This window comes from Rhamphochromis sp. 'chilingali' (genome assembly GCF_963969265.1).
Source record: "Rhamphochromis sp. 'chilingali' genome assembly, chromosome: 13".
Taxonomy (NCBI): Eukaryota; Metazoa; Chordata; class Actinopteri; order Cichliformes; family Cichlidae; genus Rhamphochromis; species Rhamphochromis sp. 'chilingali'.
The window spans coordinates 4,496,055-4,567,447 of record NC_137940.1 but is presented as its reverse complement, the minus strand read 5'-3'; the positions used below and the strand labels follow the sequence as shown (position 1 = coordinate 4,567,447).

Here is a 71,393-nt window from a genome sequence, read left to right as displayed (position 1 = left end):
CAACACATACACGCTGACAGCCACGCGCCAACATGAAAGCTTCTCACTGGGCGTGAATACACAACACCGCATGGCGACGACCCCAAAAACACTTGAAACAACAAACCTAATCAGACACTTAAAATCACCTTCATCTCGCTGAACACTGACATTAACTGAGGCTAACAAAGGCTAAAGCTATCCAGAGCTCAGAGCCAGGACTAAGACGGCAGCCTCGGTACGAGCAAAGGCTCAAAGCAGAGACAAGTGAAAAAGAAAAAGAGCTTGATGTCTGCTGAAGTTAGGAACACTGGAAACATTATTCAAGTACCTGAAATTGATTTTGTTATATAAACCTGTTGAACCTGCTTCTGTTTGGTAGGTAAAAGTGGGTGTGCAGCAACTCATTTTCAGTTACGTGTACCTCTTTCCACTAAAGAAGATCCTGCAACTTACTGCAATTAGGGAGAAAAGCTTAGCCTTCACTGTAAATCTGCCTCCCTTTTTTTGTTGTGTTAAAAACAAAGCAAGTCCTTATCCTTTACAGCAGAGCGCTTTCACCCCTCCTTGGCACGCCAAACCGAGTCCCTGTTTATCGCAGCTCAAATAAAGGTAACTAGAAAAGAGCTTTTTATCAACACGATATAAATAAAGTCCTAAATAAAGAGTTATCTGAAAAATCTGGCTCCAGTCCGCCTTCTGCAGCTTTTGTTTGTATTGTGATTTTATTGTTAGAACACTAGATATTATGCTAAACTCATCACTGTGACATAAAGATAGACGAAAAAGAAAAAAGATTAATAAGACCAAATAAGAGTTTGCACACATTCAACTGGCAACACTTACTGCTCGATCAGTACTGACCTTGGCCACTTGAAACTATTTTCTAGACCAGCCCTCATTTTTTTGGCTACGGCTATGTTTTTAAAACGGGTGCCGCTTTTTGTCCATTTCAACATTTGTGACAAGCATCTAGGGAACTGCCGAGAAACTGATGCTAACAAAGCTACTCATTAGTTTAAGTAGGTCAGTGTCTGCCTGCCTCAACACCTCGCTGTTTCTTCAGACACACACACTCATCCACTGAATGAGTATTGTCACTGTGTCCTCTGTTTCCTGTACACAGCTGCCCCGAAGCCTTGCATCTTCTAAAACACAGCATCAGGCCCAGTGAAACTCTGTTTACAGCAGCTGTGACACACCAAAACACACACGGCTGCAAGCAAAACAAAAACACTTTTAGTACAGAGAAACGCTGACTTTCAAGAAAAGAAAAAGAGTCTAAATCCAACTTTTGACAGATTTTTTTTTTTGTCAACACACACACACACACACACACACACACACACACACACACACACACACACACACACACACACACACACACACACACACACAGAGAGCCAATCAGCGAGGCACGCTGCTAACAGTTGGAGGATTTCCTGCCTTGTCCATGCACACTTCCTGCACTAATAATCAGAGGAAGTATCTTGCCTGCAGCTGGATCAAGCTGAGCTGTGAGAGAAGTAATGCAGCTACCACAGGTTAATGCCACCGAGCTAACCAAAGCCTCAGCGCTGTGCTTTCACAGCAGAAAACCCCACAGAAAGCTCTGTGTTTGTCCTCTGTAGTAAACATCTGCTCCTCAAACACGGCCAATCGGACCATCCTGATAAAAGGGAAAGACTTAAAATGACGACAATCCCTTTCAGGTATTATGCAGCTGTGTCTGAAACACATTTATGATTAGAAACAAAAACAATAATATCATTAAAATGCTTTTGTGAGCAACACTTATTAAAATTAATTTAGGTCTTAAAACAGGTAAATAGAGGCACTTTCCCCAAGAAGGACAGTTCAAAATATGTGTTTAGTTTATAGTTTAGCAACAGTGTTTAAAAAAATTAAAGCTTTTATCCACCCCAAACAGGATTAATATGCAGTTATTCTTTCTTGTACTTAAACTGGTGAACAAAAACAAAGGTCAGGATAAAGAAAAGGGCAGCAAGTTACAAATTTCCTTCTTAAAACAAAGGATGTTTTGTAAGAGCCAGACTTATGCTGCGATCGTTTTGCTTGGAGCAGCAGCAGCACCACTTTGATATAATTATCTAACTTGTTAAACAAGTGTGAAAAAAGAAAGTGTGATAACATGATGTTTTAATATGCAGCTCCCCAGGCAGCTCCATGTTTACTTCTCCACTGTTAACCATTAAACAGAGGAGACGACCAGCTTACAGGGCTAGGCGTTATTAGCAAAGGTGATTATGTTATTGCTGCTAATATACAAGAGTCGTTTTAAAGCACAAGCAGTCTTCAAATGAACACACAAGCCACCATAAGAGAGCAGAAACGGGAAGGAAATCTAGGATTCTCACCTGGACGTTGTCCTCTGTGACCTCGATCTCTGCTGTGTAAATATAGTCGACCAGTTTTCTCAGAGTCTGACCGTCCACCTCTCTGATCTCCACCTGGTGAGCTTTACTCTCACTCATATCACCTGCGCACACACAGACACACACAGCTAAGCATACACACAACTGTGTGCAGCATCATACACAATGCACCAACAATAGTGTGCATGTACCTGTGAACATGGCACAGAAGTAAGGGCTACAGGACGCCAAGACCACCCTGTGAGCTGGCACTTCAACGCTCCCGGCTACCAGCTGGACGTCACACAGCATCTTTTTACTGGAGGAAGGACAAACAGACGGCGTTATGTACGAGAACCTTCAACTGACGATGTCCATAACTAGACATCTGATTTTATCGCTTGCAATTTTCAGATTCGTCATTATTTTTGTGCAGAAACACTCAATTTCCTAATGTTACACACCTACAAACACGACGTTTATTAGAAAGTAAATCTAAACAGACATGTGGCAGTAACACTATGAGATTAAATGGTAAATGGCCTGTATTTATATAGCGCTTTTCTAGTCCCTAAGGACCCCAAAGCGCTTTACATATCCAGTCATCCACCCATTCACGCACGCATTCACACACTGGTGATGGCAGCTACATTGTAACCACAGCCACCCTGGGGCGCACTGACAGAGGCGAGGCTGCCGGACACTGGCGCCACCGGACCCTCTGACCACCACCAGTAGGCAACGGGTGAAGTGTCTTGCCCAAGGACACAACGACCGAGACTGTCCAAGCCGGGGCTCGAACCGGCAACCTTCCGATTACAAGGCGAACTCCCAACTCTTGAGCCACGATCATTGAAACAAAGAGAATTTAACTCACTTTTCGATAAAGACTAAAAGAATTACTGACATTAGAACATAAATATGTCACAGACATACGATAAACACAAAATAGAGCAACAGATAAGCATTAATGCTTCTGGTCATTCCAGTTGCTTTGTCAATTGAGAGTTCTGGAAGGATTATTTGAGTTGCGTCAAAAATATAAGACAGAATTATTAAAATGTTTTTTGTACAAATGTGAAGTTAAATCTGCACTCAAGAGCCGAGCCAGGGAAGAGGGGCACCTTTGAAGTACAAAAACTCTGGTATTCATCACCAGTTGATGAAATATCACAGTAAAATACATGAACCTGGGCCAGTTGTGTTGAGGTTCACATTTCACAATTAACAAGCCCACAGTCGTTTTTGTCATGCATGTGCAGAATAAAACATCCCCACCCAACAGAAGAGGTTTGCCAGTAGCTGTTCGACAGTGATTTGCAGTTGAAGTCGCTTCTTTAAAAATGCAGCAGTTCAGTTCAGGCAGAAGTCATGTACTGCTGCACTGACATTTTCAGACAAGCCAGGTGAACAAGCGAAGACTTGCATGTCCTTTCTGGCTTACAAAACTCGATACGGCCTCTTCGTTCTCAAGTTAAAACGAAACGGTAGAAACCACAATTTGAGCTACGCACCTCCTCAGGTCGTTCATCAACTGAAACGCTTTCCTCATGTGCGTCTGGTTGAAGGTGTGCATCCCTCCATTCACCGTGTCCTCTTCTGAATCGGTGGCACATGGTGGACGCGGTGAGGCCGGTGTGGCAACCAGACTGGTAAGACATAAGAGGCGGTGTCTGGATCAGCGGATAGCGATGATGACAAAAGGCAACCACAAACCATAACAAAGCCTCCACCATCTTTTACAGATGACTGTAGACACTCACTGTTGTACATCTCCCCTCACCTCCTCTGTACATATGGATGATCTGAACCAAAAATAATTTTATACGGCTTCTTCACTCCATAAAACTTGTTGCTACAGTCCAGTTCTTATGTAATTTGGCATAGCTCAGCCTTGTCTCCTCATTTCCCTTCCTTAGGAACAGATTTTGAACAGCCACATATCCAATGAGACCATTTCTGATAAGGCTTCAGCAAACAGTGGACAGATCAACTGAAGGTTCATATGCATCTCTCAGATCCTGTGTCACGTCTTTGTGTAGATACAACACTGGCTCATCCTTGAGTTAGGTGCCTTTTTATCCTTGAATGGTTAACTGGTTAGTGTTAAGTAGAAAGTTTGGATTTCTCAAGACAATCAAAACAACAACAACAACAACAGAGTCTGGCTTCTTGGAAGCAAACTACAAAAAAATGAGTATGTGTATACTCAAAGCTGATCCATTAGACTGATGGATGTCATCTTCGCGTTAATCCAAAGGTACCAAATAACCATTCAAGCATGTCTATTTAACTGAGGATACCTGCTCTATTCAAGATGATTGGAGGAAAGGTGTTCTTTGACCCTATCCTTTATTAAGGATTAAAGCTGGATACATTTTATGGTCAGTGCATCCTTTAAAAGGGTAAAAACAGCCACAATATATAGGGTTTCATTTCTTTTAACGAGCTAAGCAATTAGTGCCTATTTGCTATGGAAGATTAACAAACATCTGCCACACAGATGGCATGTGCATATTACTGGTAACTTCTTTTACACAGGGACTGCACAGAAAAAGAAGCCCTCACACATGCTTACAAGGAAATGGGGGGAGAAAGAGCATGCAGACCCGAAGCTTCAGCCCAAACCTTAGGATATTAATTTACAAGCAAATGTGACCTGCAGCGAGCTGAAAGCACATCTGATAGTGTCGGACAGAAAAACCGCTGTTTATTTAAACAGTGCTTGGCCGTCTCCACCGTGCATGTACTGTACGATGTGCTATCTTAACTCTCAAAACAAGCCGTCTCTTCACCCACAGATAATCAAGCATTTCGAAGAATTTATGATGCTGCACTGAAAAGTCCCAGTAGCTGCCCGGTAATTCGTTTTTGTTTAACAGCTTACGGTAAGCTTGTCTTCATGCGTCCAAAAAAACCAAATCAACAGGAAGCTGTTCAATTCATTTTAAGTTTGTTGTGGGTTAAGTTAGCTAGCTCCTAGCATTGCTAACCAACATATAACCTTATGACAGCCATGGATATCAACTGAAATCGTATTCTAAGCTACTTTAAAAATAATTACAAACCAACCCACTTTCAGTCAACTATCTACAGTCTGGTTTGGTTGGCTGCCATCAGCTGAGCAGCCAGTGATGCTAGCTGACTAACGGGCGCTAACTAGTCAACACAGCTAGCCCCGAGTTCGCGTGCTGTGAGCGAGCTCTCGAGCTGTCCGTGTTGGGTTTCTGGCCACTACATCGCGTAGGTTCAAATGTCATCCAGCAGATGCAGAAGCAGCCTGAATCCCATCTTTAGAAAACATAATCCCCACCGATGAGCCAACTCACCCCAACGACACACCGTCCATCCTCCCGGAGTCAGAGAACACAGCGGGCATGAGCGCCGAGCGGCCGGCTGCACGCAGATCGTCTATTAGAAAGATGAGTAACTCCGCAAGACTGGCATACACAGATAGTTTTATATGGTGACTCACTCCCTTTATTTTTATGCACATTTTTAAAAATAGTTATACAAACTGTATTAAAACACAGTAAGCCAACCTTTGAAAGATAATAAGTAATGACAAGAATTATCAACAAGACCACAATTTCATAAGAGTTATAGGGTTCATCGTTCTTTCTTTGTATCATTCGTCTTTTGTTGTCATTTCCAGTGAAAACAGGATCAGGGATCAACATTTCCCTGAAATTACTAAATGCTCCTCCCACGATAAACTTGAATTTCTCTTATCTTAAAAACACAACTGATTTGAATTTAAATTAGCTGGATGATTATAATTCAGATATTCCGATTAACTAAAAAGAAAATGCGTTTCGATGCCTTTTGTTTCCATTTGCACTATAAAGGCAGCACAGTCAATAAATGCTTTTGCATTTGCAGGACTTCATGAGTACAATTGATTTTCCATCATCTGGCTAATCAAATCACTGTTTCAACTCTAACAAGAAATGTGAAATCCATCACCTGGTATAAAGCAGGGGCGTTACCAGCTACTTAAGATAACAGGAAATGCAGCAACGTTGTAGACATAAAATAAAGCCATTTTTTTGTTATTTTAGTTGTATTGCAAGAGCTGTTAGTCTTTAAATCTCTGCAATGGAAGGACTGCCAAAGTAAAAGAATTTAGATGACTTAAAAATCACATCTTAAATAGGCCCACATTATGAATATTTAGGTTTTATTAAATAGCAAGATTGTACAATCCAAAATTGCTTACTGGAGGGTTGTTTACCAACTGGTGGCCTGCATTTAGTCTATTAGTGTATCATAAAATGCTTACTAAGGAGTCAAATACAAATAGTCACATCTGGTCACATCTGCACTGAAAGAGTCCCATTTTAAAATCTATGGGAGCATTCAGTGATTGCAAATACCACGAAGCAAAATTCCTACCCATTATTGTGAGCTTTCAAACGTAAGTCAGCCACCCTTTGAATTCACATTTGAGCAAAAGGGGTATGCAGAACTATTTCTATAAGTTAATTGTTCCTATTTTAACAGCACAAACATGCATTTAGTTTACTTCAGCAATAACAAAAAATAACTTGAGGAACTTTCTTCTATCAGTTGAGGTTAAAATAAAAATGCTTATAGGCTTTGTATTAGCACTTTTATGCACTATTTGCAAGGGATTCAGCAAATTATAAAAGTGGCTCAAAAAATAACTCTTTGGACTACAGTTAAAAAAATTACATATCAAGTTCTGCACGTAGTGTAAATAATGGTCGTCTCTATAATAAATCTTTCTAGCTCCACCCACTGTTTGACTTAGTATTTTACATTCACAGTCATCTGTCCAGTGATCGGAGCTTTATTCTGGCTTCCTGTGAGTCAGAGATTTTTCTGCTGTTGTAAAACACTGAACGGGTTGGTGTCAACAGCACTCCTCTCACAAACTCTAAAGGGAATAATTATGAGTTATACACCGGAACCTTCTCAGTTAGCCTCATTTAATATTGCTAATCTCACTCGCTATGAATTGAAGTTGACTTAAAATCCTATTTGTAACCTGTGAAAAACAAAAAAACCTGCAACCCTGTGCCTGAAGAACTGAACTCTGTGTGACCTTTGGGGAAGCTGTACCTAGATCCCTGTAGGGTGGCTTTGAAGGGAGGTTGTCATACAGTTTACAGGGAGTAAACACTGGGAAGCATGCTGAATATAGGCACGCTCAAATACACTGGAAAAGCAAAGCTTGGCCTGATATGTTTGGCATGTGAGAGGTGCTTCACATTAATATGCATTTAGAGTCTACGCTTGTGCACAATACATGTGGTTAAATAACAAAGAGAGAAGGTGTCAGCGGCACTTTGTCTTTCTCTGCTGCTCGTGCTTAAGTCTCGACACCCCAGGGGATCATTTTTACTCCTTAGTTTTTTATTTTACATTTTCTATTAGGATCTGTTAATCTGGTTTAAATCAAGCATTATATCTAGTAAGATTATGCTCAAAATACTTTGCAAAACAAGCATTACAAATTAACGCTCAAACCTTTTGTGAAGTGTAACTTTTCATTAAATATATTAAACAGGATACAAGGCAAAGCTGCACAGAAACGTTAAAATCATAGGTTTTCCAGGCCTGTTTTCTGCATTTATTTCTGATTTCCTTCCTGGAAATGCACATTCTCATCTCCAGGCCTCTTAGGTCAGGTTTGTGATGAGTATGTGCATTTCCATGTACTAAACTGATAACAGAAGACCAGCATTCAGTTTTAAGTTCGCTCGAGGTCTCTTCCAACTCTCATTCCATTTAATCTAAAGCCAAAATGATTCAGTCAAACAATGAATGTATGCTACTAAACGTGCTTTATAAAAATCAGGCATGAAAGGAGTGATAAAATGCAGTGTACAGCTGTAACAACATCAGGTTATAACACTCAATGTTAAAAAGAAAAATACTTTCATATAAAAACACCCAGTATTTGGATATTTTCCAAACCAGAAACAGGTTCAGAGTGAGAGCTCTCACTTTATTCTTCCTTTGCCTGTGCACCTACTTTCCTCCATAAAATCTTGTAGGTCATGTAGGTGTTGCTGATGACATCCAGCCCTTACACAAGCGGATTTGGTACACACTTTAGCACCATGGCCGGTTACGTTCATCTATATCTGCCAATACCTAACACCTCTCCCCTTTGTTTGATGGACACTAAATACTGGTTGCTCCCAGGTGAAAATATTTATCAGCTGGCTGAATCTGTGAGGGTTTTAGGAGCCTGATATTGTGAAAACCTGTCATCGATGCGTTTCTGTAGATCAATATGGAGGAAAAATAAAAAGACAACTGGTAAGTCTTAAAAAAACAAAAAAACAAAGCAGTTAATCAAAATGAGGATGCTCGTTTATTTTTTATGTTGTATAGGAATAACAAATACTGCTTTGGTGATTCACCACCTCCAAAATGGCCGATGTAGCAGAAATCCATGATTTCCAGGCAATACTACCTCCTAGTGGTCGTTTCCTGAACCCAATTTAAAGAGGAGAGTTTAAGGATTTAAAAAGGAAATAAAAATAATTGTTCCCAAACGTTCCCAAAGTGGGGGGTTTAAAAGCACTTTCTGTTGATCTGAATTAAGACTGCGAGATTAGATAGATTTTTAAAACATTAAAAACTTTAATAAAAGCAGAACATAGGGGGTGAGCTGAACACATGAATTTCAAAGGATTTTAATCTAGGCAAAACAAAAAAAGAAAACAAAAAGAAAACTGGGACGGGAAAGTGGGGCAAGAGTACAGTGAAAATAGTCCCTGACATTTCTCAAAACAATAAACAAAAGAGAGCAAAGAAAAAAGTTTTAGGGTCAAGAAGCTGAAGAAATCCAGTCCCATGCTGCCGGACACTGCCACAAACTTTACCTAAAACCCTGAGTTCATGGTGTGAAAACAGGCAAAACTGACAGATCTGCAAATCAAACAATCGATTTTTTCTCATTTGAAGCAGTGACTGACAAAAATTATACTTAAAGAATTCAACATAACAAAATACAGTTCAATAATTCACAATTCTTAGTATTAAAGTCCATAACGTGTGGAATAAGAGGACAAGAAGGGAAGTCCTGGTGGGGGGTGGATGGGATCCAGAAAGCAGGCTGTGTGGGTGATGGGCGTTGCTTCTTTTTAATTGAACTCGAAGACCACCTCTCACCCCCTACCTGGACATGTGTAGCTCGTGTGTGTAAATCAAGTCCATTTCAATTAGAAATGAATCTCTCATCGTTTGAGGGCGCCATTAGTAGCCACTGCTAAATCCACCACCCCTGTTATAAGGAGCCCCGCTCCGGTAAGAAGTATAGTTGCCCCCCTTCATCGCTCCGTAACTGGAGTGCTGCTGTCCATAGCCGTCCCCAAAGTCCCCATTGCTGTACCCGCCACCCATCTGGCTGTCGTATTCGTCGTATCCCCCGTAGCCTCCGTAGCCATCCCCCCCGTTATAGCCCCCGCCGTAGCCGTAGCCACCCCCGTAACTACCGCCGTAGCCGCCTCCGTAGCTGCCGCCGCCGCCTCCTCTTCCGCCGCCGTAACTCTGCATCCCTCTCCCTCGACCCCTTCCTCCCCGGCCGCTGGTGGACATTTCCTGCTTGGTTAGAGCCTTTTTCACCTCCACCTTGTTCCCGTTGATGGTGTGGTATTTGGTCAGGACCGCTTTGGTGGCGGAGTCGGTATCCTCGAAGAAGACAAAGCCGAAGCCTCTCTTCCTGCCGGTCTGCTTGTCGGAGATGATCTCGGCCTTCTCCACCGCGCCAAATTGCGAGAAGTACTCGGTCAGGTTCTCCTCAACGATGTGGTCTTTCACGCCGCCGACGAAGATTTTCTTGACATTGGCGAGTATGTCCGGGTTGTTGGCATCCTCTCGCGCTATGGCCCTTTTCACCTCCACGTTGTTGCCTTCGACGACATGTGGCTTAGCGGCCATTGCTGCGTCGGCCTCCTCCGGCGTGGAGTAGGTGATGAAACCGAAACAGCGGGAACGTCCAAGCTGCTGGTTCATGACCACCACGCAGTCGCTAAGGGTACCATACTGCTCGAAGTACTTGCGGAGGCCTTCATCGGTGGTCTCCACGTTCAATCCCCCAACAAAAAGCTTACAAAGTTTGGATGTCATGGTTCCTCCGGAGGATGGTGCGCAGCTCAGACCGTCCCTCTTCTTCAATGAACCGACGTAAGGGCGGGCCGTTTCACTCACGTCTTCGTAAGACGTTCCTCTCGCTGATTGGTCACCTTAAACCAAATCACCCCCTCACAATCGGCGCGCGATTGGCGTCACTGTCCTGTTCCCTTCAGGTCCCATCGGAAATCTTAATTTCCTGAAAAAGGACCGCGTAAATTTCGACCTTTGTTTTTCTTCGAATACAGTAATAAAGCTACACCCCCGATAAATTAATTTTACTTAAAACACATAAAACGTCAATCCGTGTTTTATTTTGTGTTGCACTTTAGACCCACTGGGACAAAATATATTTTTTCCAAGTGTGTACGTGAACCACGTTCAACCCTAAAATAAACGAAACTCATAAGCCTGAATTTCATGTTTTATTTTTTTAAGTGTATATTAGCTCTGCACGACTGGCTGTTTCCAGCAATTACAGCTGTGAAATGCAGTCATTTCGCTGTTAAACTATTATGATCAGAGAAAATCTGAAGTCGCTACAGCCTTAATAAATTAGGTTAGCTGGAGGCAGGCGCTTCACAATAAATGCAACTTCTCTCAGCGCCCCTCCCCCCTTGTTCCTGGAACACGATTTGAGCCCGACAGAAGCGAATAACTCCCATCACATAGTCTGACACACGAAAAGCATTTTTCCTATCAAATTCAGCTTCTTAGTTTGATCCACCTAATTTCTGATTGAAAAAAAAGACATTTTGATAGGACACCTTGTGGAGATTGTTCTGCAAGCCATTTAAACTTCAGTCTTAGTGGTCGTGCAGATCTGAAATGTAAATTATGTTAATTTAATTCTATGTGAATTTTCAGTAGTGGTAACTGAGATTGGATATAATTTATTCATTTAACACATACTTATTTATCTTGTTTGGCAAACATGTTGCAAAACACCAACTGTAACCAAGTGAAAATATAGTTAAAAGGTACCACCAAGGTTTTATTATTATTGCCACTATTGAACTATTATTTCAGCTAGTTATTTAGCCAAAACATGCAGCAATGTGCAGGCAAAACCAAAGTGGAAGGAGGCCAAATAGGAGTGATGGTGATGGGCAGACCTCCACAAGGCACCTTCAAAACTGGCACAGTATGTGCTATGCATATGGAAAAACCATGAAATCCAAGCTGTATTATGGAACACATGGGATGGACAGTAAAGAAGGGCACTCTGCATGTTTTATAAAACACCCCTAAAACAAAAACACATACCAGCTTTACATCTCTGGGCTCCCACCTCTGCAAACCCTCCACCCAACAGATTGAAAACAAGCAATCAGACTGCCCTCAGTGTAAAAAAGCAACATAACAGACATCTTGATATACAAAAATATATTGATTTATTGTGAATTCATAAAAAGAAAGGCCAACATAAGTTTCCTTTTCCTACAGGGTGATCAGAATTCGCCAAGCACCATCATCCTATAAAAAAAAAGGTAAGAGAACAAAAGCATAATTTACACTCATGACCACATCAAGCAGTTCCTTTTTAAATCAGCACAAAACCTCAGATTGGTTTTCATTTTTTATTATTTAAACCCTAACAAATACTTAAGATTACTGTGGGAGTTTTAGTCAACTCTTGTACTGATTTTCTAGTGCTCATTAAAGCCAAGACATCAAGTATTGTCTTGCATTTCATCATTGAAGCGCTCTTTAGAACATCTTTCAATTAATCTGAGAAAACTGCTTCAAGAACCACAAAGACCAAGATTCACTTTTAGACAGTGGTCAGCAGACTTGAAGACTTAAAGCAGTGCTGGAAAAACCAAATAGCTGAATATAACAGTCCACTCTGTGTAGATGACTAGTTTGGTCTACAGTGTTTGTTTATGCAAATTCTGAGTGCATTATGGCTTTTACCTGATACAAAGTAGCATCATCTCCCCTCTGTTCAATTATATATGACTAACGTTCATTGTCAAATGTGGAGGCCGTTTTAACAGCTAGCCCACTTTGCAGCTGTTGAACACTTTAATAATTTAGGTAAGAAGCATTGAGCTGCAGTGGGGTCTGCCACCATCTCCCATGTTTTTATTCCCCACCCCTTCCATTTACTGACCCGTCATGTTTTAATTTTACAACCATCCATTACCACATTAAAACCCGACAAGTGGGTTATTTTAATTACTTATTTGCAAGTTAATAAAATGAAATGTGAAGTCAATTCTGTAGACAAATGTACAGTCAACTGTGTTGTTTACAAAGATCAACTAGATTTTTACTGGTCTTGCAAAACAAGTAAAACCAGAACTACAAGAGCCATTTGAACAGTTTCCCTTTGGCCAAAACCCCACAAAGCATGTGACTGACTTGAAATGCATCTTAAAAAGCTTTACAATTATCAGCTTCAAGTGTTAAATACTTTTGAAACAGCGCAAAAACGCCCATGCTCCCTATGAACATTGGTGGTTTCCAACCAAGATGTTGAATCAAGTAGAAAATTCTCAGACTTGACCTCAATTTTATTTGGGTACTGTTACTCAATGCCAAGTTCTCCTTTCATACGAGGATTTATTCTGGTATTAAACACAAGTTAATAAGTTACCTAGATGAAAGTCAAAACTGTAAAAGCTCAAATACACCAAAAAGAACACACTAACGAGGACTAAGAAAACGCTTTATTTTAGAAGGTGTTCCAGACCAAAAAGGCTAGAAAACCCCGATTTGGATTCAGTACTTATTTTTTTAAAACAAATGCATCAAAGGTGTACACTGGTTAGTCAGTAGCACTGGGGTACTGTATAATCAAAATTCCCTGGAAACCCAGTAACAGTTCACATTAAAAAGCACATTAACACTGCCTTTGACCACACCGGGGGAATCCTCTGAAAACTGACTTCACCTGTGGGGGAAGAAGGCACAACCACTCTTTGGTCCCCACTGTCAGCGTGGAGACACACACCCCCATCGTTTCGGGGGTTACCGTCCTCGTGCCCAGGTTACAGAAGCAACCTGGAGGAGATGAGAAAGAAAACAACAGGGTGAGATTCTGCACAGAGCAAAGCTTCTCTGGAGGAGACTCCAATTTACTTGTTCCATCGTTTCATTTAATTATGGAACAATACTTGGACCCCCTTCCAACCCCCCATCAAAAAATAATTAACCCACCCACCCCTCCCTTTTATTTATTTTAAGATTAGCTATATAAGACGCTGATAAATTAAATAATGGCACACGTGTGCACCATCTCAAAGATATGCCATACAATGACCAACACAGAGTGAAGACAGGTTGATTTACATACCTAGTTTGCTGGATGTGGATATCCTAAAGAGATATTTCAGACTCCTATCACAATCGACCCCAGGTAATCAACAGGGTCCTGATGTAGCCTACAAACAAACTGCTACGGCTATTTTGGCTGGGATAGCCTACTGGAATAAGAGTAAGAACACCTAAATGTAGGAATAATCAAAGATAAATATCAGAGCCCTCATGTCCACATAAATATATGTATTCAGAAGAAAAATAAAGAGTTATTAGCAATATCTAAAAACCACAATTTTAAAACAACGTCACACCCTACAAAGCCTACATGCATTGGCTGTGGGTAGACAACCATTAACCATTTCACCCACCTGAGTGTAAGGGAATAAACTGTGGGAATGATGCCATGTAACTAAAGAGCAACAAGGTGATGCCACTTATATACCTGTGGATGAACTTGAGGAAGCCTGGTTAAATAAGTAAAATAACTAAGCTAAGTGGTATAACGTTTTATTTAAAATGAACATACATGAGCATAGCAAATTGTTTTTTTTTTAACAGTAGGTTTTGTTCTCCAGACATGAAAGTATACAATATACATTAGATATTGCTACAGGTAAAGGAAACATGAACAATATTTAGACTGAGACTGGCTGAGAGGTTTGGTACAATAAGGGAGAAGGAAACAGTGGTCCTGCATCCCGTCCCGCCTTTGCTGAATGACCCAATAAGTAAATAATACATGTCCGTTATCAATAATGACATAGCTATGAAAAACCATAAACATGCTTTCTCATCCTCATACATTGAAAAGTCACACTAAGTTTTCTGCAGAAAAAAACAAAATCGAAAACGAACTGCTTTAAAATGCAAATATTAAAAATAAACCAGAACTTGTCAGAAAAACAATCCTACATCGAAAAAATCCAAAAACAACGAGTGAACGCAAATAAAAAATAAATTCAACTCTAGACAACTAGACGCCGGAGGCGTGAGTACATAATAAAAAGCGATGTTATTCTTCGTCTTAATGTGTCCTAGTTGAACGGCAACAACCGCTTCTCGTTATAATCAGGTGTTCTGGGAAGTGACCTTCCTACCTGTTTGGGTTTGGAGGTCTTCGTAATGATTTGGGGGAGGGGGTCTTTGTGTCCGTATCTCTGCCATGGTTGGATTTCACGGCAGACGCCCCGTTACTGGCTTTGACTCTTGGCGTCCAATTCCGGGCTGAGGGGAGAGGGCAATTTGTGGGACAATAGTAGGGGTTGCTTTCCATCGTGCAGTCTCATTTAATAGCCGCCGCCGCCGTAGCCCCCCCTTGCGTAGCCGCCACCGCCGCCGCCGCCTCTGGTGTAGGGAGCTGCGCTCCTCTGGCCGCCGAAAGGTGGCCCTTTCATGGGGCCATAGCCAGAAGGATGCTGACCATAGCCGCTGCCAAACTCATTGTAGCCGTTGCCACCGCCATAGCCACTTCCCTGATCTCCATAGCCACCCCCATATGGCCCGCTGCCGTACCCTCCGTAGCCGCCACAGTTGTAGCCTCCGCCATTACCGTAGTTGTAGTTTCCGCCATAATCCCTGCCGCCGTAGCCATTTTGATTTCCTCTCATACCTCTACCGCCTCTGCCTCTCGGTGTCATAGAGGTTCTGTTGGCTGCCTGCATCTCCTGTTTGGTCAGGGCTTTCTTTACCTCAACTTTGTGTCCTTTGACGGTGTGGAATTTCACGACAACCGCCTTATCGGCCGAGTCGTGATCGGTGAAGTACACAAAGCCGAAGCCCCTTTTCTTTCCGGTCTCCTTCTCTGAGATCACTTCGGACTTCTCGACCTGTCCGTACTGGGAGAAGTATTCGGTCAGATGCTGCTCTTCGATGTCGTCTTTCAAACCGCCAACGAAGATTTTCTTCACCTTAGCGAGGGCCTCGGGCTTGTTTGCGTCTTCTCTTGCCACGGCTCGCTTCACTTCGACCGCGTTGCCATCGACGGTGTGCGGCCTAGCCGCCATTGCCGCGTCGGCCTCCTCCGGCGTGGAGTAGGTTACAAAGCCGAAGCAGCGAGATCGCTGGAGCTGCTTGTTCACGACGACAACGCAGTCGGTGAGCGTGCCGTACTGCTCAAAATGCTTGCGTAGGCCATCGTCGTCGGTGTCCACGTTGAGCCCACCGACGAAAAGTTTACAAAGCTGGTCGGTCATTTTTGAAAAATGGCGAATCGATTACACCCGAACACCCTCAACAACGCTCTGAACTCAAGATGGAGGTGGGGGAGAACGCAGCTGTATTTATATCATACGCGCTGTGACGACATGCTAGGCTGACTATTAGCGCCGCCTTTTCCGGTCCACTGCTGTTTCTTTTGTAGAAAAAGACTGAAGATACATGAATAACCCATGATTTAAAAAGACTTAACTACAGTGAATAGTTTTGGCCATGCTACCCTTTTCTCACGTATTACCAAACCACATCGATCTCAAAAACTTAGACCTTAAAACATGGAGGTGGGGAACCTTGTTATGTATTGCGTATCTCCTCCTCATTATTTTAAAGAGTGCGAGGCTATGACCCAATAAATCGGATGAACAAAAAAAGACTTATTCGGACTTATTCTCTTTTCTATCTCTCCGAAATATGGCATTGGAAGATTTGCTAATGAAATTACAATTTTTATATTTGGTTTTATCTACGGCAGAGGATTAGGGCCACTGGGGAAAAAAAAGTGGGCACGTCTTTTCCCCCTTTTCCAGAATCCTGAGATTGAAGTCAGAATTCTGACTTTTTTCTCAGAATTCTGGAAAAGAAGAAGAAGAAAAAAGACGTGCTCACTTTTCCCCAGCAGCCCTAATCCTCTTCCGTATTTATCAAGGTAAGAAAGGCTGTAGAAACTGAATAGGCTCTCAACTAGTGTGTGAAATTGTAGCAGACATTATTTTTCACTAATTTACACGTCAAACAGAAAATGAGAAAAATACTGGATTAATCTGGAGAAGAAAACCTTGTCAGTGGCTGATGTGTTTTCTGCAGAAGTTGCAGGTTTCGGTTGTAACAGATAAGCCAATCGTCCTGCCTATTTTCCCCTTATCTTTCCTGCCACGATCTCCATGTAAGTGATCAAACACAAAGAAAAGGCCAATTCCCCTCGAATCCCGACGTCCTCGGGCTATGGCGATGTAGTTTCAGGTGAAAGACACGGCACTTGATTTAATTACCTTGTGCAGAGAATAACCACACCTACCAACAGCTTATGGTAATGCAGATTTCAGAGCAGACAAGAGCAAAGCAGACGGCAAACAAAGAAACACCAAAATCAAAGTTTACTGAAACCTTTATGAGGCATATTGCTCATGAAACAATCCCCATTTCTACTCTACCAACACAAACACACAGGACAGTCTGTGTCTGCACAGATACAGCTCCAAACTATAGATGGACACAAACGAGGTGACTCGTGGTTTGCTGATAAAACAACAGATGGAAGAAAGGACCGACCACAAAATTGATTATGTTAACCTGCATTTTTTGAGTATTCTGGGTGTTCAGGCTTGATTTTCAGAGTGACCTTTAGGTCCTTCTCCATATTATTTTATATCCCAGTCCTTCTATAGTACGTTTGAAAGCCATAAAGGTTGAATGTGACTCCTCTCCTCCTCCTGTCTTTGTAAGGAAAGACAAAGTCTTTACCTTCAGTAAAGGCATGTGAATGTATATTAAATGAAATGGTCTTAAAGCCTGTAATAATGGTGCTGCAAGCAGCTTCAACATAGAGTACAAGACTGGTAACGCAGCGCCATTGTCCTTCTCTTTATTATCGAGGCTTCACTGGGAAAATAGTTCTGAAATTCAGACTGTAGGCAACGTCCAGTTGACTAAAAATCACCCACAATGTCTTTTTTTAAAGGCAAAATTTCAAACAAACTGAAATAAACACCAAACCTGTCACACCAAAAATGGGAAGACTGTTTTTGTGTTTTTCATTTGGAAGCTAAAAACATCAGAGATGGTTTTCTTGTCTGAAAACTTAGTACATTTCTTTACGGGAGCAAGTACCGCTTAATTTATATTACTGTCTGTGAAACTACGAGCTTCTCCAGATATGAGAAATTATAAGCAAAAACCGCTTGACTTGAGGATATTGAAGGCTACATCAGGTTTTAAACACCCGAGAAAACACTCAAATTTACACAGCAATCTGTGCAGATGGCAAATATTTTGTTTTTTTAAAATGACATTTCTCTAAAACTCCTGAATTTATAAATGAAGATCAAGTCCTACCTAATATTTACATTAAAACTGAAGCCTTTTGTAGCCCAAAACATCCTCCAGTTTCAATCGTGAGGGAGATAATCCAGTTAGGTAGTTTAAAGGAAGCATTTAAAAATATTCCCTAACAACCAACATAAACATGGCTATAAGACAAACGATGCAGACAGCATGCACCATAGGAGGAGATGTGACTAGGAAGCCATGTCTGTTCACAAAAAAGGCTCAAATCTTGTGTTAATGGTTAAAGCAGCGACTTAACACATTTCTGCCACATTATTTCAGTAACAAACAACATTTGTAAAAGGAAAAAAGTCAAAAGTAACCTCAACAGGATTTTATTTGTTGTAGTAAAATCAAACATCTATCTAGCAGTTTTTCCACTCTTCAGTCTTTTTCTCTACTCTCTAATCTTCAGTGTGAAGGCCTGTAAGATAATGACAATGCTGATAGTCCATGTGCTTGAATGGATCAGATTAAACAACTTCTAGCCACATCTAAAACAGAGTCTTAAAGGAGAGGAGCCCAGTTTGTCAGATAAAATGGAGGGGGCGGGGGGGCACGGGGTCTGGATGGGCTAACTTGAGCTGATCATGTAGAGGAACTGGATGGGTTGGGGTGGTGGAGTCTCCACGGACATGTGGGTTTTGTCTGTGGGAGGAAGGGCACTGGATCACAGCTCCACAGGTGGCTCTGAGCAGGCCGGGTCACAGGTGATGGGCGACGGGCCGTATCTGATGTGGTTGATACTCAGAAGCGTCATCCGAGCAATCACATGATGTACACTTTCTCCGCCTGAGAGAAGTTGAAGACTTCTTTGGTTCTGGGACACACCACTTTGTCATCTTGGCGAATGGACAGAAGAGACTGGAAGAGATAATAATGAAATATCAAGGAGTGTTTTATGAAACTTTATCATCCTTTAAGTCTGCATTTTAAATTGCTTCAACATGGATGGAAGCACCTTTATACAGTCCCAGCTGGCATCATGCAGTTTACTCACATTGTAGCCGTAAACATATCCATTAGGCAGCATCATGGGAGGGTTGTTTTCATTCATGACCTCTCCAGAGATTTTACAGACTAGTCTGGAATTGGCGCAGTGGGCCATGGGTAGAGGCTGAGCCAACTTGTTAAGAGATTTACTGCACACTGGGCAGTCTGGGTTTTTAGAGGTGCCATCCTCCTTGTAGCACTGACTGGTTTGGAAATGGGAGTTAAGGATTAATGCAGATTAGGGAATAACACACAGAATAGACCCCCCTTAGAACAAAAAGCACTATCCATCTTCATATAGCTTAAGAAGTTGAAATGACAGGGTTAAGAGTAACCACACACTGGAAGGATACGGTGTCTTGATGGCAGACAGACCAGCCTGCAGGGTGATGGTGAAGACAGAGTTGTTTCCCAGCTGATGCAGTCTGTAATTGTCATATCGGAACTGCTGGATCAGCATCTTCCAGCGGGCTGGATCCAACAGATCCTGATAGATCAGAAAGAAAAAGAGAAAATAAAAGGAAGATTTTTTTTACAACTGCATTTCTGAAAAATTAATAAATAAATAATCAAGTTTAATTTGGCACAGGGGGCTTTTATAATTTGTACAATATAAAAAAAGTCTGAATTAAACAAAAAGGTCTACTTTTGTGTATAAAAGGCATACATTTGTCTTTGGTCTGCGCAGCTTAAAACACAACTGAAGCTACACCCTGTCTGGTTAGTAATGTTGGGACACCACAGGGTGCACCTTAGACTTCACGTATAAAACGAAATTTATGGTCGAGAAGAGGTTTGTTGTCCTCTCCATTCCAGGAGAGCAAAGTTATAACATACAAAGAGCTGAAATTTCAATGTTTAAAACAATGAAATTTGTGTTGCATTTTTTGTGGCTCAACAAATTGATTCACAAGGCTGGACCATCACTGACCATATTCTGGGGGGGCACAAGATTCCACACATATTCATCACATTTATCTTCTTGGAGCAGTTTCTAAGCTACTTTTATAGCAACAACAACAATAACAATAATAGCAACACTATGACACATTTTTACTTCCTCCAGAGTCTATTACAGTAATGCTCTCTTTTCTGGACCACCTAAAAAAAGAAGCCCCACTGAAAGTCTTAGATTCTGACTTGGTCTTTAATCAGCGATGTTGATTTCAAGTGAATTGTGATTAACGGTTTTTCCAAGAACAGCTGAGACTGTAATCCTATCAGTAATGTAACTGCGTTGTCTAAATTAATTACAGTTTAATCCTTTCTAATTACCCCTGGCAGTATTTTTATTGAGCATGATTATATTTATGATTACTTTTATTATGATCATAAGTAATCATGACACTGAGGAAAAACACTATGATAATAATGAAAGCTACTAAGCTCTCCCGTTAATAGCATACTGGCAGGGAAGAGAGGCTGTTTCTGTAACTCTGGCACAAGCAGCTGGCACAAACACTACACTGGCTTGCCTAAAAGCGAAAGAAAAAAAGCCAAAGGCTTTTTGAGAAAAAGCCTTGGTGACAGTGTGCCATAGTACAATTCAGAGGATGTTGGAGTGGAAAATTAAAAACAGCAGTGCCACTGAAAGCCTGTACAAAAAGGGAATTGAGCTTTTTGTAAAAGACAATGGAGGCCCTCTGGTGGCTGGTCTGTGTCTATAGCACTTTCTCTTTACTTCAAACACACAAGAAGTCAGGCTGGTTTGGTCACAGCTCTGCCCAAAGTGGTACCAATATTTCCACGAGGACAGACCCATGGAGTTTAAAGTTTTTCTCAAAATTTTCCCAAATGTTTTTCTTTCTTCTTAACACAGAGCAAGAGATTTTCAACATAGCATTTCTAAACATATCAGTTTTCTGAGAAAGCGTAAATTATCTATATTTGAACACAGAAACAAAACAAAAATGACCAGGTCAGAATTATCAGCCTGACTGAAAATCTGAGAAATCTTTATTGAGCCAAAGCACAAACTATTGCTCTGTAATGACTTCTGATCAAATCAAATGATATCCTTGTAGACATTCACACTGATAAAGACCACTAATGTTACCTTGTATGGAGAGATGTGCGTATCTGATGGAAAGGCCAGCATGCCCATCACCTGCCGAACCTCATCCAACTGTCCACCTTCTGCTTGGCTGAAGTGCTTTCTAGCATGTCTAATACACACAGAGAGACTCACAATCTCAGTAACGCAACTGCAAATGTGGAAATACGTGAGTAAAAGGCTTCAGGTGAAAAAATTATTTGTGTGTGTGTTTTAAGTACCGCACTGCATCCATGCGCTTGTTTTGTCTGATGAGCTCAATGAACTCCTGGATTCTCAGACTGAACTCAAGACAACTCTGCCAGAGAAAGGAAAGATGGAAGAGGAGGCATCGAGTTTAAAAAAATGAGGCGACCCCCCCATGGTTAATTAATAATGTCCATGGAAATCGAGACAGAACAAACAGCAAAATGATCTGTTAATATTTTACCATCTAAATGGACTGAGCAGGGAAAAACCCCACATCTGTTACCAACTGGAACTATAGTTTTTCTGATTTACATATTGCCCAACTGGCAAGAAGATAAACTAAACCAAATTTTACTAAAACAAAGCCACGTCCATATAAATAATTAACAGCCAACAAGTCAGATTATTGACTCCCGTCTGAATTCTACTGAGGACTCAGACCCTGTCTAATAAAATAATGTTGGGATTAAAATGGGAACTTGCTGAGATTCTCAGCAGAGCGAAAGCTACAAGAAAAGCAATCAAGACTTAATTTTTTGCATCAAAAACCGGTTACACTGCTGACTGTTGTTTATTAGAGCCAAAACTATGCAATGTAAAAAACTGATAGCAGGGTTTTTTTTCAGGGTTCACTGGTATCAAAGCTAGTATTAATAATGCCTTGAAACATCATTAATTATTCTACCTTCATCTTGCGGAGGCGGGACTTGTTGTCATGGCACCAAGCCAGGCAAGTGGCTGTCTCCTGCCTCTCCAGAGACTCCTCCACCTCCTTAGCTGTGAGGAACATCTCAATGTTCACCAGATCCTAAAAACACAACAGAGACAGAAAAACACAGGTTATTTCTGTATGTGAAAGGTATGTGTGAACGAGAAGACTTTTCTTTTAACTAACAAGCTGACAAACAGCTATGAGGATATTAATTGAAAGAAGAAGAGATCTATTAAAGTCTGATCTTCGCTACACATTTTTCATGAAGTCAATCATGGCTTAAACAAAAGAAATCTCCGAGGACCTCAGAAACAAGGACGTGATGCTCATTAGGCTGGCTATTGAGTACTCTCTATAGAGGCTGACAGACATTGTACAAAAAAAAAAAAAGAGAAATTCAAGACCATTGTTACCCTCCCTGGGAATACTTGACTAACAAATATTCCTCAGAGAGCAAAATGTGTAATAGTACCCGAGGTGACAAAGTAACCCCGGGTAACGTGCTTCTCAGAAACTAAAGGCCTCTCACACTGGCTCACGCTCATGTTTTTGAGCCCACCATCAGCAGAACACTGAACAAAAATGTTATCCATGTCACGGTTGAATGGAGAATGCCACTGGTCTTCCAAAAGAACACAGCTGCTCATCTGCTGTTTGTTAGAGAAAAGACACTGGAACTGTTTGGTGTAAATCATAAGCACTACATTTGAAGAAATAAAAAGACAGCATTCCAGCATCTGAATCTCATCCCATCTGAAACGCACTGTACTGTTCGAGTCATGGTTTGTAGGCCTTGTCTGCCGGTCCTTAGTGGGGCGATTCATTTGAATTATACTACAAAATTCTAAAATGTCAGGATGTGCCTGTAAAAAAAAGAAAAAGCAAACTGGGTCGTGCAGCAAGACAGCAATGCTCAGCACATGTCATTCTACAAAAGAAGGATTAAAAAGAGTAAAGGTAATGTTTTGCAACATGTGCTGAGCAAATTCAATACAAATGCTCTGAAAGGACCTGAAGCAAGCAGTTCAAAACGATGAAGCCACTCAGAATTTCTGTATCCAGCTGGAGGCCATTTAAGTCCAAGACAAAAATCACACACATCTTAGATGATTAAAAAAATATTATAAATATTTAAAAAAAATGTTCTGAAACAGTATCTCGAGGACAAAAAACTGTAAAATAAGTGAGGGGAAAGGTTTTAGAGACAGGCATGGATGGGGGACGTCCTGTCCTGTATAGTAATCACTAATTACAACTAGTTTGGTGACACGGTTTTTAAAATACTGTGTAGATTTCATGCATTGGCTCATGAAATCACACCATTCATAGCAAAGTGATGTCTGTGCTTCAGTATTCAAGTAGTTGTTCTTCCAGCAGAAACTCTGATTGTGTGGGCTGCATTCAACTGAATCTTGCAGAAAAAGAGAAGCACTGTAATGCTTTTGGTGTGTTTGGCCAGGGCATGTTTGTAAATAGACAGTTTTAACTGACAGCACAATTTATTTCCATGCTTTTCAGTAGTATTATCCACAGACAAATGAACTTCACAGTGTTTGTTTAAAACACTGCATTTAATCTTGTAGTGATTCCACATTACAGAAACAGTACTCTCAGGCTACGTTCACACTGCAGGTCTTGATGCTCAATTCAGATTTTTTGATCAAATCCGAATTTGTCTGCTCGTTCACACTACAAATAAAATGCGACAGCAAACGCGCTCTAGTGTGAACGCGCAAAGCGGCCGCATGCGCAAAAGAAGACGTCACACACAACGCGCTCTGTTTAGACCCAGAGCAACAGTATTGTTTGACTGATGGCCCTTAATATAAAGACTTTGGACTTTACGTTTCCCAATTTTTGCTTTAAGTTATTTTGTTATTTAAATAATAATGTAAATAGCCTAATAATGATCCTTATTGCTGTTTAAGAGGAGCGCTGCTTCAAAGGATAGCTGCAGATTTCTGTCAGAATCTGCAGATACAAATAAAATGTTCACGTTTCTCCAACGTTTTTTTTCCCAACAGTTTCACTGACATCTACACTGGATGGCCAGGAAGTGTTCATGGTGTCTACTCCGGAGCTGATAATTGGCGTCTGTCTTGTGTCAGTGATGTAAAAGACGGATTTAATGCGACTTGACCATCAAACAGCAGTCGCTTTCTGAAACATCGGATATGTATCGGATTCAGCACCACATACAAAGTGACCCAGATCGGATTTGAAAATATCGGATTTGTGCCGTTCACACTGTCATACCATGATCGGATATGTGTCGCACAGGGTCAAAAAAATCGGATTTGATGCGCTTTTGCCTGCAGTGTGAACGTAGCCTAATGCAGGCTCCCTTTTGGCCATTTGGCTTGTTCTCCCATTAAAACTACCCCCATTTTAGATTTCCTATCAACAAATAGATCAATATCGCTGCAGATACAATTAAATATGAGTTGCCATTATCACTGCTCTTCCTGTTGGATAAACAAACTAATGTTTATCCATTATTAATGTAAAACCACATTCCTACTTAGGGGTGTCTACATGTTGTAGCTGTTTATTATGAACACAGGGCAGTGGGGAAAGTTGTCTTGTTCGTGTACGCGCTGTTGTTGGTCTTTTTGGTTTACCTTCAACTGCAAGTCTAAATCATAACAAAGAGCTTTTTATGGTGTAAAGAAACAGAGTGTTAAGAACAATGAAAGCTGTCCAGTGTAGCCACAGCCTGTACTTCAAGCTGCTGCTGAATTCCACTCTTGCTCCCTTTAACTCTACCTCTGCCTATCATCACCACCGTAGTGCCACATGCTGCTGTTGTTTTGAATGACCATATGCAAGGACATGTGCAAAGACAGAACATCCATAATCCTTCACTCTCAATAGCCAAAAGCCACAGAAACACAAGGACAGTACCATTAACTCTGCTTTAAGAGTCAGGGCTGTATTCACTAAATCTCCTAACAGCCAAGGAGCAGATGGAGATCCAGCAGGGATCTGCCACAGATCTGAACAGGGCCTGCCACTGACCAACCAGCTGGTCTGTATCAGCGAAATCCTTCTTGGAGTTAAACACTCTGTATATAAGGAACTGGTTAAAAGTCCTTTAAACTGATGTGCAGAACGACAAGTTCTGCACATCAGAAGTTAAGTTGCAATTACTCCTGCACTACATACTGACAGTAAAGGTTAATACCTTTTCCCCTTGCAGATACATAATACTGGATCAAACCCTCAGTAAATAAATGTAAATCATAGAACAATTTCTTTAATTAGGTTCTCTTTTTAAAAAAATGATTTCAGGTCATATTTATGAAGAAATACAGAAAACCCAAAACCTTTGCCTCTTTCTGTACATGAACTGTAGGAGCCCTGTAATTACCTCTATACCGCTCTGTCTGGCCAGTTTCACAGCTGTGTTGTAGTAGCCACAGCGCAGCAGATGCTCCACCATCATGCGGTCCATCCGTTTCTTCTTCCACAGGTTAACTGAAGCTGGCTGGTCGCTGCTGTGCTCCTTTAAGTGCTCGATGCGACGCTTACACAGCTTGGCACTCTCGTCTTCTGCTTGAATGGACTCTGCAGCCTACGGGACACAAACACAATCACGAGAGCTACAAAATGCTTCCTGTTAATCGTTTCTCTAAGAAGGATAATTAAAATGAATTATGTTTATGACATGTAACATGGTTGACTTTAGAACAGGAACAAACCCTGAACACTGAAACCAAGAAGTCAGAAACCTTGAACGCTGCTCAAGTTTCGTTGGAACAAAACTGCTGCTTTCTGCTTCACAGACATGGCAGGATGGAAATTATGGATCACAACCACAAAGGAGTCATTTCTTTCCACTGTTACATGCAGTAAGGACTCGGTGATCCTTCAGCACATAATTACAATCCTAGGCTCGCTTTTCAGCACATCTTGTACTTTTAGAGTAAATTGAAAAAGAAACAAATATAAAATTGTATAACACCAATTTAGATAAGCATTGTTTTCCTGGTAGAAATGGAACAAAGCATGATTTATTTTTCACTCCTCAGATTTCAGATGCCCAATCAGTGCAGTGTCTAATGACATCATCTGATACACAATTAAAGTACCCCCCCTTCCCCCGCCCAAAATGAACCTTTTGTATCTGCTGAGAATGTCGACATAAAGGTAAATTTTTTATTTTTTAAAAAAAGCAAAAGTGCGATTTGACAGCTCAACACACGAGCCACCCTTGGAGCATTCCTTGGCAAACAAATGCAATCCACCTAATGAGGTGCTTTTGCTAAAACAGTGATTACTGTGGTTTTCCATGGTCGGCTCTACGTGAAGCAAGATTTTGTTTGTAAAGAAGATAATACGTGTGATGCATAGATGTATAACAGCTTTTCTACTCCAGGTTAACAAGATGTAGGTGGTTGGTTCTGCTTTACCTCTTCACACTATTTTACATGTTAGGCAAAATGATGGTGTGCAGACGGGTTCGAGTAACTTAGAAAGGCCCACAGAGCACGACCAAAATTTAGCTGCACGATTGAAGTACCTCTTTTAAGGCATGCACTTTATCTCTTTACAAAAAGCATCAAATTATTTCTTCCCTCAATCGCATTCAAACAGCTGCCAAGGAAAATTGAGATTTCTCTGGCCTTCTGGAAACCGTTTTCTCTCTTTCCAGAAGCGAGATTTTAAATAATGCCAGAAACATTTTAAAACACAGGCCTGTAAGTGTAGCAATGACAACATACACAGGGATGACTATTATGATAGAACTATATACAGCTGCACAGTTGCACTTGAAAGCCATCTTCCTGTTGGGCCTGATTATCTCTGTAATTGCCTTTTTGTATAAAAGCAGTGCTTCTGACTGCTTCCAGAGAAAAGGCTAAAGTTGAAACTGATAGAACCTCTATTGTGTGGTCAGCTTCAGTGGAACAGAAAACAAGCAACCGCAGAGAGTCAGCGCCATCAGAGATTTACTGTTAGGGATGAAAAGAACATGTGCAAAGCTATGCATGTTCATAAAATCAAGTGTTATCATAAAAGGTGGCGGAAAATATCGACTTTTATGCCTTCAAAAATATGATGTTCAAGAGCTGCAAACTCCCTCACTAAAACTAAAAGGAAACTTGGCACTCTTACCAGTCTGGAAGGACTTGACTGTTACACTTGGAAAATGTGTATGCCTGTATCTCTTACCTTCCTCTTCAGGGCACTGAGTTTCTCCACCACTCCATCCAGCAGGGACACCACCGAGTCAACCACGGGCAAGCTGCTGAGCGTTTTCTCCAGCTCTGCAACTACCATTGTGACGTGACTCGTCTCCCTGTCGATGTTCTTCTGAGCCGCTCTAAAGCGTTTGTTCAGAGTCTCGTATGGCACCTGTAGACATCATAAATGTTCTATTTCAGACATTCATTCAAGGGGATTAATGCATCTTAGTGTAATTTTATAAGCTACGATTATAGCTCAATATGTGAATTACCTCAAGACAATATGGTAGAAAACTGTTTAAATACTAAAGCTTTACTTTTTCTTATCCTTGATACAGAACAATTGGCCATCATTATCCTTAATTTGAGATGTTCTGTTCTCTAATTTATGCCGTTTCATCTGGAATGAAGAACAAAAACATGATGCTAAACTCCTGCTTAAACATTTCCTAATACTTAAACTGAAAAACTGCAACAGATTTCTGTAAAAATGTTACTTTCTCCGTCAGTTCACTTTAAATAAAACTTCCATATCAATTTATGGTCATTCAATTTTAGAAAAGCAAGTAAGCTGTCACAACAGATTCAAGAACTTCATCCAGACCACAAAGAGAAGGGGGGAAAAAAAAAAACACCATTTCCCCTCACCAGTTGGCACACACTGGAGCGCAGTCAGAGTCTGTAAACTTCTGAAAACTCAGCTTGAAAAAGCTAAAAAAGCATTCGAAACCACGTCCTTTTCAGAGAAACCTGCTTTGTTAAATGATGTACTTATTTTCTTTGCACGACAATAAAAGTACTTAACTAGTTTCATGTGATTCTTGATATTCCCTCTGCTGACATGCTGGATCAACAAAAGAAGTGCTTTGACCGATTGAAAGGAGCGTTTCTTTTAACTCAGAGCCAAGTTTATGTCACAGATTACTAAGATGGCGAGGAAGGAATCGGGGGGGACAAACTGGAAAATGCAGCACCAAATGCAAAGCCCAAATGGGCCGCATTTCTCAGATAGCTTACTTTACCACATATTGGTATATACTCCAAAAAAAATTATTGGATGGATTTTTCGTATTACACTAACAGCTCCCATCAGAATATAACAGAGATTAAACATTACCTTTATGTCAGCCTCCACTCCCTAATATCTTTCAGTGACGACTACATTAGAGTCAGGATTCGCCACAGACAAGGTTTATACTTACTTATTGACCAGCAAATATTCTGGTTGCCCAGATCAACAAATAACTACCGGTACTCACAACTCAAATTTTTCAACACAGAAGACGATGATTTTAGCAAGATGTAAGGAAGAGCCGAGGTATATTTATAACGTAGGTAAAAGGTTTTTCCTGGCTCAGAGAGGGTCATTAGAGATAATCAGTTTGCATTATGTCAAAGTCATTTCAATATGTCTGTGTTACATTTTTAATATAAATCTATTAATTGTCCTGCTGTTATTGGCCAGCTGACAGACACAAATGTGTAGTCTCCTCAGTTCACAACACTTATTGAACATGTCAATGTTTTTGATTTTGTTCTGGGGAAAAACACATGTAGCAGGCTTTGGTAACATAGTAATATAGTAGCTAAATGGTAGATTGGTAAGCTCTAATTAACTTTTACAAAACTCGGTGCTCATTTTTTTAAAAAGCTGCTTGAAAATGATTACATATTTTTTCTGTGGCAGACTCATCCTCATGGCAATTCAAACAGACTCATAACTTTTTCTGTAGGTGGTCATGTCAATGGCATACCTGCTGGCACAGACTGTGCTAACCCAGGGTTTTTCCTGGCTCAAAAAGAAGGCTTTGAGGGTGGTGACCACACATGGAAGCACACATTCTCCTTTATAATTTAGCCATAAAGTCTTTTGTTAACAGCTTTTCAGATACATTTTTATAAAATAAATAACACATATTCTTAAATAATCCATAAGGCCCATGTCTGCAAAAATTTTTTAGCTGCATGTTGGGAAAACTGAAATATCCCCTTTCTGAATTTGACTGGCTACTAGATGTTATAACATTGCTAAGATTAGTAACCCCTTTAGTCAAGAGTGAACATGTAATTCAGCCATGAACACAAAGCAGACTGTTATCACAGTAAAAGCCATACAGTATATGAGTATGGTGGTTATCATTCATAATTGTTTTAAGTGAATCCTTGGAAGAGACAACAGGAAGCCCATTTCAAACAGCAAACATTACATATTAATAACAATCACAGTAATAATCAATACAAGGCTCAAGTGATTTAATTATCATTTTGACTGCATTTTGCTGTCAACATTTTAATACCTTTGTGTCTTAATTGTGAGATCTTTATATATGCTTAGTAATGCAGAAATAAAGATCAGATTAGAACCTTCTTCAGTTTCTGGGACAGGCATTATTACAATGATAAAATTCTGCTCAATACAGCTCCAAATGTAATCAACACTGCTGTCCTGCAGCTGTAGACTCCCATTTGATGCCAATTACAACCATCACTCCTGTCTTAAAATGGTGCCCATCATCTCACTGCAGCATCCAACCATAGCAGCCAGAGACATCCCCAAACCAAAGCCATGCATGCTCAGCACAGAGGCATTTTAACATCAGCTGCAGCAGGAAATGCCTCTATCCATCATGCAACATTACACAATTAGTTACCACACAAAAGCAGTAAATGCGCCGGTACTCACAGCCCTGCTGTCTTTATATGACGACGCTCTCCTGATCACAGGAAGCAGCCCGGACCTGTCTTTTAGCAGCGGTGTCGCAGCAGCAGCGTTATGTGGAATGGAGGAAAACCGTGCGTGTGTGCGGCGGCGGCAGGCTGTGATTTCTCTCACTGGCCATTTTGAAGTACAGAGAGGCAGCAGCAGCAGCAATCTGATGACACTGCGCTAACTCACAGTGCTGCTTCTCCGCCTGACAGCACCGGGTTAGGGGATCTTCCTCCTCCCCCGAAAGCTTTAAACCCACGTATCTCCGAACCAGCCCGGATTTCGCTTGCTTTGACGTTATGAATTGGGCAGGCTGCTCGTTAAACACGACAAATACTGGTTTTAAGTGCCGTAGCTAAGCTAACGGCCGAGTTAGCAGGCCAATCACGTTTGCATGTCACTTCTCTGACTGGGGGCGAGTAACCATGCTGCTTCCATGTAACCATATAAACTGTAACCCTTAAACCTCCTATCCCAGTCTTTTTTAAATGTCCAGGTCAGCGCAGGAGACAAGCTGTACACTCGCACACATACACTACACAAAAAAGCATGCTTCCCACAGGCCAGCCATCTTTAAGGTGATGCACCCTTAGGTAGGTGGTAGGTACTTAGGTGAGCTCACGAGCCATGGTTAAAAGGATAATCAGGCCAAACCCAACAAAAAGTCAAGCGATCAGCTTTTGGGCCTCTGACGGACTCAGAGTCCATAATAAAAAGAATTAACCCAGCAGGAAGCTAACCAACTAACCCCCAGCTTATATCATTTAGGGGACCACTCATATTTTTACATCCGTTCATAAAAACAAGCACTTTACGGACACTGGGTGCCTGGCTAAGCTAATTCAGCTAGCGTTAGCCTCCCTGACGAGTTCACTCGCTATCTAATGAACGACTAATTCCGATTTCTTTCCAAGTGGCACAGCACGCATCGCGTATTTTTGCAACAGCAGACTCATTGGGCTATCAATATACACCATTATGCGTTTGTGTTTACCTTCAGGGTGGGATATTCTTGGACTTTGAGAGCCATGGACAGTTGAGATGCTGTCTCCTGCACCGCCATCTTGGTTTTGTGGTTTTCTTGTGGTTGTTTGTGTTTTTTTTCTATCAGCTCAGAATGGGCTCAGCGCTCACTATCGCCATCTGGTGGGACGGTGTAAGTACTGACTCTGAAGACGTTCAGGATTCAGCACTTACTATGGAAACATAACGAAGTGACAGTTATACTCCCTCCCTAACCTTGTGCACAACATTTACACACAGCACAACACGCACGGACGTACATACACAAACAGTAGGAGGAAAATAAATAAAAAATAAATAGGATAATAGAAAAGTATTTATATCTTACAGTTATTTGCTTGCATTCCTAAACATAAACGTTTTTGTAGTTTGATAAATTCCTCACTTTTCAGAGAAGTCCAGTGTGTTGCCTCAAACTTGGGTATAGAACATTATTTTGGTGGGTATTTCTGTCTAAGTAAAAAAGGATGTAAACAGTAAGGACATAAGACATTTAAACAAGTGCAACTTCCACCAATACTTTCAGATTTGCAACTCTGAGAAATGAAATGGGAAAAAAAAGACTAATACACCTCCAGGAAGAAGTACAGAAAGGTGGTGACATCCAGGATGAGCGCTGCACTGTTTTAACCCATTCCAGTTTGTCCTGTTTAGTGAAAGGTGATTTTGTTTTTCTGTGTGTAAGGATGCGTTTCAGCCTATTTGCGTGTTTGTACACCTCTGAAGTACCTGCTTGATGGGCGAAGCTTGAACAAATGGAGGTCTGGAGAGTCTTTGTGGCCTTCTTCACACAGCAAGTGGTGTAAAGATGATCCAGATATGGTAGCTCTGTGCCCACAATCTTTCCACAACATGCTGGAGGGCCTTTTGTCAGCTTTGGTACAGCTACCACACCAAGCTGCGAGGATGCTCTCTACTGTGCTGTAAAAGCTGCAGTGTTGGTGGCAGTGTGGTGCGCAGTAGACTCTCTCTATGGATGTGTAGTGGTGTGTCTGTGGTTTTCTTTTTGGTTCGGGACTCTATAATCATCTCTTTGGTGTGTGTGTTATTAAAACACACACATGACATCATATTGTTATGATGTCAAATTGAGTGCAATGGCTGTCGTATCATCTGTAAACGTAACAGTGGTATTCGTCTTGTGCATGCACTGATGGTCATGTCTGTCCGGAGCATACAGGAAGGGTCTCGGCACATAGCCTTGCAGAACTCCGTGGTCAGAGTGAGGATGGGGAGTGTTTGCCTGCCCAGGCTGACAGTCTGAGAGCAGTTGGTGTTAAAATCTCATACCTGGTGATCTACCTCCGCTGTGACGCATAGCTTTATGTGATTGAATAGCAGTCTTTCAAAGTATTTAGGAATGATCATGGTAAGAGGAATTGGCCAATAGTTGTTGACACAACTTACTGTAGATTTTTTGGTCACAGGTTCAATGATGGTTAAAAAATTAACCATCATTGTGTTTTTAAAAAGTTTGAAGTTATTCAGCAGGAAGAAAGAAAGCATCAAGGGAAAGGGATGAATGACTGAATAACCCTTTAGTGTTGGAAACATGTAAACAGTTTTTGCATGTTGGTAAGAAACATTCTTATTATTGTTATGAAATATCCCTTCTTTAGGGCTGGGAGGACACAGACCCAGTGTCAGTCAACTAACCCCCAGCTTATTTGTATTTAAGGAGTATTAGCGTACTCCCAGTGCCAGTCCCAAGCCTGGATAAATAGGAGGGGAGCATTCAGAAGGGCATCCGGGGTAAAAAATGTGCCAAATCAAACATGTAGTTCTATCCGCTGCAGAGCCCCTTGGGTAAACAAGGAAGCAGCCAAAAGAGCCCAGCCATCATCATTATTATTATTGTCCTCTAAGTGTTGAGACTTGTGAGAATAATGTAAAAAAGAAAAAGGCATATTTTGTCATTTCACAGCCTTGAATGTCATGAGCAATGAAAGAAATCTCCGTCCCGGGTTTCTCCATGGATCGGGTTTCCTCCAAGGCGTGAGCACCGATAAGCAGAGTTCTGTATAAAATTAATTATTCAAAGTAAGCTCAGGTATGCCGTTCAGCAGGTTAGTTACAGCGCCGGGAGTAGCTTGGGAGAACAAAATGACACAGAAACTGCTTCAGGTTGCTCTTCCAAAATCAACTCAAAGGTTTATTCAGTACACAACAGTTTATATAGAGGAAAAAAAGGTTCGTGTGTCAGCATGTTCTCAGTTCAAACCGGTACAGACCAAATAAGGAAACGTCTTCCTGCCTTCTGAGCAAAGAAGTATCCTTTGTGTAGTTTATCAGTTCAGCTACAATTTATGATCATTCCAGCAAAATACACTCCTAGACATAGAATACAGAGTTCTTTCATTAGTGAATTCTGAAACAAACCACCTGGCCTTTAACGAGCTCTTTTCTAGGAGATAAAGAAGGGAGGATGGGAGTAAGGAAGTGATCTCTGTGGTGTTTTCGACCTTGAGGTACCAGCCTGTGATTCTTACACATTAATTCTTGGGTCACAGAGAAAGAGAAAAACAACTAGTAAATGGGCCTTATTGAGTAACAGTTTTCCTGTATAATATCACTATAAAACAATATCCTGTAAATGCTACCATGGTATCAAAATATCACAACAGTTCCCCCCTTTTATCATGAAATGATAACATAGTATAAAGACAGAATGTAATAACATAATATAAAGACAAATCATAAACATAAAACAAATCATAAATGTAACTGGTCCTTCGAGCAAGCTTAATATCAAAATTCTGAGAGCGTATACATGGTATCACACAACAGACAATAATTATCGAAAACATGCGGCAACGGTTACAAAGGCTACAATTAGTTCCTTCCATTTTCCAAACGTGTCCTGTAGCCACTTATGTAGCCACTGACCGTGACCTGTATTGGCAATTAGTTCTATCTTCAATGCTTCAAGTCTATTCATAGCTTGTGTGAATGAACCGTTAGGGGCGGTATTATTGGGAATGAAAGTACAGCATACATCAACGGTCACTAGACCACAGGTACCGGTCCAATTAACAGGTAAGGCTAGTCTAAGAGTATTGTTGCACAACCAATAACCGTTAGGGATTGCTCTAGTTAGGCGCGTGACCATGTGTGATTTAACTAACTCCCCCCAGTCAGTGTCATTTAATACACCCTCTGGGGGAACAATGATCGATTCTCCGCTCGAACTTGAACTGTGTGTGTGTTCCTCCAGATATGATAAAACTTCAGCCACAGAGACAGCTAGCCATGTCTCATTACAGCGTGCACCTGGGGAGTCAGAGAAGAATGTATAGTTATCCTTTGTATAATCTATGTGTGTGTCTGGGCCAGTTAACTTTAGTCTACGCAGACATATCATACTAGTATTAAAATGGAAAGGGATCTGTCCTAGGGGTAGTGAGGGCTTTAACCTAGTCTTAGGGCGTTTCATTGGGGCGCAGGTCCCTGCGGTGTCATTAGATAACTTCAATAATTCGCCTAATGGAGTCTCAGGGTTAGTTGGTGTGTGTGTGTGTCTAAGTAAGCAGTCGAGAGGGCTCAGAGTCAACTGTAAAGTGTCTTTAAGGAGAGCATTATCTCCGCCGATTTTCTCTAGTCCCTCAGTGAGGGGGAAACCGGATATGGGGTATCCTACTATTACCTGTTCTGGATTAGCCTTTGAACAGACATAACAGTTACTGTTTCCTAAATCACGAGCGGCTGTTCTGGCATTTTCATACCAGGAGTTGACTCCTGCTCTAGAGGGCGCATAAAATGGTTTATTAGTGGCGTCTATGTTGCTATTTACTGATTGTGAGGAGCGTATTAAGTAGGTGTCTCGCAAAGTAGAGCATGAGGTATTGTCAGCAAAATATGACCTGCAGAAATGTGAACATGGTTGCAGTTTACAATACAAAATAGCAAAGAGAAATCCTAAGGTTAATGCGATAGATATGATAAATAACCTAAATATATAAGAAAATATATAAGAAAAACAGTTCTTCAGTCGTCTTCTGGCCTGGTCCCAGGTTCGAGAGACATAGAATAAGCGTCGTATGATGACAATGGGCATTTCATTTTCTCCATTATCAGGATGGAATGAGTCTGGCTCTATCAGATTAGACATCCTGTGGTACTCTCGGCTTTCTATTCCTGCTGGATGTTCGAGTACCTTGCTGTGGCTCTTTCAGACGTTGTGTGTTAATCAGTGATTGCGTGTGTGTAGGTGGATTGGATCCGGGCGCTGGCTCGCCGGAGACGTCGTCTGCTTGATCCGACGCCTGAGATGGTCTGGTTGGGCTGGTCTTAACCCTGCTGGCATGAATCCACTGAGGTTGTCCGTCTGTGAGGATGCTGGTTCTTCGTCACTGCCAGTACAGTCTGGGGGCTGGAACACGCGCGGCCTCCCTGAGTGTCCTTGGTTTTAGCGACTTCACCAACACCGCATCTCCTGGTCTCCACTGGTGGAACTGTGGAGGGGAGAGGCTGAGAAAGACAAACTTTCTGATAGTTATTATTCAGTGTTTCTACCAGATTGTGAACATAGTCGGACAATGCAGTGTCTACATCCCCTTCCAATAGCGGTGCCCCTCTGGAAGCTGACCATGGTGTTGGAAATAGTCTTATTTCAAATGGAGATAATTTGGTTACTGCAGATGGAGTCATAATGTATGAAATGGAAAATCTGGTTGTGGTAAATGCTGATGTTTTGCTTTTGGTTTTCCTACATTAGTTCGTGCACATGTTAGACAGGTTGCTAATATGCTTTTTACTGCATGTGATGTTTTCTCAATTACAAATCTTGATTTTATTGCCCCTATTACCCCTCTTTGTCCGACATGACTCACACAGTGAAAATGTCGGACAAGGACTGGCATCAGGGAATATGGGAGGGCAATCAAACCCTCAAAATTTTGTATAGGCCATCTCTGTCATCTAAGGTACAGTCATTATTCTCCCAATAGGTGTAATCACATGCAGAGGCTTGCTCTTGTATAAAGTTTAAATCAACATTTGTTTCTAAATAGTCTGGGAGTGTAACAAGTGGCAACTGTAGGGGCACAGATAATACTTCCTGTGGAGGTGGGAGCTGCGATGCAGCTGCAGCCTTGGCAGTCACGTCTACTAGAGCATTACCTGTTGCTTCGTCTGTGTCAGCTGTACTGTGTCCTTTCGTTTTTACAACTGCAACGGCCGATGGTAGCTGTATAGCCTGCAAAAGTCTTTGAACAAAATCAGAATTTAGCAATTGATTTTCCATCAGCAGATCTAAATCCTCTTTGTCTCCACAATGTGCCAAAGTCATGTACGACGCCAAACGCATAGCGACTGTCTGTGTAAATCGTCACATGCTTATCCAAATGTAGCTCACAGGCGCGTATTAAAGCCATGAGCTCTGCTTTTTGTGCTGAGTGAAATGGTAATGAGTGAGCCTCTAGTATGATGTCAGGCAATGTCACCACTGAATAGCCACAAAGAAATGAGTTGTCATTCGGCCTTGAACAGGACCCGTCCACATAAACCGTGGCTGAGTCTGGGATAGGTGTTTGCTCTAAATCTGGACGTGATGCTGTGGATTCCTGTATACGTGTCATGCAGTCATGAACATCAAGCCTGTCTGAGCCATCCTGTCGGTCAGAAGAACACAGCATAGGATCAATAAATGTGCTGGCGAATTGGGTGTGCTGCTCGCTTTTATAGTGAGATTTGCATATGTTGTGTAGTTATGTTTGCTAGAATGGTCGTGACCTGGTGATTGGTGTGTAGAATAGTGTCATGTGAGAGTGTGAGCTTCTCGCAGTCCCTTATCATGATAGAGCAAGCTGCTACTGCCCTCAGGCAGGCCGGCATCCCCTGAACAATCCACAGGCAGCACCTTTGAGTGGCGGAGGTCAGCACTCCCTTTAATTGAAAGAGGCAGTCATTTCTGTGGACCACAGTATTCGAGGAGGCTTGTCTTTTTTACAACAGTCACGCAGAATGTGGTCATGAAAAGAACAGTCTGGTATCCACTGTCTGCAATAGTTCACCATGCCTAAGAAGGACAACATTTCCTTCTGTGTAGTGGGCCGAGGGACGGAGGTCACAGCTTTGACCCTGTCTGCAGTCATGGAACGTTTTCCGTGAGACAGTGTGAATCCCAAATATTGAACAGAAGTCTGACAGTACTGCATTTTCTTTGCTGATGCTTTGTGGCCAGTCTGTTGGAGGTGCTGGAGAAGCATGTGTGTAGCAGTTTGACATAGTTCCTCACTCGGAGCACAGAGGAGGAGGTCATCCAGTACAGCCCTCCGGAGGAGTGAAGCTGTCCAGGGTAGCACGGACCACCATTGAGAAAGCCGCAGGGCTGTCTATCATGCCTTGGGGCAAACGAGTCCAAGTGTACTGCTTATTTCTATGTGTGAATGCAAATAACGGCTGTGTGTCTTCATGCACAGGTACTGAGAAAAAGGCGGAACACAGGTCCACCACGGTAAAATGTATAGCTGTGGATGGAATATATGTCAATATGCTGGGAACGTCTGAGAGGTGGCAGAGGCATAATGACTGCATTAATTTGCCTTAAGTCTTGTATGAAACGCCATACGCCAGGTTTGTTAGGCTTTGGCACAGGATTGACAGGAGTGTTATATGGAGATACTGTGGGCTTTATTACTCCTGTAGTCAATAAATCTCCTATGATGACATCTAGGGCTGAGGCTTTTTCGGAAAGAAATGAGACATTGCTTGACATATACTGGCTTGTTGTTTTTCAGCTGTGCGTGATAAGGTGTGCAGTCAATAAATCACTGGTGTGAGCAGTTATCATGTTGTTGAACAGTGTGAGAGAGACAAAAGTGTGGCTTGTTATATTTGTACACGTTTTTTTTTTTTTTTTGGCACAGTGTGTGACGTGGAATACCAGAAAAAGGATGTTGAGTTCATTCTCTGCTGAGGCGTCCAGCTGACACAGAGGCTGTTCCTTCTCCATCATGTCGGTGCATAGCAAAGAAAAAACATAAGCTGTTATCAGTGTCAGCAAACATTTCACCCTTTGTGTTAAATGAAATACACAAATTCATTTTTGCTCTGGGTGTCTGCGGCTGCTGGAAAACTGAGCTAAATTTGCACCTCTAGCTTGTCTACCTTGTGGGTTAAAATTCGGGTTGTAAGGCTGCCTAGATGTGGAGCCATTATTGCGTGCTTCTTGTGGTTGCCAGTTACCTTGACTGGAAGAGCTCCGCTGACGCCTAGTGGCAGGAACTTGTACTGCGTTCTGTGGTCGAGGCGCGTGTGCCCTGTTGGAAGCTGCAAATCGACACTCCCTAGACCAATGTCCTATCTTCCCACAGCAAAAACACATATCTCTACTCTTATCTTTCCGTCCTCTGAAACTTCCTGGCTGTGCTGGAGCGGATGATCCTGCATACATTAGTTTCTCACTTTCTTCTGAGCCTTCAACATCAAAATTCAACATCATCTTAACACTTTTAGCTTTTGTGGTAGTAGGAAAAAGGTCTGCACTGGCCTTCAGTTGTACAAGCTTTAAGAAAGCATCTTTACTCAGTTCGTAGAGATTATCAGTAGCTGTCACTTTTAGCAACTGAGAGCATTCAGGGTGGATATTGTTCAAAAAGGTAGTAATGAAAATCTGATCATTACCATCCTCTGGCATGCATGCCTCGTTAGTCCAACAGTGCATAAAGCGTTTTATGAATACTAGGATAGATTCATCAGGCTTCTGTTTACACATAGTTACTGCATTTAAGTCAATTTTGTCTCTGGACATTGTTGGCAGGAATTTCTTTAGATTCTTAAAGAAATCGGTGATTTTGTCATTATTTACCCACAAAAACTCTGCAGTTGTGGATGCTTTATCATGCTTTGGGTCTAATTCACCTATCTCTTCTATGAGTTGTGACTCGGTTACTCCAGGAATGCATTGACACAATATGTACCTGTAATCTGGACCACCCAAATGGTGATATCTGGTACTTCTCTGTAGTGCAGAGACAAAGGCTGTAGGATTTTTAAGAGGATCGGGAAGCTCTTTAATAGTTACCACTAATTCTGAGATTTTAGGGGGCTGAATACAACACTGATCTCCTATTATCATAAAGGGGTAAGTGTCATTGATGTCACTAGATTTTGGTTCTGTTTGTTTATTACCGCGAGTGTTGGCGTAAGGACCTTTGTCATTCTGGCTTTGTTTTTCCTTTTTTCCTTTTAGATAAGTCTTTATTAAAGTTCGGGTAACAGGTATTTCTTTAGCTACCTCTAAACCTCTAGCTACGATATCGTGGCGTTTCATGTGGGTGTCTATCGTGGACACTGCCTGATGCAAAAGTTTTTCTTCATAGTCGTCTAAATTGTTTTTCATAAGTTCCTCACATTCTTCTTTCAAAAGTTTTTCTCTTTTTCTATGTTCTGCTAATTCTTCCTCGCGGCGTATATATTGTTTTTCCTGATCTTGTTCAATTAGGTGGCTGAGACCCGTTGCATGTGATTCAGGTTTTTTGTCACTTTCTTTTAAGCTGGTTGGATCAGAATGCTGACATTGTTTACGTGCAGCTGCTACAGCGACTATTAATCCGGTCTCATCTTCGTAAGGGGGTGGGGCTGTAGGCTGAACGGCTGAGCATGCAAGACTAGCTTTTCCTGCGGTAGATTTATTTTCTATGCTAGAGCCTGCACTAGTTTTATTTGATGTTAAAGCATCTACACCTGGTTCCGGTCCCTTTTTCCATAGCGGTAACATTCGATGTATCACGTCGCGGCATTCTATCATATATTTTCTACAGGACTGTTTAAGCAGACTACTTTTCTTATCACAAATGATATTCAACATTTCTACTGACCTGTTTTCTGGCGATAATCATTCGGGATAAGGCTCCGGAAATAAATTAAAATGCATTGAACTTACAGTTCTTAAGTTGTAAACAAAGTCAGTCACATAAGCACTTCCACATGTTCTGGATACGTAATCATGGAAGTCTTCACCGATTCGCGGACGTAGGTTACACGTCACCGGAAGTGGGAGTTGTACTGAGCCGTTATTTGTGATTTTATATTTTATTTTATTATTTTTTGGTTTTACAGGTAATTTCGATTTTTTCTCGGACCTGTCTGTGGTCTTTGAATTATTCTGACCCATGTTCAGTGATTTCCAGAGGGGTTTACACGCTTGAAGGATTTATGTTAGTATTTTGCTGCGGCACAGCTGAGGTTACTTTAAATTTATTGCTAGCAATTTTTGTTTGGGTGAGCAATTTCTCACTTAACGAGCAACTCCTCGCAAAACAACAGGCAACTTCCTGTGTCTTTCTGCTTTTAATTTACTTTATTCGGGGACTGAGGAAGTCGTCAGTGTATCTCTCTGGATCACTAAGTGAAACTTCGTCAGCATATCCCGTTTCATTATAGATCAATCACTGAGAGAGGTATAATACAGTCCCATATAAATATTAAAGACGTGTATTTACCTTCGTCAGCCGATCCCACTTCTGACACCAAATTGAAAGAAATCTCCGTTCCGGGTTTCTCCATGGATCGGGTTTCCTCCAAGGCGTGAGCACCGATAAGCAGAGTTCTGTATAAAATTAATTATTCAAAGTAAGCTCAGGTATGCCGTTCAGCAGGTTAGTTACAGCGCCGGGAGTAGCTTGGGAGAACAAAATGACACAGAAACTGCTTCAGGTTGCTCTTCCAAAATCAACTCAAAGGTTTATTCATCATACAACAGTTTATATAGAGGAAAAAAAGGTTCGTGTGTCAGCAGATTCTCAGTTCAAACCGGTACAGACCAAATAAGGAAACGTCTTCCTGCCTTCTGAGCAAAGAAGTATCCTTTGTGTAGTTTATCAGTTCAGCTACAATTTATGATCATTCCAGCAAAATACACTCCTAGACATAGAATACAGAGTTCTTTCATTAGTGAATTCTGAAACAAACCACCTGGCCTTTAACGAGCTCTTTTCTAGGAGATAAAGAAGGGAGGATGGGAATAAGGAAGTGATCTCTGTGGTGTTTTCGACCTTGAGGTACCAGCCTGTGATTCTTACACATTAATTCTTGGGTCACAGAGAAAGAGAAAAACAACTAGTAAATGGGCCTTATTGAGTAACAGTTTTCCTGTATAATATCACTATAAAACAATATCCTGTAAATGCTACCATGGTATCAAAATATCACAACAAGCAATAATAGAGAAAAATAGCTTTAACAACCATAAGCACCCAACGTTACTGTGAGATATTTCTGTAATGAAATCAGTAAATAAATAGTGGCTATATTTACATGGATCTTAGTTTTTAAATGGTTTAAAAGCCCAGATAAAGAAAAATGCTTCAAATAAAGAAACTCAAAAAAAATTAATGGAAAAATTAGTGGCACGTGGGAACACGAGCCAAAGTCATAACAAAGATGTTGAGGAAGACAAACAGATGATGCATTTAACAGCTTTGATGTAAACAGCGCGCAGTATTAAAACCATATTTCACATGAACACCTGGCACCAAATCTTCCATCCAAATAAAAATAATAATGTGTGATTTAATAACCTCTTATTGTGTTTATTGGTTTCTCTAGGCTTGTTTTATTGAATCATCCCTTTCAAGCAGAGCTTAGTTTGATCCTTTTTAGTCACTCATCACATTTATTTATATATACAATAGAAATGCAGTTAAATGAAAACCAACAGGGATAAGAGAAAAACGAGGTTTTGGGCTAAAAGCAGAACGAATGGATGACACTGGAGACACTTAAGCTGCTTTCAACATGCACTGCATCCCTGAACATTTCTAGACTTTATCCTTGTGTCTCTTTGGTAGAGGAGAAGCAATTTACATGCATCAACCAGGCAGGAGCAGTTCTCTTACTTACATGTTGGCCTCAAAAGGACGACTGTAAATATTCAGGTGAGGCAGCTGCCAGGGTAGAGCGTGCAAGAAGGCAGACTCTTGATGCCCCGTGGTTTACTGTGAATTTACTGCGTAATTACATGAGTTGTCTCACACATGCAGACTTTGTAAAAGTCTAGAAAAGCTCAGAGCTGAAGCACAAAGCTGTGGACAAAAAGCCTGGCCCAGAGTTCTTGTATAACTGCATAATGCTTAAACAATTATTGAAGCTGGTGGAAGAACAGAAAATTTGCTACTCCTACAATAATCAGGATGAGATATCAGTCTGAAAACAACATTTTTATCTTTCCAAATGCCAGAATTCGGCTGCTTTCATTGTTTTAAATCAGCGTAAAGGATATTTTGAAGTTTGCAGGACAAAATAACAAACTCAAGATGATGAGCTGGAGTCTGGAAAATTATACACTACAGTAAAGGCTGGTGACGATGACAACGAGTTATATGTGGTGCACAGGAGTGACTCATATTTAAACATTAATAACACGTTGCTATATTTACAGAAAAGGCAGAAAGAGATAAAAAAGGATAAAGATGAAAAAATGTTTGTGGCATAGTGTAAACAAATGACACTGATGGAGAAAAAGCTGTTAGTTATTCATTTTGTTCACATTAGTCTGTTTGGAAACCAACTCTGGGTTTTGTTTAAGGACGTCCATCTAAAAATAAATTGTATGTAATCAATTTGAAAAAGAAAATGAAACAAAATTGTGAAAACATATTTACACACATGCACTGAATTATAGGAGGTACTGTGCAAAGGCTCGGCCACATTTCTTTTCCTGTGTGTGAGCGACAGCGCCCTCCCCCAGCTGCGCTGAACATCTTGCCATTGGCCACAGTCCAGTACCAGGCTGTGCTGATTGGTTGGCTCCAACTCTAATCACTTACAATTGGCCCATTATCTACTGCATGCCACACCTCCCGTACGCACACACACACACCCCTCCACCCAGCTTTGGGACACAGTGGAAGAGTGGACACACTGAGAGGAAGGTGATGCAAGGTTTGTGATGTATTTTTGGCCCCATATCACAGACTTCCTGTGTGTAATTTTCTGTGTGTGTCTATGTATGTGTGTGCAGGTTTGTGTGATAACAGCGGCTATTCTGTAGTGTGTTTAAGGTCTGAAGAGATAACTCTGTGCCAAGCTAATAAGGGTGAAACAACCCCCCCCCCCCCCCCCCCCCCCCACCCCCTTCCTCTGTGTACTTAACAGTATGAAGGCTTGGTTGTGTGTGAATGTAAGAATTTGTTTATTTTTCTGTGAAAGGGTTGTTGTTTAGTAAGTAAGATGTTTGCAGAGACGTGGGGATTACTGCTTCGATGAATTCTACCCAGAAGGGTTTTTACATGTTGCTGCTGGTTATATAGAAAAAAGTCTGAGTATCAGCTCTCATCGTATGACAAATACAGCATCTAAAACATCCTTATGAACCATAAATAGGGAGCCGATTAGAGAGCGAGTCTTTAAACGTAAGTGTTGAGAGGGCTGTGCACTCCTCAGCGCATATGATCAGTGAAGTATGTGAGGTATTAAGAGCCAAAACCACTGTGAGTCCCAAAAATTAATATTAATAAGCTTAGATAGGACACTTCATGCAAAAGTTGCAAAACCCCTGTTTTACTGTAGCTAAAACATTAAACACAATCTATAACAAAATAACTTAAATAAAGTAGAAAAGCTGAATGAAGTGAATACAATATAACAAATGACACAAAGGAGCCTAATAGGTAAAAATCTAAACAAAATCCAATAGATCACCATTAATAACACGGTTAAAATACAATAATCTTGTGTAAAGAACAAACAATTTTACAGGTATCTCAGTGAAAAACTAAAAACTTAGTACACTTTGTCTCAACAGCTTGCATAATTTAAAGTATTTATTTACTGTATGGCTTTATCAGTCTCTCACACTGATGTGGAGGAACTTTGTCTCACTCTTCTTCACATTATTGCTTAAATAAATTCATTGAGGTTTGCAGGTATTTGTTAATGCACGGCTCTTTTATGGTTCCACCACAGCATTTCAATCGGGTTGCAACCTTGATTATTTTCTTTTTTTAAACATTCTGTTGTAGCTTTGCGTCTGTGTTTGGGATAACGGACCTGTTGCATGATCCAATTTGGGCTGAGCTTTAGCTGTCGGACTGACAACCTCACATTTGGCTCGAGAACACTTTGGTATTCAGAGGAGTTCACGGTTGACTCTCTGACTGCAAAGTGTCCAGGTCCTGTGGCTGCAAAACAAGCCCAAATCATCACCCGTCCACCACCGTGCTTGACGGCTGGTATAAGGTGTTTGTGCTAATATGTTCTGTTTGTTCTTTTCCAAACATGCTGCCATGTTCTTTTGAGAGAACAGGCTTTCTTCTCCTATATCTTTTTTTGGCAGCTTACAGGGTTTTAAATCATCCAGTGCCCAATTATTATTTCTACATCCACTTATAAGCACTTGGGTCCGAGAGATGTAAACGGTGACAGCGAGGGTCTCTGCAGATGTCTGCAGAGGATTTACATAACAATGCACCAACTACCCATGCGCCCCAGGCGGCAGACTTCAAGAAGTATAACAGGAATGACTGCTCGGCCGTTGCGCCTCGAGCTGTCTGTGCTTGTATATGATCAAGGTATAACATGATCGGTGTCCCAGCCACTAGAGCGTCAGAGTATCCAGTTTGTAACCACTCTCACACAGCCTTGTTTGAGCCCAGATGCATGGTTCTAATCTTTACGTTTTGGTCTGCTGTTTAGCATAATGAAAACATCTAAAAGAGTCCATTTCCTCTTTTATTAAACAGCTCAAGAAAGCAGCTCATCCAGTAAGAACTGATTTTTGTTATGCTGATCAGACATTGGAGCATTTCTCATTTTTAACCTCACACTCTCATACTGTTATTGAGTTTTCAAATAGGTTCTTTTCTACTCCTTGAATGAAACAGGAAGATAACACAGCACAAGTTTCAGGCCAGAATCAAAGAGACTACTTGACTACTTCCTTTATTCTTTTCTTACTGTGCCCATCCTTTTGCACTCCTCAACTTCCTCTTCCCCCTTCCTTTTCCTTTCTAGCGCTCTGTTCCTTAATCTCTCCCGTTGGTCCCACCTAGTCAGCCTCTTTTCACTCATCTCGCCCCCCCTCCTTCCCTCCTTCCCTTCCACATGTTGGCTGGATTCTTCACGCCTGCGGTACCCATCTCCACCTACAGTAGATTAGATTGTTTCTGCAGTATCTACTCTCTTCTGTAGTGGCATCCACATTGTTCTGCAGCTCACTGTCAGCATCCATAAATCCAATTTGTTGCCCATGCGTGTGTCTGTATGTGCCTGCGTCTGCATGTGTGCTTCAATGCGATGCAGCTGCCTTACGTTTAGTTGTCCGCGTGAGTGCATTTAAGTGTCGCAGGCATCCTTTTGTTTGTGTGTGCTGCAGAAATATTATTTCCGTGTACCTGCCTTTCAGTGTCAGTACGTTCGTCTTGCATGAGTGTGCATTTATTAAGCTTGTGTCTTTGTGGATGTGCAGGCGTGTATCTTTGCAATTGTTTGTGCGAGTGAGCATGTGTGTTTGTTAGCGATAGCTCTGGGTCTAGTTCGCTGTCAGTCTTGATAAGGCCAGTGGTTGGGAGGCGTCAGTCTGCTCGCCTGGCCTCTGCGTGGTGGATCTGCTGAGGAGCCGAACCATTAGACACGCTGCAGTGACTATAGAGAGAAAAGGAGTGGGAGGGTGGAGATGTATGGTGAGAACGCCTGAGAGTGGGAAAAAGAGAGAGAGAAATGCAGGAATGAGGAATGGGGTAGGGGTGGAGTGTGTCGTGGTGGTTGATGGAGTGTGAATAAGATCAAGATAGAAACTGGGAGAGGAAGATGATAAAAATCATCACAGTCAGATAAGGAGGGCAGATGCAGGCGAGGTGAAGGCAGTTAGAGAGAGAGGATGAACAGGAAAAACCAAAGGAAGTCTATCCCCAGTTCTTTCCCTCTTCTGTTTCACCTTTTCCCTCCTGAAAATCATTAAATATTCAATCTCTTTTAAACTATTTTTTCTTTTTTCCCTTATATCTCTCTACTACCCATCCACCCCCCTTTGTTTCCTCCTTGCTCCCTGTGGAGCTTGAACAGTTCAGATATCCCCGCAGTGTCGCCTTTCTCTGTCCTTATTTAGAAGCACCAAATATGCTTCATATTTCTTCCATCTCCTGGGGAATATTTGTCTCTCGTATGTTAGCTGAAGTCGCTGTCAGCCTCAGAAACAAGATAAACACGTCTGTTGCTTCTCTAGTCGACACAGGGATGTCAGTTTGCATTTGGTCTGAGACCTCGAGCACCTAACACATTCCTTTTAATAGGATACATGCAACTGTGATGTGTCAGAGAGACATTTCTCAATTACTAATCAGTTTAACTACTAACTGGCATAATTTGTTGAGTTCAATATATCACGGTTATGATACTAAAATACGAGACAGCTCGGGTGCTTCTTCTTGAAACAGCAAGTGGCTGATACATTCTGCAGTGTGGAGCAAATCTCACAAACCTCCTAATCCCACAGCAAATTTTTAAAGTATCTGCTGCAATTTGCACCTAATTTATACGTTGGTTCGTGGGCTTTTCCTCGTCGCAAATTTGATCAGAAACACATTTAGTTACACATGTTTACAGTGCAGAGGTGGAAAACCTTGTTTCTTAAGTTAGAAAGCGTCTCAGGTCTGTTCCCGCCAGCTGCTGCTACTGGCTACGATAGAAAAGATTACTTCAAGTCAAGCTTTACAAGAGAAACATTCAGAAAATGCCATCGCTTGCCACTGTTCGGTGCTGCAGTGTGAAATAAGCATGAAAGTGTTGTGGAAAAAGCCAGGAGGACCCAAAACAGCCAAAATAACGTGTTTTAGTACATCAATTGTCACGGTTGACAGGTCTCTGGTTCAGTATGTCAAGGCTACTCATATATACGTGCCTCATATATTTGCAAATATGAGGCAATCTGCAGCTCGTTCCTTTGACCTGTTTTTTTTTTAGCGTTGTCTTGTCTAAACTGTGTTTTTTTCCTTTTACTATGTTTACCTTTGGAAAATTTGGAGTCGACGTAATTTCCATCATAGTTCTTTGAAACAGGGCCAGAAAAAAGAGGTTGGGTTATTTTATTTAAAGAAAGAGGCAGTGGCCCAGAGCCATGTATGGTCCACTTCACTGTGTAACTAAAGGGGGGAAAAAGGTAAGGGAGGAGGGTACTGCTCATTTTTAATTTTGTTTCAAACAATTCAACAGTGCATGAAAGGAATGATGGGAGGAAATGCTGGTGTTGAAAACAACAGTTTCGCTAACCCTCTGCCTCTTTTTGGATTTGAACAACTCGCCCACTGGCTGTCTGTGACATTTACCAATAGTGAGCGTGTGATGTAACCATCATTGCTGTTAAACTAGGTTAGGCGCCGGCAGTTAGAGGGGCGTCTGAGGCCGCTTATATCACAGCCGTTATCAAGTGGCTAATGTGTAGATGAGCTCTAAAGCCATCACTGCAGTCAGTCTGGACAGGTATTTACTGTCGGTGACCAGACCAAAGCACCCAGATGGAAAATTGGAGACTAATTGGATGACACACTAGCTGTTGCTTGCATTTTTGGACACACCTATGAGGTATTATTAGGGAACAATAGAGCATGAAGGAGAGAACGGCCATATTACATCACTGATAAGATTTCTCCTTCTGATAATGGTCTACTTTAAAGGCTTAGTTTTTATGCGCAAAAGGAATCAACAGAAAATAACATGATAAAAATGGCGAGGACATATATACTCGCTGCCCACTTTGTTAAGCACATCTGTTCAGCTGCTCATTAATACAAATATTTCATGCAACAGCAACTCAGTACATTTAGGTATACAGAGTTCAAAACGAGCATCAGAATGAGGAAGAAAGGTGATTTTTAAGTGGCATTGAATGCAGCCTAGTTGTTAGCACCACAAAGATTGGTCTGAATATTTCATAAATTGCTGATATTCTGGGATTTCTCCACATAGCCATCTGTAGGGTTTACAGAGAATGGTCCAAAAACGAAAAAATATGGACTGAGTGGCAGTTCTCTGGCTGAAAATGCCTTGTTGATGACAGAAGTCAGAGAAAGTAGGCAACAAGAACTCAAATAATCACCTATTATAACCAAGGTATGCAGAAGAGCATATTTGAACCTTAAAGCAGAGCAGCAGCAGAAGACCATACCAGGTACTAATGCAGTCAGCAAAGATCAGAAAACTGAAGCTACACTTCACACAGGCTCACTAAAATTGGACAAATGAAGCTCTGATCTGGTGAGTCTGCTGTAAATAACATGAAGGCATGGATCCACCCTGCCTTATACCAATGGTTCAGGCTAGCAGTGGTGGTGTAATGGTGCGGGGGAGGATATCGGCAATTCAGTAGAGCAACTTTACATTATGAATGTTCAACCAACAAATTCATATGGATTTAAGCATCTTTTAATCTACGCCATACAAAAAGCAGTTCTGAAGGCAAGAAGACGTCAACTAGGTAGTAGGAAGGTGTGCCTAATAAAGTGGCCAGGACAGCACATAAACAAGATAATTAGAAAGAATAGTAATAGTAATAGAATAGTAACATTTTATTTTTAAATAGATGGATGATTTAATAAAGAAACACCATAATGCAGTAATAAGAACTTTTCACTTATAAAATTTAATGTTCTTTTTCTGGAGGAAATCATTGTCACAGGTTAAATATTTAGCCAAGCAAAACAAGCTAAACGTATATAACAAGGAACTATAGCACAATCAGCACATTTCATACGCTTACTTAAGGCGGGGTAGACTAACAGCACTGACTTCCTCAAGTAACTTCCTTAAAATATAAAAACATGAACCTGTATTCATGCATGGCATAAGCACAGTGTATTTACCCATATAGAAAGTGTGCATTACTCATGGAAGTGGGTTAAGTCAAAAATATAACTAATCCCTCGCAAAAATAAAAAGTTTGAATGTTCTCAAACAAACACAACGCAAGAGTAAACTTATAAACCAAAGATGGTGATTAAACGGGTGTTACTAAAGGCACACATTGATTGCAGTGTTACAACTTGTCTCCTCATTATTCAAATTAAGTTTTGTTATAGTTTCGTTTTTATCACAGAGAACTAGTTTTTCCTCTCTTGCTTCAGCCTTGAAATTGCACAACTCTTCTTTCTTTCGTCTTTCCTCCTCCCTGTCGTCTTTCAGGAAACAAAAGATGAATTTTGGCCCGCGTTAGCTCCTCCCCATTCCTGCTCTCCCTATCGCTCTCTCTTTTTTTCTATGCTATATACCCCCCCGCCATCTCTTTTGCACTCTCCCGCTCTCATAAACGCAGCAGCTCTTGCAAACTGTGTGTGCTTCTTTTTTTGGTGACAGAGAGCTGGAAAGACAGAGAGATTTTCTGTATTAGAAAGTGAGAAAGGAAGGGGAGGGAGGTACCTAAAGACAGCGGGGAGGGAGGGGTAAGAGATAGAGAGAGCAGGCGAGCGAAGGGGACGGAAGGGAGGGGAGAGAGAGAGAGCGAAAAGAGGGGGAGCACATGTGTATGCTTGTCACTAAGGGGCTGGGAGAAGGACTAAGGGAAGCGAGGTAGCTGGCCACAGCCGCCATATGCTGACTGGATTCCTGTTCATGTCTGCTGTGTGAAGACTGTAGGTTTCTGTTGTGTGCTGGCCGGCTGGGGAACACACCATGGGAAGCTCACATCTCCTCAACAAAGGCATGCCTTTAGGTAAACAACCAGCACTCTGCTTTTATGTGGGAACTGCATATCACTGTGTGTGTGTATGAGTGTGTGTGTGCCAATATTTGTGAACTCAGTGTAGATCATTCTGCCTCCTTCTCCCCTCCCCCTTCTCTCTCTTCCTCTCCCTTTTTCCGTCTCTTCCTCCTCCTTCTCTTCTTAATTCACTCACACTGTTATCTTTTGTTTTTCCTTAATCGCTCAGCCGCTCTCATCACACAAGAATGGTTAGTCCTTTCTCTAAAGATCTGTGTGTGTGTGTGTGTGTGTGTGTGTGTGTTTGTGCGTGAGTGAGTGTATGTGCACGAAGAGGCAAATCTCTGCTATTGAAAGCTGCTTGAACACCTCTGTTTGCGGTGACAGAAATAGATCTCCCTCTCCTTCGAGGGCTAGCAAGGACATGACACATATTTGCCTTTCATTGTGCTTCTTTTAATGGAAAGTGGTTGCCTTCACTGAAGTGTGCGCACAATTTACGTGCAAGCACACTTACACACTCACAGACATAAAAGGGAACTAAAGTGACACACATATTCAAGTATAAACATGCATGCCCCCAGCCGGATTCACAGGTAATAGATGCACCTTATGATAGGGGCTGCAAAAGACTGTTCTAGAAAATGGGATCAAGGTAGGGCTGCTAGGAATAAGAAAGGGGTGGGAGGGGAGGAGGAAGAGGGGGGTCGGGTGTCGAGCAGGAGGATGAGGGTGTGAAGATAAACGATCATTCCCGTGTTATCGAGTTATTATATCAGCTAAATCTGCATTTGTGAATCCAGTTCTTCTTCAAAGAAAGCAGACATTATTTGATGTCATCAAGAGGCTGCAGGCTCTTTTTCCTGATGACATCAAAGATTAAAGTTGCAGCTATTATCTTACTACCCCCCCACCCTTTTTTTATTGCCCCTCGCTTTGGGCAGATATCTTCTCCACATCCACGCCGGCAGCTTGAGAATCCAAGGTCACAGGACTAAATGACTGTGGCTCAGCAAGGTTTGTCCTTTTCAAGACGCTCATGCACAAATCTCCACCAGTCAATAATCGTGACACTGATTGGGTCGTGGGGTCTGTTTCAGTGCACGGTGACAAGCACTGAACCTTTAAAGGGTGCTGTAAAATCAGCTTGCAGTTTCAGGTGATTGATTGATTCATCTTTCTGAAGGCAGGGGAGCCTCTGATCTCTGTGTTGTATCGTGTCTGAGCTGATTATGAAGGCCTAGATGAGTGACACCCCTCTAAAACCATGTTAAACCAGATCTGCTGGTAAAACACAAAAAATCGAATGTTGGTAAACGCATCCCATGAGGCCTTTACACTGTAAACACGACTGTTATAGTTCCAGGCAGTTTCCCACTGAGAGACGCCTAATGTCAAAGGCAAAAATCGAGGGAAACCGCTCATGTGGTGGCATGTTGTTAGTTTAGAGAAATCCAGAGTAATCTGAAACGGCTATTAGATTACAAGTCACTACACATCTATGTTGGAATGTGAAATAAGGGCTCCAGTACCATTTCACACACTTATGAAAACAAATACAGGTTTTTTTATACTGCACTACTGCCATATAAAAGGCAGGAATCTCCTCAGGTGTAATTTACAGCACTTAGAAATCTATAAAGTGCTCAGCAAAGAGACTGTAGCACTAAGAGCCATTAAGATGCTTGGTCTATTATGTCAAATGCTTACAGAAAAATGACTGAACTAAAATGGGAATCAATAGTGAAAGATGTGCCAGTCAGAACTAATACATCTCACTCTTTTATTCAGTCAAGGTTAGCCTTATGTAATACTTGCTAGCTGCATTTGACAAGTTCGTTTTTTATTGAGAAGGGCTGTTCAAAGGGGGGAATGTGACTGAGACAAAGTGGCAAGATCAAAAGACGAGTACAGAAAAAACAAAACACAACAAAAAACCAACAGACCTACAATTTACCACCCCAAAACAACAGTTAGCAGGTAGGCTATAATTCAGCTATGGTAGGTAATTAGCAGCTTTGCATTATGATGAGTCCGTGCATACTCGTTATTAATTTATATGTCAACACTGTCAAGTGAGTCTGATTGGGGTAAAACCTGCAGATTAAATAACTTTTAAGATGATACCTGTAAAATGGCTTTAGCAGCCTCTTTAAAACGACCAAACAGCACTTTAAGCAGTAATTTTAGCTCAGCTCAAATAAACGGTGCAATGTGTGAAACTAAACCCTTTTTTCCTTTTGCTGGGAATACCCTTGAAACCGCTCAAACGCCCCCCTGCAGGTCCCCGCACTTCAACAAACCCGTAATCTAAATGCAGTAAATGCTTCATAGCCTTAATAATCCATTACGGGGAGGCGTTTACACCAGAGTGTCCAAACTGACCCAATCCAATTGAAACTTCAAAGTGACTGTGATTTTAAAAAAATGTATATTAACAATTAATCCAATGTAACAGGCCAGCAGCCATACAATAATCCAGTTACAGCCTTATAAATGTATTTTTTTCCTCTAGTGCAAATACTGTTTAAGCCAGTACTTATAAACAGTTTATGAATTCCTGCAAACAAACAGTGGGTACTTGTGACATTCGTGGCAATCTGGAAATTGAACCCTAAGTCATGTCAAATTGAAAATGATTGACTTCACAATTGTAAAATAAATATTTTCCAGCAGAAATAGCTTCCAATAATAAATTATTTTTAACAATTACAATTTATTGATCTATTAAGCTAGTCTCTGGAATATTTAAAGTATAGGCACATAGCACAACTGGAACTATAGCCTGCCTCATCAAACTTTGAACTGGTTGCCATTACTGAGTTGCTGTCAAATGTTATTGCTGGTTTGCTGCTGGTGTCTTTCATTATGAGAACAAAGACCTGACAAACCTGAACTGCTTTGCTGACACCATACCTGCAAATGAGAGCCCTGCATGGTGATCGTTTCTATGTGTAAGCACCTGTGTGTGTCATACATCACTGTATATTAGTCATGTCCAAAAGCACTGACTGACGAGGCAAAAGTGTAATACCTGTGTTAGTGTGTAGGTGTGTGAGTCCATGAAAGAAGGAGGACCAGTGGTGATGGATATGTCTGTCTTCTTATTTTTCCTTCCTGGGAGTTGAAGTGGGGGTAGGGGGAGAAAGACGAAAGACAGAAACATCAAGCCACCCCTGAACACTTTGTTCCTGGATATTCACCCGCTTTTTAGCAATATAAATACAACTATTATACAAAGCACGCCTTTATGAATTGCTAGGGAGTTGTGCAGAGCGGGAGAAAAAAAGAAAAACGGCAAGGGAGATGAAGAAAGCCTGGGGAAGTGAGACTGAAATGAGAGATGGAGACCAAAAAATGAGGCAACATCAGATGAAGAGATGTTGAGACGAACACTGAAGGGGTGAGAAGGAGGATACGGGGGCTCTTGTGGTTGCTGCACGCCACAAGAGCCAGTAGCATTATAAATCAGCCATGCTGTGGCTCGATGATTGGTTTCTACGGCTGCAGGCGACTTGAGCGATCACAGGTGCCGACAGCGATGTCGTCCCCGCTTTTCTTCCTTTCCTTTTTCTCGCTCGCACAGTGAAAAATAAAAACACTTGATCTGCTGGAGCTGAATGTAGTCAGACGAGGAAAAGGAATGTGAAGATTTGTTTTTAAATATTGAAATGAAGAAAACGGGAACTATTCTTCTAACTATTCTTAGCTTATAGCTTAATAAATAAACTGTAACAATAGTTATGACCTTTTTTCAGCTGACTAATAGTTCAACACAGAGGAAGCCCTACAGATGCTTCGGAGCGGTTTACCCTTGTTACTAGAGTGCATGTTCTTGTGGGAAAAATCAGGTCCGCTGCAGCTTGTTTTGGCAGATCATTCTGCATCGAGGCTGGCCGACGTCCCGTTGACCTGTACGTTTAAAACGCATGAAATTAGCTGATCCTTTTAATTGTCTTTGTTGACTGACAGTGTGAAAACACGGTCTCCCTCCTCGGGGACAAAAATCCAGCTGTTCCTAAGAGCTGGTCAATGACAGCTGGATGCAGGCAGGCCGCAGGGCTTTCCCATTGGCTCTCGTGCTGCAGTCCCAGCAGTCACTGGCAGATGCTTTTTCAATTTCTAAATGTCAATCAAATGGCATTACCATCATTTTGCTACTTTGGGATGGAGCCTATTTTCATATCCATGATGTCATTTGATCTTGCCCCCCCTCCCCAGGCTCAACTGTTACTGTACAGATGGTTATTGTATTATAGTGAACAATGAACAAAACTTTCTTTGTTTTCGCTTTTCCCAAGTTGCAAATCACTACCACTGCTTTGCTGCGTTTACTCAAAATGTCTACTGTTCATGCTTGTGCATCTGAGTTAAAGAGTACTTGTTCAGAAATGCTGGATGGAAAAGCACGAGCAGAGCTGAAGCTCTGGCTGTCAAGAGGCCTGTTTGCACCGTGAATGCCCCCAGCAGTCACCAAGCCCCGGGGCTACGGGAGAGGTAAAGACAGAGTGAGAGATTACTGGAGTATTTAATATAATGAGAGAGGGAAAGGAGAGGGATAAGCGTTTACAGTTAGGGAACTGGAAGTCTGGCCAATTATTTAATATAATGAAGGATTTAATGAGTGTTTAAAGTGACGGGAGAGCAAGAAAAATACCAGTAATAAAAAAAGACCAAGAAATAATGACCATTTGAGTTGGAGGATTAATATTTACAGGGCACTGCTGTGGTTTGTGAGTGTGGGGGAAGAGACAGAGGCAGTGTTTTATTGCCTAGTACTACTCAGCAGGCTGAAGTGCTGGTACTCCCAAGGTCATTCATGGGGCTGGAATGAGAGCTATTTCCTCCCTCAGTCTGACCAAGTGTGTGCTGGAGAAATGTCTGGAATCTCTGTAACCCCCCCCCCATAAAAATAATACCAGAATGACAAGATTTCATGAAAATCCTGTCTGCTCAGTTACTACTACTTTTTCCATGTCAGTGCCAAAAACTGAGCAGCGCGGTGCCGTAATTCTTCTCGCTGCCGCTGTATTCCATTTTCTAAGCTGTGCACCATAGATTTTATATTGATGTGTAAGTGCAGTGGCCTCCAGGCAAATCCTATTAGGTATAGCTGATGTTTTAGCAGGCCACATAAGGCACCATGTGCAAGATTTGAGTTTCACCTCACTGGACTGCTTCATCAGATCAAGTTTCATGCTGTAATCTGACAATGCAGATTTAAGAGACAATGCAGAAGTCGAGTGACGGGTCGCGCGATGTTGGGAGCTATTCTTTGTCGCCGTGCAGCTTCTGAGTGCTCTTGCTTTTCTTTTTTATCAGTGGAAGTATGAAGGAAATGCCCACATTAAACCAGGAGAACGTGCTGTGGGCAAAACTGAGGTGGAAACCAAGTTTTAGCTCACGTACAAGTAGCTGAGCTTCTGTTGTGGCTGCACGACAGCTTCATACCACATGAAACCAAAACTGAAACGTGTTTGAACACAACTGTTGGTGTTAAATTCCCGACAGCGAAGCGTCTCTCTATGTATTTTGTCATGCACTTATAGCGTGCTAGTTTAAAAATAACCACGCGACTATGCTGCTTTAAACAAAGGGAAAGTTAACGGTAGACGGATCAAACGAGACACAAACTGAACGCAGACCCCTTGTATCGGTTTTCTTAATATAGACTGTGAAAGCTTATTTTGTGTCACAGCAGAACTCTAATGGCTGCAGCCTAATGAGACGTACGAGCTGAAATGCAATGTACCGCTGCATACATTACTTCCTCATGCATGCACACCAGTGAAAACTGCTGCAAGTATGTGGGGGAGAAAGTCACAGAGTTTCAACCTTAATGACCTATTTACTTCCCACGGTGGGCCTTTCACATGAGAAAAAAATCATCATCCATCATCATACATACTTTTATAAATAGAAGTTAATTGGATGTTTTCCCCCAGTCTGCCCCTTTTCTCTTAATTATACAGTTACACTTATTTACTCCTAGTGGTTACAAATACAACACAGTCCTCATCTTGTAGTGAAGCAAATGGGAAAAAAAGATCAAAGCAGCAACCAGTTCCTGGCCAAATGTAATTAATGTTAAATGCAAATTTCCAGTGTTAACAGAAAGCCAACAAAGATTAAATAATCAAAACATCAGTGCTAAAGGTCAGGCTCAGACATCACTCCAAATCAAAGAGCAGAGGTGTCTCTCTGAACTGTTTTGCAGCAACATAAAACAGTCACACGGGAAGAAATCAATCCGCTGCAGGAAAGGTTGGGACACCGACTTCTCCAACAACAGGATGCAACCTCAAAAAACATGTTGCATTACTCAAAAGGTTTAATAAATTGGAAAGTCCCTTTATGTTTCAGTCATTCTGAAAGTTGCATTCATTCTGCTTCTTCCCCCCCGCCCCATGTTTCTGTCTTCAATAATCTGAAAAGCATGAACTCACTGTTTGACGTAGAGAAACGCAGCCTTTAAGTACAAGAAAACAAGTAAACAGCAGCAAAACCCAAAATGACAATGAGCTTCAACTGGGCTCTCGGTGAAGCTGTAGCTGCCAGGAGAAGAGTGTTATTTTTTCAGATTTCTCAAACTAATTCATAAGTTAGGAGCTGCCAAACTTCTGTCCACAAGTACGGTTCTCAGGGATTCTTGGCATGCAAAGTATTGCGTAGACCCTAGAATCTTGATTTCGTTTAATTTAAATGACTGGTTTAATAACTTGGCTTCTTTTGCACGATGTTGGTAATGCAAATGGAAAACACGCTAAAACTCGGGGAAGGTCAATTGTGTATCCTTTGAGTTTTGAGTGGAATATTTTGAGTGAACTGACAGAGGAGGCTGCTTATTCGAGATGTCAGACTGCACATCTCAGATGGGGGGAAAAGTCAGCGATGAATGATGGGTTTGTCAGCATCAGCAAAAACAGGCATAACTCTGCACTTATTTCATCTGCAGTGTTTCAGAGGGCTGTCAAAACTTTACATGTCAAAAAATCACAATTACACACACACACAGCCAGGACTTTCTTCAGAATCTGCATCTCTATGTCCCTCAGATGTCTTCTGTCTCAGGCTGTAAGGCCCTCAGTCATCTGGAATAATTATTCCATCGGTTATGTGGAAAGAGAAAGGGAGGGAAACGATGCAGGAAAATGCAGCAGGAAGGAATATTCAAGGAAAACTAATAAATCCACCTCCTATCAACCCCTGTTCTTGTTATAACTTCAACAAAGGCCCACTAGTGGGGTCATTTGGCATATCTTCATTGTTAAATACCATTTTTCCTCCTGTACAGCCCAGCAGCACTCTCAGGGTAATGGTTTAATCTTTAGGCATGATTTAATAAAACACCCTGCGGCAGGGGTGCAGGAGGAGTTCGCTGTAATTCGGTTATTGACAGATTTCAGTCGGATTTCAGAGACTCGCGTGGCAAACCGCTCTATCCCTTGCGAACTGTTGCACTTCCTTACGCACCTGCACGTTTACCCCTTTCAGCGATGTTTCGATGTTTTTCTATTTGCATTTTTCTTGTATATTTATAAAGAGACACTTGGTTTCATCCAAAATGTGCTGCACAATAAACAACTGAGATATAATCTAGTGCTTCAGGCTGCATGCCTAGTTATTTTCGTATCAACACCGCCCCATTTTTTCCAAGTAAGCAGCTCCCAAGATGCACTCTGAGTCCATGGGGATGAGCATTTACATTCAGTATATAAAGACTTGTGAACAGGCTGGAATAAAAAGTATTCTTCATTATCACAGGCTGTTGTTTTTCCTCATTATTAATAACACTAAATTCATATAGCAAGATTTGCCTTTTCAACGCTATTTTCTACTAGAATAGCTACGACACCCACCTCATCCATCTTCTAAATTACCGCCTGTTTCATAAAGTCAGCAAATTTAATCATAAGTCAGCAGTAATTAAGCAAAAACAGTGAAATATTTCAAAGTTATGAGGAGAAAAACAGCTGTGAAACATGACCTCACACAAGAGGAATTAGCTCCGCAACAGGCAGACAGCTGCTCCGAGAAACAGCTTTTTTTCCTCCACGCCTATTGTCACTGTTGGCATGGCAACCACCACCTCAGAACAGAAACATTATGGGATGCAGATACAGCCGCGGCCTCGTGTGTGCCTGGGACCTCATCCTTATTTTCACTTTAAAATTTCCTACACAAAAGTAAACGCTGGAAGTTTGAATGAAGTACAGAACAAGTATCCCCATTCCTTTTGTAGGAGATTTACACTGGTGGTGTTTCAGCACCACAGCCTACTTTTCCACCCATGTCTTCCCTGTCTTCTTTTCTTCTTTTGTTCTGCCGATCTGACTCTTTGTCCCTCACTTCTTGCGTTTTTAGGCATCAGGCCCCCCATTATGAATGGGCCCATGCATCCGCGCCCCCTGGTGGCGCTGCTGGACGGGCGAGACTGCACTGTGGAGATGCCCATCCTAAAAGACGTAGCAACTGTAGCGTTCTGTGACGCTCAGTCCACACAGGAGATCCACGAGAAGGTAACATGCTTGAAGTAACATGTACACATAAAGTGCAATAATAATTCTATAATTCTATCTGGATGTTTTTGTGTTTCAGCTAAACTGAAAAAAAAACAGGCAAAGTAAAGCGTTTGCTTTTACTAATTTTGCATATATGGATTAAACAGAAAGATAACCAAGTAGCTGACATGAAACTTGTCACCATGGGCTAAAGGAATAATGAAAGCAACGTCAACCAATTCAGAAACCAGTGATTTAAAACTCTCTTTTCATGCTTTCCTGACTTAATGATGCTGCCATATCTAATAGGCTTAGAATGCTTAAACAGATATGAATCGGTAAAGCAATGGCACCAAAAAGAAGATTTAATTTAAAGCTTTGAAATATAATACTGCCTAGCCCAAAAAAGTCACCATCTGGATTTAGCTAAGAAACAGGTAACAATACACACACAATGTCAGAAGAACTCAAGGGATTACGACTAAACAGCTACACAGTCTTTAAAAAGTGAGGGTAATCGGAAAAAAAGGCTTCTTTTTGTCCCGAAGGATAAAGATTGTAGCGATGGAAAAAGTTCACGAGACTTGAGAAGCCCAGATTTACCCTGTTTCAGGGTGATGGGAATGAAGAGATGTGGATGAAGTGATTTACCCATCACGCCCAGTGCTTACCATACAAGTCTGTTGGGGCAGTGTTATGTCTGGGCTTCCTTCAGTTGGTCAGGTCTACATTCAGAAATGCTATGTGCTCAAAAAAAAAATCAACTGAATATACCGAATGACGAGGTTTTTCCATCAGGATGACAAAGGCAGGATTCGCCAGACTCAGACTGAGAAGAGTGATTCAGGAAGCATGAGACATTATTTTCACACTGGCCACCACAGAGCAGAGACCCTAGCCTCAATGAGAAACGTTTAACCTAAGAGAAGAGTCTAAAGTTAAATAGATGATGTTAAAACAAAAGGGATGCACAAAAATCAAGTACAAACTTGAATGTGGGTCAGATTCTGCAACAGTCACTACGATTGTAAATGGGTTTGTATGTCTGGCAGGGTTATGTCTTGTACTGGGTGTCTGCCAGGCGCACCCTCTCTGTGAGCGCGCTCAGTAGGCCACAGTGTGGGAGAAACAGATGGCACTCCCTCCCTCGCAATCCTTCTCTTGCTCTCTGTCTCTGGTTCTCTAATAAGCAGCCACCTCATTGTGTAATTAAAAGGGCTTCTTTACTGTAATTGAACCGCATGTCATTTTCATCCCCTCGCACATATGAACCAGGGGGCTGGCAACATTACAGAAAGATCACACCAATTAAAAGGTGTCGGCTCTGTAATGTATTCAATTCTATATGATAATCTTATTATCTGCTTCTGAGCCATTACGGTTATTGTCAGACAATAAGCTAGAAATGATTAAAAGTCACTGAGAATTCAGTGTGAATCGTATTAATTCTAATATTAGACAGTTCAGATAGATGCAGACACCTTATCTTAATTTATCTTAATCTTACTTCAAAAGGCAAAATATCAATGAAATGTAATTCTTAGGAAAAAAAGTTAATAATAATAATAATTTCTTATATGTTAACTTGCTCTATATGTTGTGTTGTGTGTGTTTCCAGGTCCTAAATGAAGCTGTAGGAGCGCTGATGTACCACACCATCACTCTAATGAGAGAAGACCTGGAGAAGTTTAAAGCGCTGCGTATCATCGTCCGAATCGGCAGCGGTTATGACAACATTGATATTAAATCTGCTGGAGAACTTGGTAGGAACATGCACACATACGTGCACATATTTGCATAATAGCAAAATAGTTCTTCCCAGCTGTTTCAGTGCTCTGTCTTAAAGACACAGGCAGAACTGGCACAGATTTTAATTTTCCTGTTAGTAATCTAACAAGAAAGAAGCGTCTCTGACAATTTGGTCTACTGTATTGTTGCAACAGCCAAGTTCGACTTTCTTGTTGCCAAACCTGTTTTACTTGTTCAGCTTCTTATTATATTTTATGTTTTAAAATACTTAAGATGAGCATTGGCGTATGAATTTATTATTCAATAAAAAACGATCCAGTCTTTGGTATGACCCACTGTCTCTCCTATGTGAGGGGGGGAGTGGCCTCATTTAGTAAAGAGATGCTTTTTCCAAAATTAACCACAAATTTCATCACTGTTCCTTACTTTCTATTGTAAATTTACTCTTGCAGCTATGGATGTTAACTTTTGATGTGTCCAAAATTTAAAATAAAAAAGACAAACAAAGTTTTTTGCATGCTTTGGGAACAGATCTTGCTATAAACACAGAAGTAACACCCACCTTGTGTTTAAACCTTTTGTTTTTGCGGAACAGCCAATCACAAGAATCCTGGCTTAAAGAGTGTGAGAAGTGAGCCAGATCTGTAAAGACATTTTCGAAATTAGAACAATAGGGCCCCTTTACAGCTACACATGTTTCTTTTCCAAATATTTATTTATAAGTGACTTATGTATGTATGTATGTATATATATGTATATATTGTACTATTCTTAGTTAGCGTATTGTCTGTCTTGTCTTAATGTTGGTTTAAAATGGAGCACTGTAACAAAAAATAATTTCCCCCAGGGATCAATAAAGTATTCTGATTCTGATTCTTTAAATACATTTTTTAAAGTAATTTAATATATGAAACACGAAAAAGTCGACTGTAAGCTGTGTAAATGCATGACCTAAACATTAAGTCAAATTTTAAACTTCCTAGCTACCAGTTCCTGTTGCCATGTTTGCAAAAAATCTGTAATAGAAAAAAGGAGAACTTTTTTAAAACTCAGTTTGCTCCTGCAACAGCCTGAACTTTACTAACTTCCCTTATCTTCTTCTACCGAGAGCCTCTTCCATTTTAAAGTGTCGAGTAGTTTTGTATTTTGCACAGGAAAAAAAAAACTGCTGACACCTTCAGCTCGTACTTCCCCACAAAAATAGCTTTCACCAAACGTCATTTCTCTCTCAAAATGGTTTTTAAAAGCTATTACCAATCCTTATCTGCTTTCTGGTCCAACAGGCATAGCTGTTTGTAATATGCCAGCCGCCTCCGTGGAGGAAACGGCAGACTCCACGCTGTGTCACATCCTCACCTTGTACCGACGCACCACCTGGCTGCATCAGGTTTGTAGCTCCGTGTGGCTGATAAAAGAGTCTCAAATTAAATGGATTTAAGCGACTTATTTTAAATGTCTTGGTTAGTGGTGTGCATTCGGTTATCACAATTTTAGTTTCGACAGTTACTAATCAGAAAAATTGAAACGTTCATTCATTTTCTTTAGAATGTGGCTGTATTTGAAAGACGTTGATGTAAGATGTAGAAGGTACAGTAAAATGATTTGTTCCTCAAATCATTATTTAGACTTATCACCTGAAACGACTTAGACTTTGGTCATTGAGTCCAGATATTATGATGTATGGCTGGATCATGTTCAACTGTAACGTTTGTGTGCTCTGCCTTGTATATGCGTGTAATAACTAATTGGTATTCGTGCCAGGCTCTGCGGGAGGGGACCCGTGTTCAGAGTGTGGAACAGATCCGTGAGGTGGCATCGGGAGCAGCGAGGATCAGAGGAGAGACCCTGGGACTCATCGGGCTCGGTGAGTAACAACAAAGACGAACGTATGTGAAGCAGAGCTCAGCAATACACACCGAGGTCAGCATGCTGAGGTGCTCACAGTGATCATACTAACACGCAGGTACAATGTTTGGTCAGCTGGTCAGAATGTGCTGTCTGTTTGTTTTTACATTTCCAGTGATCGAACATTTGTTCTGTCGTTTCTAGTTTTGTCCTTAGCTCAGCTAAATTGGCTTCGCAAGGGGTTACTGCCAATAAAATATAAGCGGATTAACCAGAAGCAATGCAAATCTCTTCCATGTACATTCTAAAGGGTTTTTCCAGTAATAATGAGCAAACGTGGGTAGCAGTCAGAGAATCGCAGTATGTAATTTGTGCTAGCAAAAGACAAAAAGCGGAATATTAGATGCACGTGGATATAGTCTAGATATATAGGTTTTATATGTTTGCAGTTTTTCTAATGCCCCTGCATGAGTATTGATGTTAATGTAATTCCACGCCCGCGGGTATTCCTGTGTTTCTAGGTCGAGTGGGCCAGGCTGTAGCCCTGCGAGCCAAGGCCTTTGGCTTCAGTGTGATTTTCTATGACCCTTATTTGGCTGACGGTGTAGAAAGATCCCTGGGATTACAAAGGGTCACCACACTACAGGTAAAACACACACTTGTTAAACCATTTTATATTTTAAACATCAGCCTCTTTTCACTTTTGTCAGCTCTTCTGTATAATAGAAAAAAAACCCAAAACATCTTTTAACAGTTTATTTTCCATGGAGTCATTATTTTCAAACGGTAACTCCATCACTGTTTATGCTGTGGAAGCACAAACAGGGTACTCCTGTCTGAACGCAGATAGAAAAAATAAGCTCCGCCTAGATTTTACCATGTGCACGTCACCTTACTCCTCAACCATTTGAGAGAAAATCGAAATGGTTAATGAAAGATTAGAATGATTATTCTGATTGATTATTATCTGATTGATATATAATGATTATTTTTTTACAAATTTTGGAGCCAAAGTTACAATAAAAGTCCATTAGTCCTGTGTGAATCTTGATCAATAGAAAGTTAAACTCATAGGCAGCCTTTTCATACCTCTGCATCCTTGACATCTACAGGCATCGGTCGTATACACTATGTGACACTGAGACCATAAAAGAAGTGAAAGCTAATTAAATTCCACAGCTAATTTGATTTTGAGTGGATTTAAGGGCTACGTTTAATGAAAAATTGCAATGGCTTGTGAGTTACTACTGAGAATCAGATTTTAAGGGGGACGTGCTATGCTCATTTCCATCTGCATATTTGCATGTTTTCACTGATTTTCACAAGAAAGAATCCTTATTTATACATATACACTAATACTAATATATACATATATTTACTTATACTTACCTATACTTATACTGGGCTTTGGTGTATCTCCTCAGTTCATGCTTTGTGTGATACAGGCAGTTTTAGCTCTTTTTCCTTTAACTTTATTCTGACTGCCTGCCCCTAACTAACATGTGAGCACGACCCCTGAGCCCAGCTCTGACCGTATAAAGGCTATTGTTGACAACATAGAGACCCAACAGTGCCAAAAATTGGTAGAAAGCCAGTGTTTAGATCAATGTGAAGCTATAGCTGTCACAGTATGCACATGACAGAACATGAGGAGAAGCAGAGCAAAATGCTTTGCACAAATATCAGCAAAGCACCTGTCACACAACAATGCTCACCTGGCGTGTGTGCCAAAAACAATTTCCACTCAGCTCGTATTTAACCAATAAGAGCTCATCACTAGCACAGCATTTAAATGGATTCAGACTAAATCCTCTTTTTACATGGAAACAAATCCTTTGTCTCCAATTCTCTTTGCTGACGAGAATGCTTTCTCCACAATCCGCCGTGACAAATAGGCATTTATTGCAATGGTGCTGTGACCACTGTGTGTGGAAAAGTAACAGTAACTGTCGTCTGGACCTGGTTCAACATTTCTGTTGGGATTGGGATTAAGTGGCTCCTTTTTTCTCTTCCTCAGGATCTGCTCTTCCACTCTGACTGTGTGTCTCTGCACTGCAGCCTCAACGAACACAACCACCACCTGATCAATGACTTCACCATCAAACAGGTAAAGATCGGCATTCGCACTCATCGCCCAACACACGCGACACTGAGCAGGTACACTGAAGCATAAATGATTTCTTTGGCCTCAAATCAACTACTGAGTCCCATAGCCATAAATATTAAAGAGCCTACACCCAGGGAAGCCCACCATTTTACAGATTAATGAGGTTCTGTACCACGTCTGAAGGACTATCAGATATTGGCTTTTCTCCTTAAAGGATTTTAGCTTTAAACACTTCTACCCTAACTGGGAGAGGATAAGTGAAAAGACAATTGCTCAGTGTAGGCCTATAAAATATTACTGGAAATTCTGCACTGTGAGCAGAAAATGTGATTTCTTTTTTATTAGCTTTACTGAAAGGGATTTGTTTCATATTTAATATCACAGAGTCTTTATGTACAGGGGCACCGATCTTAAAATGTAAATGTGGTGTTAAGCTCAACTGAACATATATCACTGACTGTGTGTGTGTGTGTGTGTGTGTGTGTGTGTGTGTGTGTGTGTGTGTGTGTGTGTGTGTGTGTGTGTGTGTGTGTGTTAAAGATGCGTCAGGGGGCGTTTCTGGTGAACACAGCAAGGGGGGGTCTGGTGGATGAGAAGGCTCTGGCTCAGGCCTTGAAGGAGGGAAGGATACGTGGAGCTGCCCTGGATGTTCATGAGTCAGAGCCTTTCAGGTAACCTCCTGTTTTAACTGCTAGCTATATTTGACTTTATCGTTAATGAATTCATGAATTATTCCATCAGTGCTACTGGCCACTTTATTAGGTATGTAGTCAACTGCTGGTTAATGCAAATATCTAATCGGCTAATCGTATGGCAGCAACTCAGTCAGGGCAACCATCAGAATGTTAAAGAAAGATGATTTAACTGATTTTGAACATGGCATGGTTTTGGTGCCCGTATTTCAGAAACCGCTGATCCGCTGGGATTTCACACAACCATCTGTAAGGCTGACAGAAAATAGAAAAAGAGAAAAAAAATCTATTAAGTGGTAGTTTTCTGCGAGAAAATGGCTGGTTGATACCAGAGGTCAGAGGTCAATGGCCAGACTGCTTTGAGCTGATAGGATGATAACAGTAATCTCAACTAACGACTCAGCGCAACCAATGTATGCAGAAGGACGTCTCTAAATGCACAACCCATTGAAACTTGAATCAGATGGCCTACAGTAGCAGAAGGAGAACAGGACACTGAGGCTAAAACTCACAACGGTTCACCAAAATTGGATAATAGAAGATAATAGAAGGTTTGATGAGTCTCAATTTCTGCTGCAGTCTTTAGATGGTAGGGTCAGGCTCTGAAAGCATGGATCCGCCCTACCCTGTATTGGAGTGGGGAATATTTTCTTGGCACACTTTAGGCCCTTGCTGTCAAGTGAGCATCATTTGAAAGCCATTACCTAGCTGAGCATTGTTGCCTACCCTCTCTAGCCTATCGTGACCACAGTGTACCCATCTTCTGATGACTGCTTCCAGCAGTACAACACACCATGTCACGAAACTCAAATAATGTCAAACTGTTTTTTTTTTTAACATAGCGATCAGTTCAAGTCCTCAAATAACCTCCATAGTCAGCAGATGTTCATCCAATATTACTCCTTAGAGATGTGATAGAACGGGAGATCTGCATCATGGATTGGCAGCTGATAAATCTGCACGATGGTTTCATATCTTATGGACCAAAATCATTGTTGAATATTTGCAGCATCTTACTTCACTTCCATGAAGAATTAGGGGCAGTTTACAGGAATGTTTACTAATTTTATAATATCATGGTATTCAATGACATTTGTGCCACAGCATAGGTCATCAATAAACACAAAACAAAAGCCTTTTGTGGTGCACAAAATCATTTTTGCTGCAGCTCAGAGTGATTGTACTGCTTGTGTATTTGTCAGTTTCAGTCAGGGTCCGCTCAAAGATGCCCCCAATCTCATTTGCACACCACACGCTGCCTGGTACAGCGAACAGGCATCACTGGAAATGCGAGAGGAAGCAGCCAGGGAGATCCGAAGGGCTGTGACAGGTAGTGCACACACACGGTCACAGAAACACAAACTTTAGCAGACAGCATGATTTCTGATGAAAAAAGCCCAAAAAGTGGTATTTTAAGAAATTCCATGCTTCCTGTCGAGGAATTTTAAGGGCCTTCTTTCCTTTTCTTCTATCCTATTTTTCTTTTCTTTAAGGTCGCATCCCAGACAGTCTAAAGAACTGCGTCAATAAAGAGTTCCTCACCCAGAACAACCACTGGGCAGGTGTTGACCCAGCTACCGTCCACCCTGAGCTCAATGGGGCATACAGGTATCAACCAGCAATTACTTGACTGGGTTTTTAGTTGTTCCTTCTTTTGGCATATTTCTACATATTTTCCAACTATATGGAAACCTTAACCCTTAAGCTTTCAGGGTAAAAGAGCTACAATCATCAGTTGATGTTTGTTTTGGTCTTTCAAATGTACTCGAGCTTTAAAGGAGCATGTTGCTGCCCTGTTGACTTCCAGTCTGTTAGTACTCGCAGATGCGATGACAGCTCTGACTATACACGATAAGAGAGGTCGCACGGCAGTCTATAATTATACTGATGGGTAGACAGCGTCCCTGCCTGCCATGAGGAATTCAGCCAGGCAATGTCAGCACAACAAAACACTGGCTGCTGGGGTATTGAAAAGTGCTTGCAGGGTGTATCACATCCTGAAATAGCAACACAGTTCAGCTTACCAAACACTGCACTACATCTACTACGCAAAGCACTGTTTGGTGATGTGAAGAAGGTAATGAATATCCCACTTATAATTATTAGTTTATATTCAAATCTGATTTCTGCAAACCACAAAAAATGGAGGCCAAATTTCTGTACGTACAGCAAATCTAAATATTCCACAGCGACACACAATAATCAAACATGCTGTCGTAATCGGAAGTAGTGTCAAGTGTCCATGGGGTTTTTAAGTGGTCTTTAATGTTTAACATGTGGACATGGTTATGTCTAGGGCTGTGTGATATGACCAAAATCTCATGTCCCGATATAAGAATTCTATCGTCCGATAACGATATAAATCACAAAAATGTAACATTTTCTGTAAATTCTGTGAATCTCGGGCAGCTCGACTTGCGTGAAGTGTTTCCAGCTGCGCGTCATGTAGCTGGAGTCGAGTGTTTTAACCGATACATGAAACGATACATTTTTAGACATAAGTTGCCGTAAACAGTTTATTTTGCGACACCACGAAACAAACGATAGCGTAAAATGAAACGATAGACGTTTTTATATCGTCATCCGATATATATCGTTATATCGAACAGCCCTAGTTATGTCACTCTTTTATCATTTATGCGATTCCTGTTTTTATCCATTCTAAGATGTTTAGTGTTTAGCTTTGTTTTTGTTGAGTGCTTGAACTGAATAACCACCTTGGTGGGGGTGTCCTCTTGGAGCTGGACCTTAGATTTACTGACCCACCCTGTAATCATGTGAGTCATCGAAGGTCATATGACCCAAGGTGTGGGTTATTACTGTCAAGTAAGGTGTGAATCCTTTCTAAGACACTACCCTGTGAGTTATTAAGGTTGCATAAGTGAATTTACAAAATGCCTTTAATCATATTAGTTTAACTGCATTTAAGATGACTCAGTTCTTATTCTCTCAGATTTTATTCTCTCCCCATGTCTGTTACCACCAGGTATCCCCCAGGAGTAGTGAACTTGCCATCTGGCGGCCTCCCTCCCCCTGTTGAAGGCATTGTACAGAGCGCCGTGCCAATCGCGCACACCCTTCCGCCCGCCGTCACACACCCTCCTCACGCCCCGTCTCCCGGACAGAACACAGTGAAGCCACCAGAGGGCGACAGAGAGCAGCATCCAAATGACCAGCTGTAGCCCCTCCACAAACACAAAACACACACGTTCCCGTGTTGTCTAGTGACTGGTGGTGGTTGGCACAGCAACCGGTGTCATTGCGATAAGTTCTCTAGTGACAATTGTTATCAGGTTTGGTGTCAGATTGACCGGTTGACGTCCCAATTACAATCAATTCAAGAACTCTCTGGCAACTGGTTTCCAACAGCCGGTTCACACTCCAAAGAGGAAGACAAGGAAGGTGGTGATGAATTAAAGAGCAAGGCAGCTGTCTGCTGCCCCGACCAGAAGTTGGTCTTCCGATCGCTGGATGATCTTCAGATTCTGTGCCAGAAGTAAATAAAAAAAACAACAACATAACAATAACTATCTGTTGATTTGGGAAAAAAACTAGGATCAAATTCCTCTGTCTTAGACTGTAGTGTGTCCAAAGTTAGAGGGGCGGGGTTTATGTCTTTCTCTCTTTTCTGTGTCTTTTCCTTAGTTTGATGTACAAGCAAAGTTAGTAGGTTATAAAATGAACGTAACCTGTCTGTGTACAGTTTTAGACTTAAAGCAAGAAGATACTGATATTTGTATTCGAGTCTTAACAAAAGCAAAAGTGATCTCTCTATGTAGCTGAACCAGTTGGAGAATACAATATCCGTTTTTATTTTATTTTAATGTCCCCAAATTAGCAAGCCCCCCCAAAAAGAGGCAGCTTTTTGCACACCATCTCAGGAGAGTAAGTTTCCGCAGTTGGTATATTAGTTATTTTTTGTTTCTTTTTGTTCTTTTTTTTTAGTTTTGTTTTATAAATTCTTTTTTCATGCCACTTAGTGCTTTTGTTTTTCTACCTGCTTGCCTTTTCGTGTCCCGCTACATTAGAAAAAGAACTTTAACAAGAGCTAAAGTTGAACTGATGTTTGCTTTTGTTAGTTATGTTTAAGGGGCATGTGACTTTGCTCTTGGGACTTGTCTAAATGCTTGACCGAAATCAAGAGGGTTGTGGGAGGAAAGGCTGCAAGAAAGCGGTAAAATGGTATGCCAAGGCTGGGAACTTATCTCCTTGTCTCTATTAATATATATGTCGACAAAATGATGCACTGAGAGCTTGTAGCAGACCGCACTTTGAGAAACAAGGATGTTTATCTTGTCCTGTCTAATGATACAACAGTACCCCTATCACACACAGTAAATGTGCAGGTCATGGAGCATGAACAGTTTGATGAATCACTGAGTCATGGTTCATCATGCTGCAAAGTCAGTATATTACTGAAGTTGCCCTTGCAGATATAGATCTCTCCAATCAGCCCGAAGAGTTGCAAAACACTCAACTTTCCATTTGAAGTTTTAAACTCACTCCCAGATGTCACATCTAGTTAAGCAAAGTTAACGTTTACTGACAGATGAGAAACAGTCATGCGCATGAACTTGAATCAAATGAAATCTTCATACTGTTTAGGACATTTTAAAATTCAAAGCAAAGTCAGTAAATAAAATAAAAATCTCATTTATCCAGACTACTATCCCTTTAACATTTCAAGATGGGTCCTTCCTTGAGTATACCGTTTAGCCACTCTCTGTGGCCTCCGTGTCTATGTGTACATATGGTGTTCTGCCTGCCTGTGTCAATGTGAGTTGGTTGTATCTGTGTCTAAAAAAGCAGCACTGGGAGGAGGGGTGGTGGCTTGTGCTCTCCACAAACATCAATACAAAGACTGCCATTAACAAAATACTTAATACGAAACTATAAACACCTGAAATTGAAACTGATTCCAAACTTAGCCTAGCAATCTCTCAGAAATTAAATCTCTTACAGGTTACATTCCCACATAACAAGAAGAGTACAGTGTCATGCAAGCGTAAAACTCTGCCAAACCCTTTTCTCGCGTGCTGATGTTAACCAGCCATCTGAGTGAAGGTGCTTTCTGATCCCCTCCTACCAGCAGCTGAGTAGTAAAAAAACAGTTTACTGTTGCCTACCTGGTCTTCTTCATGGTTAGGTAGTAAGCGTAGCAATCAGGGATGGAAATTTTGCCAGCGATATCTGAAAGGGGCGCCTCATACTGAAGGTACTGCCAGGCTAGAGCCCCAAAATCCTCAACATCATGCTGAACTGTTTTGAACTTGAATCTTAAACAAGATGCTATTCTTTTTCTGTGGACAAAAGTCTTCTGCTTGTTTCTTTCTAAAACAAACTGCGAGCATTCCTTTATTAAAATGATGGGCGCCACATCAGATGAGCTTTTTAAGTGTCGAGGTGCTCCTTGAATTTCCATCCCTGGTAGTAACACACAGTCCACTGTTGCCTACCTTGGTCCCCTTTATGGTAAAGTAGTAGGCGTAGCAATATACAGTATACATAATCTATATTCTACAGTAAATATCATTATTTTTGGTCAAAACTGACAACCTGACAAAGATACGTTTGTGACTGTATGCATTTGTATGAATTATTTTAAAAGAAATAAACTGTGGAAAGGTGATGGTTGCTTCCTTAATGCCAATGTGTTTGGTTTTAAGGGGAAGTTATGAGTATGTACAAGAGTATGAGAGAATTTCTGATTTAAAGTAAGCATGAATTTTGGTAAATTTACCAAGAAAAAAAACGATTACTGAATGTTTATGGAACACACACCACAATTTGATGTTTGAAGCTCATTCTTTAAATTATTAAGTTAAAACAAAGAATTGAGTGGTCAATACAACACGATAAGTAACTGTTTTAATAGTTTAATAATCGTAAGGTAGGGTAGTTAGTCCAGCAATGGGCAGCATAGTGGCTAAATTTGTTAAGTTTCAAATCTATACACCATGAGGTGACCAGCTCTCCTGGTCAAAGTTCTCAACTGGGATTTCCAACTTGTAAAATTGAAGCTGTCCAACCAACCACAACTTAAGAATATAGGACGGTGGCAGTGAATGCAAATGTAAATGCCACTGTAAAGCATAAGCAATCTGTACTGACAAGTGCAACTGTGAGTTTCTAAATACAATACATGGAGAGGAAAGACTGAGTTTTATCCCCCCAAAAAACAAGCACCACGGTGTAATGCTAGACATGCACGAATGGCTAAAGAGCAAAACAATCCCTATTTTTTCTTCCTTTTCCGACTTTACTCCTTCAACGCGCTCAACTGGGTAGTGAAGTGACTCCCAACTCTAAAATCAGGCTTCCAAGGTAAATGGGACACAGCATTAAAAACCAGGTTTGTATCAAACATCTATATATTAAATGCTCAAGCCATTTAAAGACTTGAGTGAATACAGATCTATAGCTTAATAGAAGCAACTGCAGATAGGTGACAATCAAACGATTTTTGAAATTCCAGCAGCAGCATTTTGAAGTAACTGTAATTGTCTGAAGGTCTTTTTAAGGATGCAAATAAAAAAACATTGCAATAGTCAACCGAGAATAAGAATTAAAGGGATAAACAAGCTTAGTTATTATTACATAATATTATCCAGAACAAAAAAGTCTTCCTTTATGCTCTTCTACTAAACATGACAAGTACTTAAAACTGCTGTCACATTTACTACTACACTGCTCAAAGGTGGCACATTAGATAGGTTTCTCTTTTTATAATTAAGCACAACACACTCTGATCTTTTTACTTAATCAATATGATTCATTTGGAGTTATTCAACCTTGAATATATATCCTACTTTATTCCACTAGATGTCACCAGCACAACTGCAACAGCCACTGTGACATCCAAGCCAGATGTAACATCTGAATCTGCTCTGCTACCTGCATGTGTTAAATGTATTCACACCAAATTTATGTTCATCTTTGTGTCTTATTCCAGACTTATACCACGCACCTGTGTCACATTATATGTGTGGGTGTCAATATTTCTTGCTGGACTGCTCAG

The 71,393-nt window shown here is 41.1% G+C and overlaps 5 protein-coding genes across 7 annotated transcripts in view; 1 reads left to right on the top strand and 4 right to left on the bottom strand.

Annotated features, from left to right (window-relative positions):
- The window catches only part of klhl3 (kelch-like family member 3), a 15,304-nt gene extending 9,496 nt beyond the window's left edge, over positions 1-5,808 (bottom strand). For both annotated transcript variants that reach the window (XR_013973813.1, XM_080900925.1), the window contains exons 1-4: positions 5,684-5,808; positions 3,869-4,003; positions 2,567-2,673; positions 2,358-2,479 (exon numbers count right to left, since the gene is read on the bottom strand). Coding sequence is in view for 1 of the 2 variants with exons in the window: in XM_080900925.1 (XP_080757051.1) it covers positions 2,358-2,479; positions 2,567-2,673; positions 3,869-4,003; positions 5,684-5,733 (414 nt within the window). In the remaining variant the exon portion in view is untranslated. The remainder of the gene's footprint in view (positions 1-2,357; positions 2,480-2,566; positions 2,674-3,868; positions 4,004-5,683) is intronic.
- Positions 5,809-8,948: 3,140 nt separating this feature from the next.
- Positions 8,949-10,519, bottom strand: LOC308408195 (heterogeneous nuclear ribonucleoprotein A0-like). Its single transcript, XM_080900346.1, has one exon. It carries the CDS (start codon positions 10,458-10,460, stop codon positions 9,588-9,590), a length of 873 nt encoding a protein of 290 aa, XP_080756472.1. The 5' UTR covers positions 10,461-10,519; the 3' UTR covers positions 8,949-9,587.
- Positions 10,520-14,221: 3,702 nt separating this feature from the next.
- LOC308408193 (heterogeneous nuclear ribonucleoprotein A0-like) lies at positions 14,222-15,990 on the bottom strand. The gene has a single exon (XM_080900344.1). The coding sequence runs from the start codon at positions 15,920-15,922 to the stop codon at positions 15,017-15,019; it is 906 nt and encodes a 301-aa protein (XP_080756470.1). The 5' UTR covers positions 15,923-15,990; the 3' UTR covers positions 14,222-15,016.
- A 2,316-nt stretch (positions 15,991-18,306) lies between these two features.
- On the bottom strand, positions 18,307-30,911 carry maea (macrophage erythroblast attacher, E3 ubiquitin ligase). Its single transcript, XM_080900579.1, has 9 exons — positions 30,825-30,911; positions 27,110-27,292; positions 25,305-25,508; positions 21,908-22,030; positions 21,255-21,331; positions 21,037-21,145; positions 19,334-19,467; positions 18,988-19,183; positions 18,307-18,851 (listed from the first exon to the last, which is right to left on the bottom strand). Exons 1-9 carry the CDS (start codon positions 30,891-30,893, stop codon positions 18,756-18,758), a joined length of 1,191 nt encoding a protein of 396 aa, XP_080756705.1. The 5' UTR covers positions 30,894-30,911; the 3' UTR covers positions 18,307-18,755.
- An 11,716-nt stretch (positions 30,912-42,627) lies between these two features.
- ctbp1 (C-terminal binding protein 1) lies at positions 42,628-70,004 on the top strand. Of its 2 annotated transcripts, none has more exons than XM_080900191.1 (11): positions 42,628-42,736; positions 57,846-58,000; positions 59,601-59,745; positions 61,015-61,118; positions 61,493-61,595; positions 62,098-62,222; positions 63,594-63,683; positions 64,224-64,354; positions 65,578-65,705; positions 65,869-65,983; positions 67,362-70,004. In XM_080900191.1, exons 1-11 carry the CDS (start codon positions 42,643-42,645, stop codon positions 67,555-67,557), a joined length of 1,386 nt encoding a protein of 461 aa, XP_080756317.1. In that variant the 5' UTR covers positions 42,628-42,642; the 3' UTR covers positions 67,558-70,004. The 2 variants fall into 2 exon arrangements, with proteins under 2 accessions (XP_080756317.1, XP_080756318.1); XM_080900192.1 differs by lacking the exon at positions 42,628-42,736 and adding an exon at positions 49,249-49,493.
- Positions 70,005-71,393: the final 1,389 nt, after the last annotated feature.

What these genes read in the sequence shown, in the direction of transcription:
- LOC308408193 (XM_080900344.1), bottom strand. Translation starts at nt 15,922, where the DNA reads ATGACCGACCAGCTTTGTAAACTTTTCGTCGGTGGGCTCAACGTGGAC.
- LOC308408195 (XM_080900346.1), bottom strand. Translation starts at nt 10,460, where the DNA reads ATGACATCCAAACTTTGTAAGCTTTTTGTTGGGGGATTGAACGTGGAG.
- maea (XM_080900579.1), bottom strand. Translation starts at nt 30,893, where the DNA reads ATGGCGGTGCAGGAGACAGCATCTCAACTGTCCATGGCTCTCAAAGTC. An exon ending in AAGAATATCCCACCCTGAAG is followed by an intron (nt 27,293 to 30,824) that starts GTAAACACAAAC and finishes TGATGTCTACAG; the next exon opens with GTGCCATACGAGACTCTGAA. An exon ending in GATATGTTTACGGCTACAAT is followed by an intron (nt 18,852 to 18,987) that starts GTGAGTAAACTG and finishes TATCTCTTCCAG; the next exon opens with TCTCTTCTGTCCATTCGCCA.
- ctbp1 (XM_080900191.1), top strand. Translation starts at nt 42,643, where the DNA reads ATGCCACACCTCCCGTACGCACACACACACACCCCTCCACCCAGCTTT. An exon ending in TAAATCTGCTGGAGAACTTG is followed by an intron (nt 59,746 to 61,014) that starts GTAGGAACATGC and finishes CTGGTCCAACAG; the next exon opens with GCATAGCTGTTTGTAATATG. An exon ending in CATGAGTCAGAGCCTTTCAG is followed by an intron (nt 64,355 to 65,577) that starts GTAACCTCCTGT and finishes TGTATTTGTCAG; the next exon opens with TTTCAGTCAGGGTCCGCTCA.